This window comes from Ischnura elegans, chromosome 1, assembly GCF_921293095.1.
Source record: "Ischnura elegans chromosome 1, ioIscEleg1.1, whole genome shotgun sequence".
Classification (NCBI taxonomy): Eukaryota; Metazoa; Arthropoda; class Insecta; order Odonata; family Coenagrionidae; genus Ischnura; species Ischnura elegans.
In genome coordinates, this window is record NC_060246.1 from 108,176,435 (window position 1) to 108,230,503 (window position 54,069).

At 58.1% G+C, this 54,069-nt stretch overlaps 2 non-coding genes and 6 pseudogenes across 2 annotated transcripts; all 8 read left to right on the forward strand.

Moving 5' to 3' along the window:
* The first annotated feature begins 2,218 nt into the window (after positions 1 to 2,218).
* Positions 2,219 to 2,428, forward strand: LOC124173721 (annotated as a pseudogene).
* Positions 2,429 to 8,488: 6,060 nt separating this feature from the next.
* LOC124173731 lies at positions 8,489 to 8,684 on the forward strand. Its single transcript, XR_006868718.1, has one exon. It is a non-coding gene; the product is annotated as a U2 spliceosomal RNA (small nuclear RNA).
* A 1,636-nt stretch (positions 8,685 to 10,320) lies between these two features.
* LOC124173766 lies at positions 10,321 to 10,411 on the forward strand (annotated as a pseudogene).
* Positions 10,412 to 19,156: 8,745 nt separating this feature from the next.
* Positions 19,157 to 19,366, forward strand: LOC124173722 (annotated as a pseudogene).
* A 1,636-nt stretch (positions 19,367 to 21,002) lies between these two features.
* LOC124173798 lies at positions 21,003 to 21,195 on the forward strand. The gene has a single exon (XR_006868761.1). It is a non-coding gene; the product is annotated as a U2 spliceosomal RNA (small nuclear RNA).
* Positions 21,196 to 29,667: 8,472 nt separating this feature from the next.
* Positions 29,668 to 29,844, forward strand: LOC124173844 (annotated as a pseudogene).
* Positions 29,845 to 38,551: 8,707 nt separating this feature from the next.
* On the forward strand, positions 38,552 to 38,727 carry LOC124173713 (annotated as a pseudogene).
* An 8,479-nt stretch (positions 38,728 to 47,206) lies between these two features.
* LOC124173845 lies at positions 47,207 to 47,383 on the forward strand (annotated as a pseudogene).
* Positions 47,384 to 54,069: the final 6,686 nt, after the last annotated feature.

Below are 54,069 nucleotides of genomic sequence, written 5' to 3' on the forward strand. Positions count from 1 at the left end.
ACGCGGAGGAGACCTTGCCGCATGTGGTGAACCACTGCTTGCCGCATGCGGACGGGTGGACCCGGCGCCATGACGAAATCATCAGTCTGCTGGTCGCTGAGCTGCCGCAAGGATGGGAGGTGCGAATGAATCAGCGGGTACCTGGCGACGAGTCGCTGCTGCGTCCCGACTTGGTCATCTGGGAGGTTCCGAGGGGCGTGATCCACGTGATCGACATCACAGTGCCCTTCGAGAACCGACCGGAGGCCATGGCAGCAGCGAAGGCGAAGAAGATCGAAAAATACGCCGCCCTGGTCGATCGAATGCGGGTCCGGTGCGCCTACAAGATGGAGGTCCATCTCGACGCGTTGGTGGTAGGCGCACTGGGGAGCTGGACGTGGGAGAATGACTCTCTCCTCGCCCGGCTCCACATCCCTAAATCCCGCATTCGCCGTGCCCGACGAAAGATGGTTCTCGCGGCCATCAAGTGGTCGCGGGATATTTACGTCGGGCACATGACCGGGGTCCGCCAGTACCCGCCGGCAGAGACTCCCATCCGGGTTGCCGCACCCACCGCCGGAGGAGGGGCAGGGAGCAGAGGCGCCGCCACGGAGCAGCCTGGAGCGGGAGGCGCCGAGGACCGCGCGGCGTCGAGGGAGAGCGGCGTTCCGGACGACGGAGCTCCCATCGTTGGACGAGGGGAGCCGAGTCTAAGGACGCCGAGGGACCGCGACGCCCCCCCTTGCCCTCCCGTAACCCCCTCTGATCCCTGCCCCTGTGTAATGTGCTCCTGAGGACGTCCACTCACCGCCCGAGACGCCAGGAGCCATGTTTACATATGTATATATATTCGTGTTAGGTTAGGGCCCGTGAGATTCCCGTGTGTTTGTGTTGTGTGAATGCGAAAGTACGGTCTGGCATCGACTTTCCATTTACGGCACCCCCTCCGAGTGTAGTTAGTGCGACGGAGAGTGACCGCAATGCGTCGATTCACTCGGAGGCGAGGTAGCGTGCCATGGTGTGAATGGTTCTTGTATATATCGCGTGAAGTGAAGGGAATACTCACGGGCAGTCAATGTGTGTGTGCTTTGTTGCGTTTTCGTTTCTTCATTGTGTGTATGTTTCCCACCATCCTCGAGTGTATGTGTTGTGTCGGGGGCGGCACCGTGTGTGACGCGATGTGGCCATGAGTGTGTTTTTCTGTGTGTGTGCGTCACGGCAACGATGTAAGCATCGACGTGACGGTTTTTCGTTGTCGCGGCGAACGTGTGAATGTTCCCTGGGCGTAGTGTAAATAGAGATTGCCGCGTGCGCGCGCGCCCAGGGATTTAAATGGTCAATTTCATCGTGCGGTGTCGCCCGCCGAAGTTTTCAGTTCGCCCGCCGGCCGCAGTCTCGGGCAGGTGGCGCGCCGGCGTCGGCTTCGCTGCAGGCCGTTCCCACGATAGGCAGGTGTTCCCCTCCGTTGCCCTTTCCCAAGCGCCAGTGACGGAGGGGAGGGAGCGGCCTAAAGCCAGGGCAAATGTGTGTGAGTGTTGTGTTAGTGTGTGTGTCTCTCCGCCGCTGTGGCGGTAGTGGGGGAGGAGAAGAATGCGGCGGCCTTCGGTGGCATTCGAGGAATGTCGCCTCACCTCCAGTGCTTCCGCCCCTCTTTCCCCCCCGCCCTCCCCGTCCCCGCCGCCCTGCTGACGACGCCAGCAGCAGCCATGCGCAGAGGAGTTGCGCGTGGACCTGGGGACTCTGCGCGCTCCCGGCGACCGGCTGCAGGCAGCGTGGAGCGGTGGCGCGTGGAACTAGGGGGCCTTCCACGCGCCTTCGGACGGGGAAGACAAGACAGAAGAACGTCGCGGCGGAGAAAATGCGCTCGTGGCCATAGTGTATAAGTGGCCACGACGCAAGTATGAAAGAGCGGGCGGCCACGGGGTATAAGTGGCTGCCTCGCATGTATGAATGGTAAAATCTTATGTAAATAAAAAGACGTGAATGGTGTGAATTATTATCCCTGGTATGAATGAGATTGAAAAATGAAGAAGCGAAGTGAATGTGTGAATCAAACATTGAACTTTAAAAACATTGCCCGACCGGCCTCACTTCGAGGCCGGCGGTGACAAGTGGCCCCTAAGTGAGGGGCCAATATTAATTTGTAATAGAGCCAAAAACTATTACCAGGGCGGCCCACACTTGGTGGGTCGCCCTATTGTATCATCCCCCCCCACGAAAGGTGGGGGGATCTGTAACAATATCTGTTTTGGATATAACTCTGTACTTGGCAATATACTAAATAAATACAATTTATCTGTTCTTATCAGCTTAATATCTGATACGTCCAGCATTGCTGGACCAGAATATTAATCTGATTTTTGAACATGGGCGGGGTCCCCGGAGTTTACTCCATCCCTGCCGCGGGTTGGCCCGGTATTGCAGTACCGCCGGGATCGGCCCAACATAAAAGGTTCCATAAATCAGAAAAGCTGATGAGAACAGATGTTTCTCTTCCTTGTTTCATTTAAAAAATTCCCGAATCGCGAAAATGCGACAAAGTCCGGAGATTCGTGAGGCAAGAAACGAATGGGCGAAGGAAAGAAGAAAATAACACTGGCCACCACTTCATTCATTTATTTTATCACCATTTTACATTTAAACCATGTCTGTAAAATAACAAGCAACAGCACAAAAAATAAAAACTGACAGAAAACAAAATTTTTTAACATGAGACATCGTTTGAAGAGGATGAATAATATGCCCTCACTAACACTGCAGAAAAGTTCATCTAATGCAGTGCACTGATCCTAGTGCAGAGCCGGGCACAATTTTTCCGGCTCCTCGGCCTTATGGCTAAGATAGGAGTGTAGTATGGGCACGGCTCCTCGGCCTTATGGCTAACATAGGAGTGTAGACGGGACTCGCATGCCAAGAGTGACATACGTCGTGGGAATGATGATGAAATTTTTCACTTTTAAGAAAACCTTCCGGAAAGCTGTCGAAACAGTTTCCGCACACTTTTCACACGGAAATTAGGTGAATGCAAGATTTATAAAATAACTTCCAAATATTCACCGGATCGAGTGAACATGGAAAATGACCGCCAAGCGTAGGTTTCCTCGAGAATTCCAAGTTTTTCTTGCGAATATGACGAGACAAGACGGACGCATCACGCTTCTGGTGAAATACACGCAGCATTCATCCGCGTTACCAAGGAGTCGTCGCTAACAATGAACGCCTTCCACTGAAAGCGCAGTCGAATTTCGCGGGGGCCGTGCTGCTGGCAGATAGTTCGACCCGGAGGCCGACGACGGCGTCGGCACGCACTCTGTTTACTTCAAGTGTAAAAAAATGAGGGTCGCGAATGATGACGAAACACAGGTGTCCAATGAAACCGTGAATTGCTTTCTTTCGGAGAGTTGCATTTCATGCCGATATTTTTTGCAAAAACATCCGAAATTATTGACTGATGCCGATTCTTCCGTCCCGTATTCTAGCCATTGCTGACGATTTTGGAAATTTTTTCCAGTCCCCGGAGAGGACTTTTTAAGCAGCTTTGAATCAGATTCCCCAGAGAGGACTTTTTAAGCAGTTTTTCATCAGATTCCCCGGAATTTTAGCATTTCGAAAGAAAATACATGGCTCGAGTGAGTAGGATGACGCTCTCTCATCGTGTTTCTTGACGTTTTCTGGACGATTTTGAGTGACTTTTTCGAGTCCCCGGAAATTCCCCGGAAATGGCAATTTTTTTGGGAATTTCCCAGGACCAAAGCATTCCCCCGGGAAGCGAACGCAGGATGCTCCACGAAGGACGCTGCGATCCCACACGACAGATGGCACCGAAGGCCCGGAAAACGGACCGCGTCCGTTACGTCCGCGACGCTCCTACGACTCTCCCGGACCCGCCGACGACACCAAAACTCCCGGAGTCTCCACACAACACTTTCGTGCGAATTTTTCCCCATTCTCACGCCTAAAATTCGCCATTCCGAGACCTTTCCTCGCGTCAAAAACTCTCGCCGCACACCACCGCCGCAGCATCCGACCTCATCACGCAAAATACCCGAAAAACCGTCCCGGAACCCCGGAAAAATTTATTAATTATCGCTTCTCGGCCTTATGGCTAAGATCACCGCTCCCTCAGAGCATCCTCCCTTACCCTCCGGGATAGCTCGGCCGTTCCGGGCGAGGACGGGTGTTTTCGGTGCGTGCGTCACGCGCATCGAACCCGGTTCCTCTGTAATCAATTTCACGTGAGAAATTGATTATCCTGCCCCATAAGGGCAATACGGGTCACCTCCCAGCTCCCCGTCCGGTGGCTGGAAGTGCGGTGATAACCGTCGCCGATTGGCCCCTAAGGCAGCGCCATCTCTTGGCGGTCCGAAGAACGTCATTCTCGGGCCACGGAGGTGGAAGGCGTTTTGAGCTAAGGCCGTGAGCGATTAGGGCGCCCCTCTCGCGAACTGAATCGCCGCGTAATTTGAATCCCGATTAAATTCAACTAATTTACCTTTGCCTTCCTCCTTTCCCTGTAACCAATTTCGCAGCACGTTTTTTGTATCCCCTTTATGCCCCGACCTTCCCGTGCTGCCAAATCCCGTGGGACCAATGCCTCGCCCAACCGTCCTTTGAATCCTACCCCTTCCTCTCCTGTTGCGAGTGCATCCCTGCGGGATGACTCCATTCCCCTCCCAACTTCTCCTCCTCCCACCCCTCTTCCTGCTTTACCCGCTGCACCGCTAACCGCCTCACCTAGTACCGCCGCAGATTCCCACCCTCAGACCGAACCAACCTCCGTGACTTATGTTAGGGCCCGACGTGACGACAATGTATTGGTGATTTCGTTCCCCCTTCCTGACCATCTGGAATGCACGGAGGACGGCTGCGACGTCTCTTTTAAGGCAACGGCATGGACGGCAATGAAGATGTCGCTCGACAGGCACCTCAAGTCCGTTCACGGACTTGAGGGACTGCGAGCCATCAATTGGTGCACGTTCTGCGATAAGCAGATCGTGGGCCGTAAGCCGTCCTGCCACCCCTGCCTACGGTCCAAGCCCATCCAGGACCCCGTCGCAGTAAGATTCCGTTACGCTTGTGACACGTGTGACTTCACGTGTCCGTCTAAGCGTGGGTTGACGAATCACCAGAAGACGCACCAACGTCCCCCACCCCCACTTCCCCCTGACATGACTGACGTTCCGGCCTCACCGGGTGAAACATTAGCGCACTCGGAGCCAGTGGAGGAGCGACAAGAAGAGGATGTGGCAGACCACCAGCCACAGGAGGCGGATGCAGACGCCCAGGGCCCGGCGGCCATTGAGGAAGAAGAGGAAGAAGCTGTCCAGCTGAGCCCGCCCTCCGACCATGAGAGGGCGTGGCTGGAGAGATTGGCCGCCACCAAAGACCAGCCTTGGGAGGTCTTCGAGGCGCTGGTGGCGGACATCACGGCCGCCATCAGCGAAAAGAGCACCGCTTCCCGCAACGCTCCGAAACCGGCTCCGAGGATAGCTAATGTGGTGAGGCCCCCCAGACGAAATAGGGACCGGGCGCCTCCTTACGACCCGAAGGAGGCTGCCAACCTACAAAAACTTTTCCGCAGTCACCCTCGAAAGGCGATGGAGAAGATCCTGGGGAACGCGTCGCCGTACTGCGAGGTGCCGAAGGAGGATGTGGAGCGGCACTTCCAGGCTGTATACGGCGACGTCTCCTACCAGCCCCAGGAGGCCGGTCACCACCACCAGTACCGGCCCACTTCAGATGAAGAGAAGAAGAGGATGCTCGCGAGGGTGACTGCGGACGAGGTTGTAGGGAGACTTTCGAAGGCCACTAATACTGCCCCTGGACCTGACTGCTTGACTTACTGGGATCTTAAGGCCTTCGATCCTAAAGGACTTATCTTTGCAGGAATCTTCGACCGCTGTCTGCAGGAAGCTCGCACCCCTGACGCCTGGAAGATCTCCCGGACGGTCCTCATCTACAAGAAGGGGGACCGGAGCGACCTAAAGAACTGGAGGCCGCTCGCCCTTAGCAATACCATCGCTAAGCTGTACGCCGCCATCGTGGCCGACCGTGTCCTGGCCTGGGCCACCGGAGGGAGGAGACTGAGCGGCGTGCAGAAGGGTTTCCGGGAGTTCGAGGGGTGCCACGAGCACAACTTCGTCCTGCAGACGGCGGTTGACGAGATGCGAAGACGACTGGGTTCCCTGAACATTGCCTGGTTGGACCTGAGTAATGCCTTCGGATCCATTCCCCACGAACATCTCCGGCGTACCCTCACCGCCATGGACATGCCCTCCCGGATGAAGGATGCGGTGATGGAGATGCAGGACTGCCGCACCTTTGTCCGGACCACCGAGGGCGACACCGGCCACATCCATCTTCGTGCCGGTGTCAAGCAGGGCTGCCCGCTCTCCCCAACTCTCTTCAACCTGGGGATCGAGCACGTCATCAGGGCAGCCCAGGAGGAAGCAGAGGTCCATGGCATCCGGGTTTTGGACACCACCATCTCCGTCCTGGGGTATGCCGACGACATCGTCCTCGTGGGGAAGAGCGCCGACCACCTGCAAGCGCTCCTGGATCGCGTCGGGGTAGCTGCTACCGACGCCGGCCTCAGGTTCAACCCGGCTAAATGTTCGACATTGTCCCTGGACTTCCGCACCAGCCAGCCCGTGGAGCCCCGCCAATTCATCATCCAGGGTGGGGCCATCACCAGCCTGCGAGAGGGGGAGAGCTACAAGTACCTGGGGGTCCCCTTCGGATTCCGTGTCTGCCAGACCCCCAGGGAAGAGCTGCAGAAGCTGGGCGAGGACGTCAGGAAAATCGACGAGTCACTCCTCGCCCCGTGGCAGAAGATCTCCGCCACCAGCACCTTCCTTCTCTCCAGGTTGGACTTCATAATACGAGCTGGCAACGTCCGGAAGACAGACCTCGCCCCGACAGACAGACTAATCAAGACCTGCTGTAAGAGATGGCTGAACCTGCCGACCAGAGCCTCCAACGAGATCGTCTATATTCACCATAGACACGGAGGAGCAGGCCTACTTCCCCTAACTGACTTGACTGACGTACTGACGGTGGTGCATGGCTACCGTCTTCTGAACTGCAGGGACCCTGTGGTGAAGAAGATGGCCTGGGGACGCTTGCGCGAAGTGGTCAAGAGGAAGATGAAAAGGATGCCGTCCACTGCCGACCTGATGGCTTACCTCAGTGGCAACACTGAGGCGCCATTCGGGTCTGTGAGCGGTGACTTTTCATCCCTCTTCACCCAGGTGCGCTCCGCTTCGCGTCGCCTGAGAGACCGGATCGCCTTGAGCTGGCGGTGGTCGGACGTCTTGAACGAGCCGCAGATCGTCCTTGGAGGTGGAGAGTCCGCTTCACGCGTCGTGGTGCCACCCCGAGCAATCGGGGTTCTCGCCAAGACGCTGAAGAACCGGGTCCGGGAAGCTTACCTGGCTCGCCTGGTAGCGAAACCGGACCAGGGTAAGGTCTTCTCTGCTTCCTCGGTCGCAGCTGCCTCCAGTCACTTCCTGGTGGGAGGGAGATACACCAGGTTTTGTGACTGGAGATTTATCCATCGTGCTCGCCTCGATGTCCTGCCGCTGAACGCTTGCAGGCGATACGATCCCTCAGGAGACAGGAGATGCCGGCGTTGCGGCTACGGGGATGAGACCCTCCCCCACGTCCTCAACCATTGCACCCGACATTCCCTGACATGGAGACGAAGGCATGATAGCGTGCTTACCCGGCTGACAAACGCTATCATGGGACGCAAGGGACGGTCAGATGAGGAGGTGAGGATTAATAGGACCGTCCCTGAAGTAAATTCAGACTTACGACCTGACATTCTTATTACAGATAAGAAGACCATGACTGCCCGGATGATCGACGTGACCATCCCTTTTGACAACCGGAGATCAGCGCTCCAGGAGGCCCGGCGACTGAAGGAGGAGAAGTACGCCGGGCTGGCAGCAGACCTCGCCGTCCTGGGGTACAGCGCATCGGTGGAGGGTTTCGTCGTGGGAAGCCTTGGCTCTTGGGACCCAGAGAACGACCGTGTTCTCAGGGGCCTGGGCGTTCCGCGGCGTTACGCCTTCCTGATGAAGAAGCTGATGGTCTCCGATGTCATCAGGTGGTCACGTGACCTCTACGTCGAGTACATCACCGGGCATCGACAGTATGAGGACGGAATCGGCGGCGATGGATGAGTGCGGTGCGGTGCAGTGAAGTGAAGCCCTTCCCTTTCACCTTCTTCACCTAAATAAATCCTTTGTCTTTTCCTTTCCCCAAACCCACCCCATATATGTGAATTTATAAACATTGGACTGCCGTAAGGCTTGAGGAGACGATGGAATATAAAAACTATGAGCCCCTGGCCCACTTTGGACCAGGGGACTATGTATAACAAATAAATATGTAAAAATATATATACTCTATAAAAAGGCCCCCTCATTAGGAGGGGGTACTTAATGTATCAGAATTGCCCCCTTGAAGTAAAAGGAGGGCCTTGATATTTAGAATTAATTTGACTCAAACTTTGTAATTGAAATATGGAATCAATAAACGTCTTAAATCTGTTCTTATCAGCTTAATATCTGATACGTCCAGCATTGCTGGACCAGAATATTAATCTGATTTTTGAACATGGGCGGGGTCCCCGGAGTTTACTCCATCCCTGCCGCGGGTTGGCCCGGTATTGCAGTACCGCCGGGATCGGCCCAACATAAAAGGTTCCATAAATCAGAAAAGCTGATGAGAACAGATGTTTCTCTTCCTTGTTTCATTTAAAAAATTCCCGAATCGCGAAAATGCGACAAAGTCCGGAGATTCGTGAGGCAAGAAACGAATGGGCGAAGGAAAGAAGAAAATAACACTGGCCACCACTTCATTCATTTATTTTATCACCATTTTACACTTAAACCATGTCTGTAAAATAACAAGCAACAGCACAAAAAATAAAAACTGACAGAAAACAAAATTTTTTAACATGAGACATCGTTTGAAGAGGATGAATAATATGCCCTCACTAACACTGCAGAAAAGTTCATCTAATGCAGTGCACTGATCCTAGTGCAGAGCCGGGCACAATTTTTCCGGCTCCTCGGCCTTATGGCTAAGATAGGAGTGTAGTATGGGCACGGCTCCTCGGCCTTATGGCTAACATAGGAGTGTAGACGGGACTCGCATGCCAAGAGTGACATACGTCGTGGGAATGATGATGAAATTTTTCACTTTTAAGAAAACCTTCCGGAAAGCTGTCGAAACAGTTTCCGCACACTTTTCACACGGAAATTAGGTGAATGCAAGATTTATAAAATAACTTCCAAATATTCACCGGATCGAGTGAACATGGAAAATGACCGCCAAGCGTAGGTTTCCTCGAGAATTCCAAGTTTTTCTTGCGAATATGACGAGACAAGACGGACGCATCACGCTTCTGGTGAAATACACGCAGCATTCATCCGCGTTACCAAGGAGTCGTCGCTAACAATGAACGCCTTCCACTGAAAGCGCAGTCGAATTTCGCGGGGGCCGTGCTGCTGGCAGATAGTTCGACCCGGAGGCCGACGATGGCGTCGGCACGCACTCTGTTTACTTCAAGTGTAAAAAAATGAGGGTCGCGAATGATGACGAAACACAGGTGTCCAATGAAACCGTGAATTGCTTTCTTTCGGAGAGTTGCATTTCATGCCGATATTTTTTGCAAAAACATCCGAAATTATTGACTGATGCCGATTCTTCCGTCCCGTATTCTAGCCATTGCTGACGATTTTGGAAATTTTTTCCAGTCCCCGGAGAGGACTTTTTAAGCAGCTTTGAATCAGATTCCCCAGAGAGGACTTTTTAAGCAGTTTTAAGTCTGATTCCCCGGAATTTTAGCATTTCGAAAGAAAATACATGACTCGAGTGAGTAGGATAATGCTCTCTCATCGTGTTTCTTGACGTTTTCTGGACGATTTTGAGTGACTTTTTCGAGTCCCCGGAAATTCCCCGGAAATGGCAATTTTTTTGGGAATTTCCCAGGACCAAAGCATTCCCCCGGGAAGCGAACGCAGGATGCTCCACGAAGGACGCTGCGATCCCACACGACAGATGGCACCGAAGGCCCGGAAAACGGACCGCGTCCGTTACGTCCGCGACGCTCCTACGACTCTCCCGGACCCGCCGACGACACCAAAACTCCCGGAGTCTCCACACAACACTTTCGTGCGAATTTTTCCCCATTCTCACGCCTAAAATTCGCCATTCCGAGACCTTTCCTCGCGTCAAAAACTCTCGCCGCACACCACCGCCGCAGCATCCGACCTCATCACGCAAAATACCCAAAAAACCGTCCCGGAACCCCGGAAAAATTTATTAATTATCGCTTCTCGGCCTTATGGCTAAGATCAAAGTGTAGTACTGCCGCGGGTTGGCCCGGTATTGCAGTACCGCCGGGATCGGCCCAACATAAAAGGTTCCATAAATCAGAAAAGCTGATGAGAACAGATGTTTCTCTTCCTTGTTTCATTTAAAAAATTCCCGAATCGCGAAAATTCGACAAAGTCCGGAGATTCGTGAGGCAAGAAACGAATGGGCGAAGGAAAGAAGAAAATAACACTGGCCACCACTTCATTCATTTATTTTATCACCATTTTACATTTAAACCATGTCTGTAAAATAACGAGCAACAGCACAAAAAATAAAAACTGACAGAAAACAAAATTTTTTAACATGAGACATCGTTTGAAGAGGATGAATAATATGCCCTCACTAACACTGCAGAAAAGTTCATCTAATGCAGTGCACTGATCCTAGTGCAGAGCCGGGCACAATTTTTCCGGCTCCTCGGCCTTATGGCTAAGATAGGAGTGTAGTATGGGCACGGCTCCTCGGCCTTATGGCTAACATAGGAGTGTAGACGGGACTCGCATGCCAAGAGTGACATACGTCGTGGGAATGATGATGAAATTTTTCACTTTTAAGAAAACCTTCCGGAAAGCTGTCGAAACAGTTTCCGCACACTTTTCACACGGAAATTAGGTGAATGCAAGATTTATAAAATAACTTCCAAATATTCACCGGATCGAGTGAACATGGAAAATGACCGCCAAGCGTAGGTTTCCTCGAGAATTCCAAGTTTTTCTTGCGAATATGACGAGACAAGACGGACGCATCACGCTTCTGGTGAAATACACGCAGCATTCATCCGCGTTACCAAGGAGTCGTCGCTAACAATGAACGCCTTCCACTGAAAGCGCAGTCGAATTTCGCGGGGGCCGTGCTGCTGGCAGATAGTTCGACCCGGAGGCCGACGACGGCGTCGGCACGCACTCTGTTTACTTCAAGTGTAAAAAAATGAGGGTCGCGAATGATGACGAAACACAGGTGTCCAATGAAACCGTGAATTGCTTTCTTTCGGAGAGTTGCATTTCATGCCGATATTTTTTGCAAAAACATCCGAAATTATTGACTGATGCCGATTCTTCCGTCCCGTATTCTAGCCATTGCTGACGATTTTGGAAATTTTTTCCAGTCCCCGGAGAGGACTTTTTAAGCAGCTTTGAATCAGATTCCCCAGAGAGGACTTTTTAAGCAGTTTTAAGTCTGATTCCCCGGAATTTTAGCATTTCGAAAGAAAATACATGACTCGAGTGAGTAGGATAATGCTCTCTCATCGTGTTTCTTGACGTTTTCTGGACGATTTTGAGTGACTTTTTCGAGTCCCCGGAAATTCCCCGGAAATGGCAATTTTTTTGGGAATTTCCCAGGACCAAAGCATTCCCCCGGGAAGCGAACGCAGGATGCTCCACGAAGGACGCTGCGATCCCACACGACAGATGGCACCGAAGGCCCGGAAAACGGACCGCGTCCGTTACGTCCGCGACGCTCCTACGACTCTCCCGGACCCGCCGACGACACCAAAACTCCCGGAGTCTCCACACAACACTTTCATGCGAATTTTTCCCCAATCTCACGCCTAAAATTCGCCATTCCGAGACCTTTCCTCGCGTCAAAAACTCTCGCCGCACACCACCGCCGCACCATCCGACCTCATCACGCAAAATACCCGAAAAACCGTCCCGGAACCCCGGAAAAATTTATTAATTATCGCTTCTCGGCCTTATGGCTAAGATCAAAGTGTAGTCTTGAAGAGTGCGGACGTGCCTGCTGAGAGCTCCCGGGACCCCGACGGCGCTGAGACTCCCCGGCTCATCCCTGCCGCCCTGCCCGCCGGAGAGAGAGCGTCAATCTTCGGACTTCGTGCGTCCGCCAAAGCCCGGAATTTACAAACCGCGGTTGTGCCCAAACCGCGGGGCGTGGATTCCGGCCACTTTGGTCAAGTGCAAGTGTGTGTGCCAGCCCCCCCCTGCCCGATTTTGGTGCCGATTTCTCGCAAATTGCGGATTTTAGAAAAAGGCGCCAAAATTCGGGGGGGCCGTTTTTCTCGGGTGTGTGTGCCGGCACACCCGAGAAATTTTGGGAGGGAGTGAACAAGTGTGTTTGGTGCTACTGGCCGCGAGTTCGACTCCCCACGACCCCGGTGGCGCCCGCCAGTGGCGCCGGAAGTTGGCGCGGTTTTTTGTAAAAATGTTTAGTTGTGTGTGAGATAGAGTGTTGTGCTTTTGTGTGTGTGTTTGTGTCAGTGTTAGCAACAGCCCGAGCAACTTTGGTGCACGTAGTGTGCACCGTTCGGCTGTTGCTAAGCACGTGGTCCCCCGCCACGTGGTCCCTCGCCGCGTGGTTACGCGCCACGTGCTTCCCGCGCGCCAACTTCCCGCCCTCCCAGCATGGCAACACCGCCTGTCGCCCAGCGGACCCGCCGGAAGGCGAAGGAGAGGGGAGTGCATCGCCCTCGTGATGCTCCCTACGCCCCTCCCGACTCCCAGGCCTCCCCGTCGCTGCTTCCCGCAATGGACTCCGCTGGGAGCATTACCCGCTCGTGGCGGAAGACGCTGGAAGAGGAATGGAGTGCCGGGTCGTGGGATCCACGAGCCCTCGCTTCGCCCCCGACCCGATCTCCCGCCTTCCTCGCCACCCCCCGTCTCCGCCTCCCCTCCCCCATAAGTGCTCCCTCGGGATCCGCCCCTGCGAGTGCGTCGTCGGACGACCTTATCGTCGACATTGACAGCGCCCCCGCAGTGCATGACCCAGTGTTGCCCCGCCCCCTCCCCCTTGCCCCTGGTGTCACGGAACGTTGCCCTAGCGTCCGTGGACCATCCCCGGAGATTGTGTTCCTCCCGACACAATCTCCCTCCCCCTCTCGCGTCTCCCCCACTCCCAGTGCTCCGCAGTCATCCCCAGCTGCGTCTGCGATGGACGGCCTGGCGTCGCCTCGTGCGAGCGTGAGTGAATGTGTGAGTGTCGTCTCGGAGGACGGTGCGCAGCCGCGCCGAGACGAAGCGCAGGACGGCCCCATGTCGCCGCGTGTTTCCCCTCCCCTGTGTGGTGGCTCCCTGGAGGACGGATCCGTACCGCCCCAGGGGGCGTTGTCGGACGGCCTTCTGTCGCCGACAACACATTGTGACGACACGCAGCGGTTTGTGGTGGTGGACAGGTGGCGGTATCGGTCTGTCGGCACGCAGACTGACGAGCCATCTGCCTCCGCAAGTGTTGCGTGTGGGGAAAGTGTGTGTGCTTCGGTTTCCGACACAGACGAAGTGCGTGGCCTGGAGTGCACCATGGCGGATCCCGAGGTGTTCCTCGTCCCCTATTCCCCTTCCGTCCCCTCCCCCCTCACCCCCCGCTGCCACGTCAGAGATCTTAGTCCGATCTCTGACATCCCCCTTCCGGAAGAGGAGCGCGGCAGGTCCCACATGCGTGGTGCATCGTGGGAGCAGTTCCGCGTTTCCTCCGAGGAAAGGCGGCGGAGGAATCGGGAGCGGAAGAAGAGGAGGAAGAGACGACGCCGCGAGGAGCAGACGACGAGGGAGCCCGCCAGGCCACTCTCCCCTAGTGTCCGCCCCCAACCGCCTCCCATTCGCCGTCCCCCGCCCCCTCCCATTCATCGTCCTCAACCCCTACCCACCCCTCCTCCCCCCGTCCTGACTCAACGGCGTCCAGACATGCGCCCCTACAGGGAGCTCGTACCCACTGCCCCAGTGCCGCTGTTTTCCCCCAGTGAAGTGGCGCAGCTGCGCGCCCTTCTCCGGAACGGCGCAGCTGCGCGCGGTGCTCCCCTCCCGGCCCCTCAAGTGCCCCAGCATTCCCTGCGAAGGGAGAGAGAGCTGCCTCCGCGCTTTCGCCGACAGGTGGAAGCAGAGCATCGCCCGGAGGGGGAGGTAGTGAGGAGAAGAAGAAGGCGGAGAAGGGGGAATGGTGACGTCATTCCCCCTCCATCGGCGCCTTCTCCGACGACGCGTGGCCCGCCTCCTGTGCCCCAACACCGTCCTACTCTCGTGCGAGCTCCCGTTCCCCCCCCGCCCCCCGTGATGCCCCGAGTGGCCTGGCCCCCACACGCCCGGGGCAATTTTCCCTGGGGGCCGCAGGAGACCGAGTGGCCGATCCGTTACGGGATGGAGGCCCAACGGATGACACAGGCGGCCCCCTTCCCCCCTCCGCCGATGTACCAAGCCCCCCACCAGCAGCGGGTAGTGAGCCCCCCGGCCCACTGCTGGCCCCCGGTACATGGGTCACCGGCCCCCCAGCCCCGGTGTTGGTGCCCGTACCCGCACCCTTAGGCGACGAAGGGGAGGGGGAGTTGAGTGAAAGACAGGAGAAGTGGCTGCGTGACCTCCAGACGGCAAACGACGCGAACTCACTCTTTGCCGTCGTAAGCGAGGTCACAGCGGCAGCCGCTGTGTTCAACCCCCCTCCCAGGCTCCCCACGGTGACCCCCCGGCCCAACCCCCGCCCTTTGCCCGCTGCAGACCTCCAAAAACTTTACCGCAGCGGGAAAGGAAGAGCTTTCCGGCGGATTTGCGCCCCGACCGGAAAGCTATGTGAAATTCCACTGGCTTCCCTCAAGGCCCACTTCACCCGTCCCTCCCCCCCCTACGATCCGACGCAGCCATGGCCGGCTTTCATCCCGGAGTTCCCACCAGGACGTCGAGGGAGCGGCGAGCGGGAGATCACCTCTCCGATCACACCGGAAGAGGTGATCGACCGGCTGAAGAGGACGCGGGCGTCGGCTCCGGGACCTGACGGCGTGCCCTACTCCGCATACCGGCGTGTTGACTTTAATGGCGAGGTGCTGGCCGCCATTTTCAACCGGTGTGTGGAGTTAGGGAGGGTGCCCCCGCAGTGGAAGGAGACGCGGGTCACCCTGCTGCACAAGGGGGGGAGTGAGCACGAAGTGCGTAATTGGAGGCCGATCTCATTGGCCAACACGTTGGCCAAAGTGTTCATGGGCGTACTGGCGGACCGGATGCTTCCCTGGGCCCTCCGTGGGAAGCGCCTTTCGTTCCCCACCCAAAAGGGCTTCATCCCCGCCACGGAGGGCTGCATGGAGCACAACTTTGTGCTTCAGTCGGCCATAGAGCACGCGAGGGCGAGTTTTGGACAGGTGGCCGTCGCGTGGCTCGACTTGGCCGACGCGTTTCCGTCGGTGCCCCATGATCACATCCTCCGAGTGCTCCGCGAGATCGGCCTCCCGGTGAAGTGCGTCACGGTGATCGAGGACATGCTCCGTGGCTCCACGATGACGGTAGCTGCAGCGGGTGGAGCCACGGATTCGATCGCCGTGACGAGTGGTGTTCGCCAGGGGGACCCCCTTTCCCCCCTTCTGTTCAACCTTGCGCTGGAGCCTGTACTGCGAGCGATTTCGGAGGATCGCACTCTCCAAGGCTTTCCCATGGGGACTGCGTGCGTCAAAGTCTTGGCGTACGCGGACGATTTAGTCCTCGTGGGGGGGAGTGCGGAATCGCTCGCGGCGCTCCTGGACGTCGCGGGAAGGGCCGCCGAGTTCTGTGGTTTGACCTTCAATCCGGGGAAGTGTGCATCGCTACACGTGGACTGGCGATGCACGACGCCACAGCGCTCCAGGGGTGTTCAACGCACCCCCTTTTCCATCTGCGGCTCTCCCATCAGGTCGCTCGGCGTAGGTGACTCATACACCTACCTGGGGGCACCGATCGGCCTGAAAGTGAACGCGGCGCCCGCCACGGCGCTCGACTCCATCCTCGAGGATCTCCGGCGGCTCGACGAATCGGACTTGGCGCCGTGGCAGAAGATTGACGCGGTGCACGTCTTCCTGACACCGCGTCTCGAATTTCCCCTCCGAATCGTCCCTGTCCCGAAGAAGGCCATCCACGACTTCGACAAGGAGATGCAGCGAACGGTGAAGAAGTGGATGAGTCTCCCGACCCGCGCGGCGCGGGAAATGATCTCCCTCCCCAGGAGCCGGGGAGGGGGTGGCTACGTCCCGCTGCCGGCCCGCAAGGATGCGCTCACCGTGGTGCATGCGTTCCGGATGCTCACATGTCCGGACGCGTGCGTCGCGGATGTGGCGTGGCACACCTTGCGGGACATCATCAGCAGGCGGACGGGAAGGACGCAACGGACGGCGGTGCTGAGTAGGGAGTCGATGTGCGACTTCCTCAATGGCGCCGCCGACGACGTCGTCGGGACGGGAACGATCGCGGCGTCATCGCACTGGACCAGAGTGCGCGCGGCGACGAGGCAACTGCGGCGCTTCGTGGACATCCGGTGGGCGTGGAGCGCCGCCAGGGCGGAGTTGGCCATCGTCGTCCAGCGAGTGACGCCGTCGAGGGAAGAGATGACCGTGCCGGCCTCTGCCCGGAGGAGGCTGCACGGAATCATCTTGGCGGCCATGGGGGAGGGCTTCAGGCGCTCGCTGGTCGCGAAGCCGGATCAAGGAAAAGTGATAGCGGTGAGCTCTCGACACCCGGACTCGAACCACTGGGTGTCGGGAGGAGTGGGGATCCGGTTTTGCGACTGGCGCTTCATTCACAGAGCGCGGCTGAACGTTCTCCCCCTGAATGCGGCAAGAAGAGGAGCGGCCAGGAGAGACACTCGGTGCCGGGTCTGTGGACACGCGGAGGAGACCTTGCCGCATGTGGTGAACCACTGCTTGCCGCATGCGGACGGGTGGACCCGGCGCCACGACGAAATCATCAGTCTGCTGGTCGCTGAGCTGCCGCAAGGATGGGAGGTGCGAGTGAATCAGCGGGTACCTGGCGACGAGTCGCTGCTGCGTCCCGACTTGGTCATCTGGGAGGTTCCGAGGGGCGTGATCCACGTGATCGACATCACAGTGCCCTTCGAGAACCGACCGGAGGCCATGGCAGCAGCGAAGGCGAAGAAGATAGAGAAATACGCCGCCCTGGTCGATCGAATGCGGGTCCGGTGCGCCTACAAGATGGAGGTCCATCTCGACGCGTTGGTGGTAGGCGCACTGGGGAGCTGGACGTGGGAGAATGACTCTCTCCTCGCCCGGCTCCACATCCCTAAATCCCGCATTCGCCGTGCCCGACGAAAGATGGTTCTCGCGGCCATCAAGTGGTCGCGGGATATTTACGTCGGGCACATGACCGGGGTCCGCCAGTACCCGCCGGCAGAGACTCCCATCCGGGTTGCCGCACCCACCGCCGGAGGAGGGGCAGGGAGCAGAGGCGCCGCCACGGAGCAGCCTGGAGCGGGAGGCGCCGAGGACCGCGCGGCGTCGAGGGAGAGCGGCGTTCCGGACGACGGAGCTCCCATCGTTGGACGAGGGGAGCCGAGTCTAAGGACGCCGAGGGACCGCGACGCCCCCCCTTGCCCTCCCGTAACCCCCTCTGATCCCTGCCCCTGTGTAATGTGCTCCTGAGGACGTCCACTCACCGCCCGAGACGCCAGGAGCCATGTTTACATGTGTATATATATTCGTGTTAGGTTAGGGCCCGTGAGATTCCCGGGTGTTTGTGTTGTGTGAATGCGAAAGTACGGTCTGGCATCGACTTTCCATTTACGGCACCCCCTCCGAGTGTAATTAGTGCGACGGACAGTGACCGCAATGCGTCGATTCACTCGGAGGCGAGGTAGCGTGCCATGGTGTGAATGGTTCTTGTATATATCGCGTGAAGTGAAGGGAATACTCACGGGCAGTCAATGTGTGTGTGTGTGTATTTTGTGTTTTTGCTTCTTCATTGTGTGTATGTTTCCCACCATCCTCGAGTGTATGTGTTGTGTCGGGGGCGGCACCGTGTGTGACGCGATGTGGCCATGAGTGTGTTTTTCTGTGTGTGTGCGTCGCGGCAACGATGTAAGCATCGACGTGACGGTTTTTCGTTGTCGCGGCGAACGTGTGAATGTTCCCTGGGCGTAGTGTAAATAGAGATTGCCGCGTGCGCGCGCGCCCAGGGATTTAAATGGTCAATTTCATCTTGCGGTGTCGCCCGCCGAAGTTTTCAGTTCGCCCGCCGGCCGCAGTCTCGGGCAGGTGGCGCGCCGGCGGCGGCTTCGCTGCAGGCCGTTCCCACGATAGGCAGGTGTTCCCCTCCGTTGCCCTTTCCCAAGCGCCAGTGACGGAGGGGAGGGAGCGGCCTAAAGCCAGGGCAAATGTGTGTGAGTGTTGTGTTAGTGTGTGTGTCTCTCCGCCGCTGTGGCGGTAGTGGGGGAGGAGAAGAATGCGGCGGCCTTCGGCGGCATTCGAGGAATGTCGCCTCACCTCCAGTGCTTCCGCCCCTCTTTCCCCCCCGCCCTCCCCGTCCCCGCCGCCCTGCCGACGACGCCAGCAGCAGCCATGCGCAGAGGAGTTGCGCGTGGACCTGGGGACTCTGCGCGCTCTCGGCGACCGGCTGCAGGCAGCGTGGAGCGGTGGCGCGTGGAACTAGGGGGCCTTCCACGCGCCTTCGGACGGGGAAGAGAAGACAGAAGAACGTCGCGGCGGAGATGAATGCGCTCGTGGCCACAGCGTATAAGTGGCCACGGCGCAGGTATGGAAGAGCGGGCGGCCACGGGGTATAAGTGGCCGCCTCGCATGTGTGTATGGTACGAATGAATGATCTGTAAATAAAACCGAATGAATGAGTTGATTTATTTTTCCCTGAATGAATGAATTTGAGTGCAAAATGAAGAAGTGAAAACACTGAAGTGGACAATAGACATAAAAACTATTCCCGACCGGCCTCACTTCGAGTCCGGCGGTGAGAAGTGGCCCCTAAGTGAGGGGCCACAAAATACTTGTAATAGCTTCCATGGCATTACTAGGGCGGCCCACACTTGGTGGGTCGCCCTTCTGTATCATCCCCCCCCACGAAAGGTGGGGGGATCTGTAACAATATCTGTTTTGGATATAACTCTGTACTTGGCAATATACTAAATAAATACAATTTATCTGTTCTTATCAGCTTAATATCTGATACGTCCAGCATTGCTGGACCAGAATATTAATCTGATTTTTGAACATGGGCGGGGTCCCCGGAGTTTACTCCATCCCTGCCGCGGGTTGGCCCGGTATTGCAGTACCGCCGGGATCGGCCCAACATAAAAGGTTCCATAAATCAGAAAAGCTGATGAGAACAGATGTTTCTCTTCCTTGTTTCATTTAAAAAATTCCCGAATCGCGAAAATTCGACAAAGTCCGGAGATTCGTGAGGCAAGAAACGAATGGGCGAAGGAAAGAAGAAAATAACACTGGCCACCACTTCATTCATTTATTTTATCACCATTTTACATTTAAACCATGTCTGTAAAATAACAAGCAACAGCACAAAAAATAAAAACTGACAGAAAACAAAATTTTTTAACATGAGACATCGTTTGAAGAGGATGAATAATATGCCCTCACTAACACTGCAGAAAAGTTCATCTAATGCAGTGCACTGATCCTAGTGCAGAGCCGGGCACAATTTTTCCGGCTCCTCGGCCTTATGGCTAAGATAGGAGTGTAGTATGGGCACGGCTCCTCGGCCTTATGGCTAACATAGGAGTGTAGACGGGACTCGCATGCCAAGAGTGACATACGTCGTGGGAATGATGATGAAATTTTTCACTTTTAAGAAAACCTTCCGGAAAGCTGTCGAAACAGTTTCCGCACACTTTTCACACGGAAATTAGGTGAATGCAAGATTTATAAAATAACTTCCAAATATTCACCGGATCGAGTGAACATGGAAAATGACCGCCAAGCGTAGGTTTCCTCGAGAATTCCAAGTTTTTCTTGCGAATATGACGAGACAAGACGGACGCATCACGCTTCTGGTGAAATACACGCAGCATTCATCCGCGTTACCAAGGAGTCGTCGCTAACAATGAACGCCTTCCACTGAAAGCGCAGTCGAATTTCGCGGGGGCCGTGCTGCTGGCAGATAGTTCGACCCGGAGGCCGACGATGGCGTCGGCACGCACTCTGTTTACTTCAAGTGTAAAAAAATGAGGGTCGCGAATGATGACGAAACACAGGTGTCCAATGAAACCGTGAATTGCTTTCTTTCGGAGAGTTGCATTTCATGCCGATATTTTTTGCAAAAACATCCGAAATTATTGACTGATGCCGATTCTTCCGTCCCGTATTCTAGCCATTGCTGACGATTTTGGAAATTTTTTCCAGTCCCCGGAGAGGACTTTTTAAGCAGCTTTGAATCAGATTCCCCAGAGAGGACTTTTTAAGCAGTTTTAAGTCTGATTCCCCGGAATTTTAGCATTTCGAAAGAAAATACATGACTCGAGTGAGTAGGATAATGCTCTCTCATCGTGTTTCTTGACGTTTTCTGGACGATTTTGAGTGACTTTTTCGAGTCCCCGGAAATTCCCCGGAAATGGCAATTTTTTTGGGAATTTCCCAGGACCAAAGCATTCCCCCGGGAAGCGAACGCAGGATGCTCCACGAAGGACGCTGCGATCCCACACGACAGATGGCACCGAAGGCCCGGAAAACGGACCGCGTCCGTTACGTCCGCGACGCTCCTACGACTCTCCCGGACCCGCCGATGACACCAAAACTCCCGGAGTCTCCACACAACACTTTCGTGCGAATTTTTCCCCATTCTCACGCCTAAAATTCGCCATTCCGAGACCTTTCCTCGCGTCAAAAACTCTCGCCGCACACCACCGCCGCAGCATCCGACCTCATCACGCAAAATACCCGAAAAACCGTCCCGGAACCCCGGAAAAATTTATTAATTATCGCTTCTCGGCCTTATGGCTAAGATCAAAGTGTAGTATCTGTTCTTATCAGCTTAATATCTGATACGTCCAGCATTGCTGGACCAGAATATTAATCTGATTTTTGAACATGGGCGGGGTCCCCGGAGTTTACTCCATCCCTGCCGCGGGTTGGCCCGGTATTGCAGTACCGCCGGGATCGGCCCAACATAAAAGGTTCCAAAAATCAGAAAAGCTGATGAGAACAGATGTTTCTCTTCCTTGTTTCATTTAAAAAATTCCCGAATCGCGAAAATTCGACAAAGTCCGGAGATTCGTGAGGCAAGAAACGAATGGGCGAAGGAAAGAAGAAAATAACACTGGCCACCACTTCATTCATTTATTTTATCACCATTTTACATTTAAACCATGTCTGTAAAATAACAAGCAACAGCACAAAAAATAAAAACTGACAGAAAACAAAATTTTTTAACATGAGACATCGTTTGAAGAGGATGAATAATATGCCCTCACTAACACTGCAGAAAAGTTCATCTAATGCAGTGCACTGATCCTAGTGCAGAGCCGGGCACAATTTTTCCGGCTCCTCGGCCTTATGGCTAAGATAGGAGTGTAGTATGGGCACGGCTCCTCGGCCTTATGGCTAACATAGGAGTGTAGACGGGACTCGCATGCCAAGAGTGACATACGTCGTGGGAATGATGATGAAATTTTTCACTTTTAAGAAAACCTTCCGGAAAGCTGTCGAAACAGTTTCCGCACACTTTTCACACGGAAATTAGGTGAATGCAAGATTTATAAAATAACTTCCAAATATTCACCGGATCGAGTGAACATGGAAAATGACCGCCAAGCGTAGGTTTCCTCGAGAATTCCAAGTTTTTCTTGCGAATATGACGAGACAAGACGGACGCATCACGCTTCTGGTGAAATACACGCAGCATTCATCCGCGTTACCAAGGAGTCGTCGCTAACAATGAACGCCTTCCACTGAAAGCGCAGTCGAATTTCGCGGGGGCCGTGCTGCTGGCAGATAGTTCGACCCGGAGGCCGACGATGGCGTCGGCACGCACTCTGTTTACTTCAAGTGTAAAAAAATGAGGGTCGCGAATGATGACGAAACACAGGTGTCCAATGAAACCGTGAATTGCTTTCTTTCGGAGAGTTGCATTTCATGCCGATATTTTTTGCAAAAACATCCGAAATTATTGACTGATGCCGATTCTTCCGTCCCGTATTCTAGCCATTGCTGACGATTTTGGAAATTTTTTCCAGTCCCCGGAGAGGACTTTTTAAGCAGCTTTGAATCAGATTCCCCAGAGAGGACTTTTTAAGCAGTTTTTCATCAGATTCCCCGGAATTTTAGCATTTCGAAAGAAAATACATGGCTCGAGTGAGTAGGATGACGCTCTCTCATCGTGTTTCTTGACGTTTTCTGGACGATTTTGAGTGACTTTTTCGAGTCCCCGGAAATTCCCCGGAAATGGCAATTTTTTTGGGAATTTCCCAGGACCAAAGCATTCCCCCGGGAAGCGAACGCAGGATGCTCCACGAAGGACGCTGCGATCCCACACGACAGATGGCACCGAAGGCCCGGAAAACGGACCGCGTCCGTTACGTCCGCGACGCTCCTACGACTCTCCCGGACCCGCCGACGACACCAAAACTCCCGGAGTCTCCACACAACACTTTCGTGCGAATTTTTCCCCATTCTCACGCCTAAAATTCGCCATTCCGAGACCTTTCCTCGCGTCAAAAACTCTCGCCGCACACCACCGCCGCAGCATCCGACCTCATCACGCAAAATACCCGAAAAACCGTCCCGGAACCCCGGAAAAATTTATTAATTATCGCTTCTCGGCCTTATGGCTTAGATTGTGTGGCAGATATGTGAACAACGCCACGTGGGAAAACCTTGGATTTCGTGTTTGTGCCAAATTGGAGTAGCTGTGTGTGTTTTCTCTGGGATATCGCCGCGAAGTGCCTGCCACTGGATTATAAGTGTATGTGCTCTGCCCTGGATTGCCCCGCGACGTGTCTCACTGGCCCCCACCAGTGGTAAGCCCACCCGAGACAGTCGCTCCCCCTTTCCCTCCCCTCATGGCCGAGAAGCCAACCCCGCCCGTCGCCCAACGGACTCGCCGGAAGGCGAAGGAGAGGGTAGTGCATCGCCCTCGTGAAGTTCCCTACGCCCCCCCCGACTCCCAGAGCTCCCCGTCGCTGCTTCCCGCCATGGATTCCGCCGGGAGCATTACGCGAGCGTACCGCCACCGCGACGATCCCTCTGACTATTCGCCATCCTTCCCTCTCCCCACCCCCCATCCCCCCTCCCCCGCGACGGAAATTCCTGACTCTTGGCGGCAAGTGCTGGAGACGGGGTTTGAACCCGTGGCATCGTGGGATCCTCACTCCCTCCCAGCAACCCCCACTGCCCCGTGTTACTCCTCCGCCCGCAACTCACCCTCGAGCTCGCGACCCATCATCTGTGATCAAGTGAGTGAGCCAGCGACTCAGATGAACGATTCACTCGTCATCGAGTACGTGTCTTCCCCAGTGAGCGACCACGCCCCCGTGTTGCCACGCCCCCTTCCCATAGCCCCCGGTCTCGCGGAACGTTCCTTAGGCGTCCGCGCGACTCCCTCCCCGGAGATTGTCTTCGCAAACACGCAATCCCAGTGCTCCCCTCCCTCCCCCGATCACGTGTCCCCCACACCCTCCCACACCCAGTGCTCTCCGCGGACGACGGACGCCCTCGGGCGGCGTCGTTCGCCACGCCCCAGTGCCGGTGTGCGTGAAGTGAGTGACAGTGCTTGCGACGCCTCGGAGGACGCTGTGCAGGCGCGCCGAGGCGCCGCGTTGGACGGCTTGATGTCGCCAATGCGGGATGGTGAGCTAGGTCTGCCGGAGGACGACAGGTTTTCGCCACGGTATGACGATGTGGACGGCCAAGCGTCGCCATCATCACGGCGTTCGGCCGCTTTGCGCTTCGTCACGGTCGATCGGTGGGCGTGTCGGTCTGTCGGCACACAGACCGACGTCGATCGTGACGCCGAAGCGGTCGAGGTGTGCGTGCCTCAGAGTGTGAGTGTGCGTGATTCGTGTGTGGACGCAGTGCAGGCGCGATCACCGGATCGGGTAATGGGTCGCGAGCATCCGTGTGCGACGCCCCTTGTCCCGTACTCCCCCTCCACGCCCCCACGCTTCCGGGACGATTATAGCGTCATCTCCGACGCGCCACTGCCCGAGGATCGGAGGCGCGGCGCTTCGTGGGAGCACTTCCGCGTCTCGTCGGAGGAGCGGAGGCGGCGCAACCGGAACAAGCGCCGCAATCGGCGGAGGCGGAACGCGGCGAGGCGTCGCGACGGCGAGAGGGAAGACGCCAGGCCACCAGCGGCATCGCCACTCACTCCTCCCCCACAATCCCAACCCCGACCACGCCCACAAGTGACGGCACGCCCCCAATCACCGCCGCGTATCAGTGATAGAGAACAAGAGTATCGTTTTCGTTCCGCAGCCGCGCCGGCGCCTCTATTCACCGCTGAGGAGATCGCCCAGTTGCGGCTCCTCCTGCGAAGAGGCGCGGCAAGGGATGATGACGCGCGGCGCGGCGGTGTGAGGGAGCGGTACAATCCCCCGCGCTTCGAAGAAATGCGCGAGAATGCGAATAGACGCAAAAGAAGGCGGAGGAGGGGAGGTAATCCCGCAACGCCACCGAATGAAGTGCTGCACAATGTTCCACACCCGCGTGCGCCTTCCCCGGTGCCACACCCGGCCCCCGCCTTCCCCCCACAACATCCCCCAGCGCCCCCCGCGATGCCCCGAGTGGCCTGGCCTCCCCACGCCAGGGGCGTGTATCCGCTGGGGCCATATATGACTCTGGCGCCGGTCCATCCAGGGACGGAGGCGCCAGGGTGGACACAGGTGGCCCCAATGCCCTACCCCTTCCACACCCAGGTGCCGCACCCATTCGCCCCGCCCCAGTGTTCCGCGCCCTGGATGATCCCGCACCCCCCGCCCAGCAATGCCGCGCCCTGGACGCACCCGTGTCCCCCTCCCTTCCCCGCGTGGTGCGGTCGCTAAATCCGGCCGCGCCACCCCGACGAACGGGTGCGTTCCGCGTCCGGCCAGACGCGAGAGAAACCGCGTCGCGACTCCCGGAAGACCTCCTGAACGCCGTCGCGGCGCAGGTCGATGCGCCGTCCGTGCAAACACCGGCCACACTCCAGCAGCAGGCGTGGCTGATTCAAATCGGCCTCGCTGGAGAGAGCACGGACGGCATCTTTCGCGTCGTCCGCTCGATGCGCGACGCGGCGCGGGCGGCAAGCGGGATAACCTCTCCACTCTCCCGGGGTGCAGCGTCTCATCGGCATCGGAGGCAGGACCCGCCACTCACCGCTGCGGAGCTGCAGGCGCTCTACCGCGAGAAGAAAGGGAAGGCTTTTAAGAGAGTCTGCGGCGGCAATGATGCGGACCGTTGCCGCATTCCGCTGCCGCAGGTGAAAGCCTTTTTCTCGCGGGAGCGGCCGCGGTACGACGAGGCGCTCGCCGCGCCCTCCGTCGTGCCGCCGTTCGAGCGCAGCGGCCGAGAAGAAGAGGAAGGGGATATGCTGATGAGACCGATCACCGCGGGAGAAGTCAGCAGGCGCCTTCGTCGCACCCTCAACACTGCACCCGGCCCTGACGGCGTGCCTTACTCAGCCTGGAAGCGGATAGATCCGGATTGCCGCGTGCTGGCGGCAATTTACGACTTCTGCTTCCGGGCAGGCCGGGTGCCGAAGGAGTGGAAGGAGAGCCACACCATTCTCCTCCACAAGGGCGGCGACGAAGATGAGATCGGCAATTGGAGGCCGATCGCTCTCAGTCTCACCATCCTTAAGGTCTACACGGGCGTGCTCGCGGACCGCATCGCGGCTTGGGCGGTCCGTGGACGACGCATGTCCTTCCCGGCCCAAAAAGGATTCCTGCCCGCCACCGAAGGATGCATGGAGCACAACTTTGTGCTCCAAGCCGCGCTCGACCATGCCAGGAGCGCGCGGAGGGAGATTGCGGTGGCGTGGCTGGATTTGACGGATGCCTTTGGGTCGGTGCCGCATGCTCACATCGCGCGAATGCTGCGCGCGATGGGCATGCCTGAAAGGATGGTGGGGGCGATCGCCGAGATGTACGAGGGCAGCACAACTAACATCATCACGGCGAGCGGCTCCACGGGCGAGATTCCGGTGAAGTGCGGAGTGCGGCAGGGTGATCCGCTGTCGCCGCTCCTTTTTAATCTCGCTCTGGAGCCCGTGATTCGTGCTGTCCTCGCTCGGCGCGCCATCTCCGCGTTCAAGATGGGATCAACGTCGGTCTGCGTGCTGGCCTACGCGGATGACTTGGTCCTCGTCGCCAAGGATGCGGGGATGCTGAGAGGCCTGCTGCACGTCGCGGGAGCAGCGGCGTCGTGGTGCGGCCTGCGCTTCAACGCAAGAAAGTGCGGGTCGCTCCACATGGATTTCCGGTCCGACACGCAGAGAGAGGAACGAGGAGTGCGGCCCACGATCTTCCGAGTGCAGGGGGAGGACATGCGCGCACTCGCACGCGGTGAGGCTTACAAGTACCTCGGCTCACCCGTGGGCCACGGCGTCGACGCGGTGCCGCACGGCGTCCTCAACAACATCCACGAGGACCTGCGGCGCCTGGACGAAAGCGAGTTAGCGCCGTGGCAGAAGATCGACGCGGTCCACACGTTCCTCACGCCACGCCTGGACTACACGCTCCGCATCACGCCCGTGCCCAAGGCGGCGATCGCGCGAGTCGACGCAGATGTGCATCGTTCGGTTAAAAAGTGGATGTATCTGCCGACTCGCGCATCGAGGGAGATCGTCGCCATGCCTAGAGGGCGCGGGGGAGGGGGACACGTGCCGCTCGCGGTGCGGAAGGACGTCTTCGCGGTGGTGCACGCATTCCGCATGCTCACGTGTCCCGACTCGAGCGTGTCGAACGTGGCGTGGCATACTCTGCGCGACGTGGTGGAGAGGCGCGTCGGAAGGACCGGAAATGCAGCGGCGATCGGAAGAGGCGCCCTCTGCTCCTACCTCAACGGCGCCGACGACGACACCATCGGCACGGGGACTAACGCGGCGGCATCAGTGTGGAGCCGCACCCGCCGCGCCACCAAGGAGCTGACGAACATCGTCCCCGTGACCTGGCGGTGGAGCGATGCGAGACGCGAGCTCGCCGTGTCTCTTGCTTTCGCTTCGCCGCACGGCAGAGAAGTCGTCGTGCCGGCGCCAGCGAGGAGGCGCCTCTTCAGCTACCTCATCCGCGCCGTGGGAGAGGCCTTCCGGAGGAGGCTAGTCGCGAAGCCGGATCAAGGGAAAGTCATGGAGGCGACTTCCCTGTGCCCCGACAGCAACCACTTCGTCGGGGCGGGCCGAATGATCCGGTTTTGCGACTGGCGCTTCATACACCGCGCCCGCCTGAACGTGCTGCCGTTGAACGCCGCCCGCAGAGGAGCAGCGAGGGGAGACACGAGGTGCAGAGTGTGCGGGCAGGCAGACGAGACACTCCCTCACGTCATCTGCCACTGCCTCGCGCACTCTGACGGATGGCGTCGACGCCACGACGCCATCGTGGAAATTCTGCGGGCGGCACTTCCATCATCATGGCGGGTGCGGTTGGACCGGAGGGTGCCAGGCGACGAGAGTCTTCTGCGGCCGGATGTCGTAGCGTGGGACGAGGGACCGGACAGGGAGGTGATCGTCGTGGACGTCGTCGTGCCGTTCGACAACAGGAGTGCTGCGCTTGCCGCCGCTCGGGAGAAGAAAATTGAGAAGTACGACGCCCTGGTCGAGCGGATGCGCGTGCGGTCGCAGTATCGGGTGCCGCACAGCCTAGAGGCGTTAGTGGTGGGAGCTCTGGGCTCGTGGGCACCCGGAAATGACGCACTCTTGACTCGCTTGGGAGTGCCGAAGGGCCGCATGCGCAGTGTTCGGCGTCAGATGATCACCGCGGCTATCAAATGGTCGCGGGACATCTACGTCGAGCACATGACCGGGGCACGGCAATACATCGCGAGAGCGGCGGCACCACAGGAGCGCGGAGCGGCAGTCGACGGCAGCGGAGAGGACGACGACGGAGCGCCGATCATCGGGCGACGGGAGCGGCCAGCGGACGCGGCGCCGGATGTTCCGGCCACGCCCCCTCCCTCCCCTCCCCCCTTCCCCCGGTCCCCCAGTCCCAGCGTGTTTCCTGAGGACGTCGCCTAGTGACGCCAGGAGGCACGTATGTAAATATTGTAAATAGTGTATGTGTGTGTTTATGTATCCGCGAGAAAATGTCTTCAAAGCACGGTCTGGCGTCGACTTTTCCCCTCCAGCCTCACTCCGAGCCTAGGGAGTGCGACGAATAGTGACCGCAATGCGCTTATTCGCTCGGAAGTGGGGCTGAACGAATGCATGAATGAGTGAATGTGTAAATTTGTGTGTGGGTAAATCTCGCGGGCACGGAGTGTTCTACAGGTATTATTTTCACGTGTCACTCTTTAGTGTTTGTTTGTGAATAGTGTTTTTTTTTTCCTCTGTGTATGTTAATCTCGCGGGCACAAAGTATTAACGCCACTGCTTCCACGTGAAATCTTCAGTGTGAAAGTGTTGACTCGGGGGCGGCACCGGGTGTGACGTGAAATTGCCATGTGTGTGTCTCATGTATGAGTGCGTCGCGGCAACGATGTCAGCATCGACAAGACGGTCCTTCGTTGCCGTGGCGAACGTGTGAATGTTCCCTGGGCGCAGTGTAAACAGAGATTGCCGCGCGCGCGCGCGCCCAGGGAAATCAATGGCAAAATCATAGAGCGGTGTCGTCCCCCGAAGTTTTTAGTTCGCCCGCCGGCCGCAGTCTGGGGCAGGTGGCGCGCCGGCGGCGGCATAGCTGCTGGCCGTTCCCACGGCCTGCCAGGGCGAATGTGTGTGTTTTGTGAATGTGTGTGTAACTCCGCCGCCGAGGCGGAAGCGGGGGAAGGAAGGAATGCAGCAACCTTGGAAGGAATGTCCCTTGCCCCTCCAGTGGTCCCTCCTCAGTCCCCCCACCGCCCTCCCCGTCCCCCTCGACGGTCGACCAGGCAAACAGCTGGCCTCCCGGCGACCGCCGCAGAGCTGACAGCGGCCGGCGCAGAGGAGATGCGCGTGGGCTTGGGAAATTTCCACGCGCTCGGCGGACGGCTGCAGACACACATCGACCGGCGCGAACCGGATGCGCGCGGAACACCTGGGCGGACGGGGAAAACAAGAGAGCGTCGCGGCGGAGGAAAATGCGTCAGTGGCCACAGTGTATAAGTGGCCACGGCGCAAGTATGAATGAGCGGGCGGCCACGGGGTATAAGTGGCCGCCCAGCATGTGTTTTCTGTGCGTATGAATTGTAAATAAATATGTGTGAATGGAAAGCATTTATTTCCCCTTGAATGAATGACAATATTAAGTGTGAAAAGCGCAGTGAACATAAACATTAAGACAATTACCTGACCGGCCTCTCTTCGAAGCCGGCAGGGAAAAGTAACCCCTGACTGAGGGGTTACGCCATATCATGTAATAGCTTCAATGAATATTACAAGGGCGGCCCACACTTTGTGGGTCGTCCTTTTGTATCACAAACCCCAAGGAAGGGGAAATGTTCACATTTGATGTTCTGAATGAACCAATGTACGTGGCATCTTATTAAATAAAGAATTTTATCTGTTCTTATCAGCTTAATATCTGATACGTCCAGCATTGCTGGACCAGAATATTAATCTGATTTTTGAACATGGGCGGGGTCCCCGGAGTTTACTCCATCCCTGCCGCGGGTTGGCCCGGTATTGCAGTACCGCCGGGATCGGCCCAACATAAAAGGTTCCATAAATCAGAAAAGCTGATGAGAACAGATGTTTCTCTTCCTTGTTTCATTTAAAAAATTCCCGAATCGCGAAAATGCGACAAAGTCCGGAGATTCGTGAGGCAAGAAACGAATGGGCGAAGGAAAGAAGAAAATAACACTGGCCACCACTTCATTCATTTATTTTATCACCATTTTACATTTAAACCATGTCTGTAAAATAACAAGCAACAGCACAAAAAATAAAAACTGACAGAAAACAAAATTTTTTAACATGAGACATCGTTTGAAGAGGATGAATAATATGCCCTCACTAACACTGCAGAAAAGTTCATCTAATGCAGTGCACTGATCCTAGTGCAGAGCCGGGCACAATTTTTCCGGCTCCTCGGCCTTATGGCTAAGATAGGAGTGTAGTATGGGCACGGCTCCTCGGCCTTATGGCTAACATAGGAGTGTAGACGGGACTCGCATGCCAAGAGTGACATACGTCGTGGGAATGATGATGAAATTTTTCACTTTTAAGAAAACCTTCCGGAAAGCTGTCGAAACAGTTTCCGCACACTTTTCACACGGAAATTAGGTGAATGCAAGATTTATAAAATAACTTCCAAATATTCACCGGATCGAGTGAACATGGAAAATGACCGCCAAGCGTAGGTTTCCTCGAGAATTCCAAGTTTTTCTTGCGAATATGACGAGACAAGACGGACGCATCACGCTTCTGGTGAAATACACGCAGCATTCATCCGCGTTACCAAGGAGTCGTCGCTAACAATGAACGCCTTCCTCTGAAAGCGCAGTCGAATTTCGCGGGGGCCGTGCTGCTGGCAGATAGTTCGACCCGGAGGCCGACGATGGCGTCGGCACGCACTCTGTTTACTTCAAGTGTAAAAAAATGAGGGTCGCGAATGATGACGAAACACAGGTGTCCAATGAAACCGTGAATTGCTTTCTTTCGGAGAGTTGCATTTCATGCCGATATTTTTTGCAAAAACATCCGAAATTATTGACTGATGCCGATTCTTCCGTCCCGTATTCTAGCCATTGCTGACGATTTTGGAAATTTTTTCCAGTCCCCGGAGAGGACTTTTTAAGCAGCTTTGAATCAGATTCCCCAGAGAGGACTTTTTAAGCAGTTTTAAGTCTGATTCCCCGGAATTTTAGCATTTCGAAAGAAAATACATGACTCGAGTGAGTAGGATAATGCTCTCTCATCGTGTTTCTTGACGTTTTCTGGACGATTTTGAGTGACTTTTTCGAGTCCCCGGAAATTCCCCGGAAATGGCAATTTTTTTGGGAATTTCCCAGGACCAAAGCATTCCCCCGGGAAGCGAACGCAGGATGCTCCACGAAGGACGCTGCGATCCCACACGACAGATGGCACCGAAGGCCCGGAAAACGGACCGCGTCCGTTACGTCCGCGACGCTCCTACGACTCTCCCGGACCCGCCGACGACACCAAAACTCCCGGAGTCTCCACACAACACTTTCGTGCGAATTTTTCCCCATTCTCACGCCTAAAATTCGCCATTCCGAGACCTTTCCTCGCGTCAAAAACTCTCGCCGCACACCACCGCCGCAGCATCCGACCTCATCACGCAAAATACCCGAAAAACCGTCCCGGAACCCCGGAAAAATTTATTAATTATCGCTTCTCGGCCTTATGGCTAAGATCAAAGTGTAGAGAGCGGACGTGTCAGGGGAGCGCTCCTGAAACCGACCGCCGCAAGCCAGGATACCGGCTAGTCCCCCCGGTCCTGCCTGCCAAGCGCTCGAGCCGTCCGCCCCGACTTCGCGCTGGGCGTCGACGGTGCCTAAGTTTAAAACTGTGGTGGTGCCGCACCCGCAAGTGCTACGACTTTGAGATTTTAACAGTGTTTTTGTTTGTGTCCTTTCCCTCTGCTTTCAGAATTTGGTGCCGAAATTCCTCATACTTCGCGTTTTAGCGTTTTGGCGCCAAATCTCGGGTGCGGCCAATATCTCGGGTGTGTGTGCCGGCACACCTGTGAAATGTTTTGTGGATGTGTTTGTGTTCGTTTACAGTGTCTGTGCGTGTGCGTACTTTTCTAAGACGCCCCGGGTGCCGTATAGCGGCGCCTACCCTCGGCCGACTTTGACTACGAAAATATAGAGTTGGGTGCAAGGTGGTGTTGTGTATTTTTCATATTGTGTTTATGTATGTGTGTGCAACGGCCTGTGCGAGTTTGGCGGTCGTAGGGTGAGCGGTTTGGCTGTTGCTAACCACGTGGTTGGTGCACACGTGGCGCGGCAACATCAGTCATGGCGTCCTCTCAGCCCACGCCGCCGCTCGCCGTACGCCGAGGCCGCCGGAAAGGGAAGGAGGTGAGGATGTACCAGCATCGTGACGCCATCGACCCCCCCTTCTCCGCCTGCTCAACGCCCTCTCTCCCACTCCCCACGCCGCATCCCCCCTCCCCCGCCGAACGGATCAGCGACTCATGGCGAGACCTACTGGAGCACGGGATCGACACAGCATCCACGTGGGACCCACGCGCCTCTCCCATGACACCCACTGCCAATCACCACCCCTCCCCACGTCCCTCCCCCTCCAGTTCGTCCAGCTCGCGACCACTGATCAGTGACCGAGTGAGTGAGATAGTGACTCAGATGAACGATCCGCTCGTCATCGAGTACGTGTCTTCCCCAGTGAGCGACCACGCCCCCGTGTTGCCACGCCCCCATCCCTTAGCCCCCGGTCTCGCGGAACGTTCATTAGGCGTCCGTGCGACTATCTCTCCTGAGATTATCTTCAGGGATACGCAATCTCAGCCCCCCTCTTCCTCCCCCACTCACGTGTCACCCACACCCTCCCACACCCAGTGCTCTCCGCGGACGATGGACGACCCGGCGTCACCTCGTTCGCCACGCCCCAGTGCCTGCGTGTGTGAAGTGCGTGACAGTGCTTGTGACGCCTCGGAGGACGCTGTGCAGGCGCGCCGAGGCGTCGCGTTGGACGGCTTGACGTCGCCAACGCCAGACGTAGAGCTCGGTCTGCCGGCTGCCGATAGGTTCTCGCCACGGCGAGATCATCTGGACGGCCAAGAGTCGCCAGCATCCCCGTTCTCGACCGCTGAGCGCTACGTCACGATTGACAGGTGGGCGTGTCGGTCTGTCGGCACACAGACCGACGTTGATCGTGACGCCGAAGCGGTCGAGGTGCGTGTGACCCCGCGTGTGTGTGTGCATGATCCGTGTGTGGACGTCTCTCAGGCGCGATCACCGGATCGAGTTATAGGTCGCGAGCTTCCGCGTGCGGCGCCCCTTGTCCCATACTCCCCCTCCACGCCCCCACGCCCCCGAGATGACTACAGCGTCATCTCGGACGAGCCGCTGCCAGCAGATTGGAGGCACGATGCTTCGTGGGAGCATTTCCGCGTCTCATCGGAGGAGCGGAGACGGCGTAACCGCAATAGGCGCCGCAATCGGCGGAGGCGGAACGCGGAGAGGCGTCGCGACGCAGCGGGAGAAGACGCCAGGCCACCAGCGGCATCGCAACCCATCCCTCCACTGATATCCCGACCCGGACCACGCCCACAAGTGACGGCACGCCCCCAATCACCGCCGCGTGTAAGTAACCGCGAGCAGGACGATCGTGTGCGTTTACCCGCCGCGCCGGCGCCCCTGCTCTCCGCTGAGGAGATTGCTCAGCTGCGCCTCCTTCTGCGGAGAGGCGTGGCAAGAGATAATGAAGCGCGGCACGGCGGTGAGAGGGAGCGGCACTATCCCCCGCGCTTCCAAACAGTTCTTAGTGAAGCGGAATCCAACAACAATGCGAAAAGACGCAAGAGAAGGCGGAGAAGGGGCGGTAATCCCGTTCCGCCGCCACAGGAAGTGATTAACAATGTGAATATCCCGCGAGCGCCTTCCCCGGTGCCACACCCGGCACCCGCCTTTCAACCACAACCTCCTCCACCGCCCCCCGCGATGCCCCGAGTGGCTTGGCCTCCCCACGCCAGGGGCGTGTATCCGTTGAGGCCGCAAACGACTCTGGCGCCGGTCCATCCAGGGACGGAGGCGCCAGGGTGGATGCAGGCGGCCCAAATGCCCCTTCCCCCCCACGCCCAAGTGCCGCACCCACATCTCCCACTCCACAGTGCCGCGCCATGGATAATCCCGTACCCCCCGCCCAACAGTGCCGCGCCATGGATGATCCCGCATCCCCCGCCACACAGTGCCGCGCCCTGGATGCACCCGTGTCCCCCCCCCTTCCCCGCGTGGTGCGGTCGTTAAACCCGGCCGCGCCACCTCGACGCACGGGTGCGTTCCGCGTCCGCCCAGACGCGAGAGAAACTGCGTCGCGACTTCCGGACGATCTTCTGAACGCCGTCGCGACGCAGTTTGAAGCGCCGTCTGTGACAGCACCTGCCACTCTCCAGCAACAATCCTGGCTGATTGAGATTGGCCTCGCTGGGGATGGCGCGGACGGCATCTTTCGCGTCGTGCGCTCGATGCGCGACGCGGCACGGGCGGCAAGCGGGATAACCTCTCCACTCTCCCGGGGTGCAGCGTCTCATCGGCAACGGAGGCAGGACCCGCCACTCACCGCTGCGGAGCTGCAGGCGCTCTACCGCGAGAAGAAAGGGAAGGCATTCAAACGAGTCTGCGGCGGCAATGATGCGGACCGTTGCCGCATTCCGCTGCCGCAGGTGAAAGCCTTTTTCTCGCGGGAGCGGCCGCGGTACGACGAGGCGCTCGCCGCGCCCTCCGTCGTGCCGCCGTTCGAGCGCAGCGGCCGAGAAGAAGAGGATGCGGCTCCACTGATGAGACCGATCACCGCGGGAGAAGTCAGCAGGCGCCTTCGTCGCACCCACAACACCGCACCCGGCCCAGACGGCGTACTTTATTCGGCCTGGAGGCAGATAGATCCGGATTGCCGCGTGCTGGCGGCAATCTACGACTTCTGCTTCCGGGCAGGCCGGGTGCCGAAGGAGTGGAAGGAGAGCAACACAATTCTCCTCCACAAGGGCGGCGACGAAGATGAGATCGGCAATTGGAGGCCGATCGCTCTCAGTCCCACCATCGCTAAATTATACACAGGCGTGCTCGCGGACCGCATCGCGGCTTGGGCGGTCCGCGGCCGGCGCCTGTCATTTCCGGCCCAAAAAGGATTTTTGCCCGCCACCGAAGGATGCATGGAGCACAATTTCGTGCTCCAAGCCGCGCTCGACTACACCAGGAGCGCGCGGAGGGAGATCGCGGTGGCGTGGCTTGATCTGACAGATGCCTTTGGGTCGGTGCCGCATGCGCACATCGCGCGGATGCTGCGCGCGATGGGCATGCCTGAAAGGATGGTGGGGGCCATCGCCGAGATTTACGCGGGCAGCACAACCAACATCATCACGGCGAGCGGCTCCACGGACGAGATTCCGGTGAATTGCGGAGTGCGGCAGGGGGACCCGCTGTCGCCGCTCCTTTTTAATCTCGCCCTGGAGCCCGTGATCCGTGCTGTCCTCGCTCGGCGGGCCATCTCCGCGTTCGCGATGGGATCAACGTCGGTCTGCGTGCTGGCCTACGCAGATGACTTGGTCCTCGTCGCCAAGGATGCGGGGATGCTGAGAGGCCTGCTGCACGTCGCGGGAGCAGCGGCGTCGTGGTGCGGCCTGCGCTTCAACGCAAGGAAGTGCGGGTCGCTACACATGGATTTCCGGTCCAACACGCAGAGAGAGGAACGAGGAGTGCGGCCGACGATCTTCCGAGTGCAGGGAGCGGACATGCGTGCACTCGCACGCGGTGAGTCATACAAGTATCTCGGCTCACCCGTGGGCCACGGCGTCGACGCGGTACCGCATGGCGTCCTCAACAACATCCACGAGGACCTGCGGCGCCTAGACGAAAGCGAGTTAGCGCCGTGGCAGAAGATCGACGCAGTCCACACGTTCCTCACGCCACGCCTGGACTACACGCTCCGCATCACGCCCGTGCCCAAGGCGGCGATCGCGCGAGTCGACGCAGATATGCATCGTTCGGTGAAAAAGTGGATGCATCTGCCGACTCGCGCATCGAGGGAGATCGTCGCCATGCCTAGAGGGCGCGGGGGAGGGGGACACGTGCCGCTCGCGGTGCGGAAGGACGTGTTTGCGGTGGTGCACGCATTCCGCATGCTCACGTGTCCCGACTCGAGCGTGTCGAACGTGGCGTGGCATACTCTGCGCGACGTGGTGGAGAGGCGCGTCGGAAGGACCGGAAATGCAGCGGCGATCGGAAGAGGCACCCTCTGCTCCTACCTCAACGGCGCCGACGACGAGACCATTGGCACGGGGACGAACGCGGCGGCATCAGTGTGGAGCCGCACCCGCCGCGCCACCAAGGAGCTGACGAATATCGTCCCCGTGACTTGGCGGTGGAGCGATGCCAGACGCGAGCTCGCCGTGTCTCTGGCTTTCGCTTCGCCGAACGGAAGAGAAATCGTCGTGCCGGCGCCAGCGAGGAGGCGCCTCTTCAGCTACCTCATCCGCGCCGTGGGAGAGGCCTTCCGGAGGAGGCTAGTCGCGAAACCGGATCAAGGGAAAGTCATTGATGCGACTTCCCTATGTCCCGACAGCAATCACTTCGTCGGGGCGGGGCGCATGATCCGGTTTTGCGACTGGCGCTTCATTCACCGCGCCCGCCTGAACGTGCTGCCGTTGAACGCCGCCCGCAGAGGAGCAGCGAGGGGAGACACGAGGTGCAGAGTGTGCGGGCAGGCAGATGAGACACTCCCTCACGTCATTTGCCACTGCCTCGCGCACTCTGACGGATGGCGTCGACGCCACGACGCCATCGTGGAAATTCTGCGTGCGGCACTTCCATCATCTTGGCGGGTGCGGTTGGACCGGAGGGTGCCAGGTGACGAGAGTCTTCTGCGGCCGGATGTGGTGGCGTGGGACGAGGGACCGGACAGGGAGGTGATCGTCGTGGACGTCGTGGTGCCGTTCGACAACCGAAGTGCCGCGCTCGCCGCCGCTCGGGAGAAGAAGATTGAGAAGTACGACGCCCTGGTCGAGCGGATGCGCGTGCGGTCGGAGTATCGGGTGCCGCACAGCCTGGAGGCGTTAGTGGTGGGAGCTCTGGGCTCGTGGGCACCCGGAAATGACGCACTCCTGACTCGCTTGGGAGTGCCGAAGGGCCGCATGCGCAGTGTTCGGCGTCAGATGATCACCGCGGCTATCAAATGGTCGCGGGACATCTACGTCGAACACATGACCGGGGCGCGGCAGTACATCGCGGGAGCGGTGGCACCACAGGAGCGCGGAGCGGCTGTCGACGGCGGCGGAGAGGACGACGACGACGGAGCGGCGATCATCGGGCGTCGGGAGCGGCCAGCGGACGCGGCGCCGGAGGTTCCGGCCACGCCCCTTCCCTCCCCTCCTCCCCTCCCCCGGTCCCCCAGTCCCAGCGTGCTCCCTGAGGACGTCGCCTAGTGACGCCAGGAGGCACGTGTGTAAATAGTGTTAATAGTGTGCGTGTGTGTGTGTATTTATGTGCCCGCGAGGAAATCTTCTCAGTGAAAATACGGTCTGGCATCGACTTTCTTCTCGCCGGCCTCACTCCGAGCGCTTTTTTAGCGACGGATAGTGACCGCAATGCGATTATTCGCTTGGAAGTGAGGCACCGCGCGAATGTGTGAATGTGTAAATAGTGCGTTGGTATGATAGATTCTCGCGGGCGCAATGTGTGAGTGATTGGAATAAACCCGCTGTAAATATGTATTTTGTGTTGAGGGCAGTCCCGTGTGTGATGAGACGTGGCCGATAACGTGCTTGTGTATGTGTTTATAGTGTGAGTGTGCATGTTTTCATAGTGTGAATGCGTCGCGGCAACAATGTCAGCATCGAAAGGACGGTCTTTTGTTGCCGCGGCGATAGTATGAATGTTCTGTGAATCGTCCCCTGAGGGCAGTGCAAACAAAGATTGCCGCAAAGCCGCGCGATCAGAGCGATAGACGGCCATAGTCGCAGCACGGTGGCTGCCCCCAAAGTGGTTAGTTCGCCGGAATGCCGCCAGACGGCAGGGGGGGTGAATTAACCAATTCCGTCGAGAAGTGAGAGAGAGCGGAGAGCGCTCTGGCGGCGCTAGGGTGAAACATGCTTCGCCGAGTCGTGCTCCCTCCCGCCCCCTCCTCCCCCAAGCCCTCCCCTCCCTCCTCCTTCCAGCCTGGCGTCGTCTGCTGCTGCCTGCGCGTGGGAGAGCCGCGTGGGAAGCCCCGAGGCGACGGCGCGTGGCAGGGGATGCTGAATGGCGGAAAGGAGCGGCGTGGCAAACACAGCGATCGTTCCAGATCTTCTATTTTCTTCGCTCTGTAAATAAAGATAACAATATATGTAATGTACGCCATGGGGTATAAATGGCAAGTTTGTACAAATTATTTCCCCAAAAACCCTAAGTGCCGTAGTCATAGAGCAATAAACTCCGCCATGGTGGATAAATGGCTTAAGGAGAACGTGAGCAGTGCAGTGAGAAGTGATATAAGAGAAAAAAAAGAGAAAACTATGAACAAAGACATAAACTATGAGCAAACAGCCAATACCCGGTCGGTCTCACTTCGAGACCGCCGGAGAAAAGTGGCCCCTGACTGAGGGGCCACAGAAACCACTGTATTAAAGCCAATGCTTTTTACTAGGGCGGCCCACACTCTGTGGGTCGCCCTTTTGTATAACAATACCCCAAAGAAGGGGAAATGTACACATTTGATGTTCTGAATGAACCAATGTACGTGGCATCTTATTCAATAAACGTCTTATCTGTTCTTATCAGCTTAATATCTGATACGTCCAGCATTGCTGGACCAGAATATTAATCTGATTTTTGAACATGGGCGGGGTCCCCGGAGTTTACTCCATCCCTGCCGCGGGTTGGCCCGGTATTGCAGTACCGCCGGGATCGGCCCAACATAAAAGGTTCCATAAATCAGAAAAGCTGATGAGAACAGATGTTTCTCTTCCTTGTTTCATTTAAAAAATTCCCGAATCGCGAAAATGCGACAAAGTCCGGAGATTCGTGAGGCAAGAAACGAATGGGCGAAGGAAAGAAGAAAATAACACTGGCCACCACTTCATTCATTTATTTTATCACCATTTTACATTTAAACCATGTCTGTAAAATAACGAGCAACAGCACAAAAAATAAAAACTGACAGAAAACAAAATTTTTTAACATGAGACATCGTTTGAAGAGGATGAATAATATGCCCTCACTAACACTGCAGAAAAGTTCATCTAATGCAGTGCACTGATCCTAGTGCAGAGCCGGGCACAATTTTTCCGGCTCCTCGGCCTTATGGCTAAGATAGGAGTGTAGTATGGGCACGGCTCCTCGGCCTTATGGCTAACATAGGAGTGTAGACGGGACTCGCATGCCAAGAGTGACATACGTCGTGGGAATGATGATGAAATTTTTCACTTTTAAGAAAACCTTCCGGAAAGCTGTCGAAACAGTTTCCGCACACTTTTCACACGGAAATTAGGTGAATGCAAGATTTATAAAATAACTTCCAAATATTCACCATATATTATTATATATATATCGAGTGAACATGGAAAATGACCGCCAAGCGTAGGTTTCCTCGAGAATTCCAAGTTTTTCTTGCGAATATGACGAGACAAGACGGACGCATCACGCTTCTGGTGAAATACACGCAGCATTCATCCGCGTTACCAAGGAGTCGTCGCTAACAATGAACGCCTTCCACTGAAAGCGCAGTCGAATTTCGCGGGGGCCGTGCTGCTGGCAGATAGTTCGACCCGGAGGCCGACGACGGCGTCGGCACGCACTCTGTTTACTTCAAGTGTAAAAAAATGAGGGTCGCGAATGATGACGAAACACAGGTGTCCAATGAAACCGTGAATTGCTTTCTTTCGGAGAGTTGCATTTCATGCCGATATTTTTTGCAAAAACATCCGAAATTATTGACTGATGCCGATTCTTCCGTCCCGTATTCTAGCCATTGCTGACGATTTTGGAAATTTTTTCCAGTCCCCGGAGAGGACTTTTTAAGCAGCTTTGAATCAGATTCCCCAGAGAGGACTTTTTAAGCAGTTTTAAGTCTGATTCCCCGGAATTTTAGCATTTCGAAAGAAAATACATGACTCGAGTGAGTAGGATAATGCTCTCTCATCGTGTTTCTTGACGTTTTCTGGACGATTTTGAGTGACTTTTTCGAGTCCCCGGAAATTCCCCGGAAATGGCAATTTTTTTGGGAATTTCCCAGGACCAAAGCATTCCCCCGGGAAGCGAACGCAGGATGCTCCACGAAGGACGCTGCGATCCCACACGACAGATGGCACCGAAGGCCCGGAAAACGGACCGCGTCCGTTACGTCCGCGACGCTCCTACGACTCTCCCGGACCCGCCGACGACACCAAAACTCCCGGAGTCTCCACACAACACTTTCGTGCGAATTTTTCCCCATTCTCACGCCTAAAATTCGCCATTCCGAGACCTTTCCTCGCGTCAAAAACTCTCGCCGCACACCACCGCCGCAGCATCCGACCTCATCACGCAAAATACCCGAAAAACCGTCCCGGAACCCCGGAAAAATTTATTAATTATCGCTTCTCGGCCTTATGGCTTAGTGTGTGTATTAGGTGTGTGAACAACGCCACGTGGGAAAACCATGGATTTCGTGTTTGTGCCTATTTGGATTAGCTGTGTTTGTTTTCACCGGGATATCGCCGCGACGTGCCTGCCACTGGATTACAAGTGTGTGTGCTCTGCCCTGGATTGCCCCGCGACGTGTCTCACTGGCCCCCACCAGTGGTAAGCCCACCCGAGACAGTCGCTCCCCCTTTCCCTCCCCTCATGGCCGAGAAGCCAACCCCGCCCGTCGCCCAACGGACTCGCCGGAAGGCGAAGGAGAGGCGCCCTCGTGACGTTCCCTACGCCCCCCCCGACTCCCAGAGCTCCCCGTCGCTGCTCCCCGCCATGGATTCTGCCGGGAGCATCTCTCGAGCGTACCGCCACCGCGACGATCCCTCTGACTCTTCGCCATCCTTCCCTCTCCCCACGCCCCATCCCCCCTCCCCAGCGACGGACATTCCTGATTCTTGGCGGCAAGTGCTGGAGACGGGGTTTGAAACAGTGTCGTCGTGGGATCCTCACACCCTCCCATTAACTCCCACTGCCCCGTGTTACTCCTCCGCCCGCAACTCCCCCCCGAGCTCGCGACCCATAATTAGTGACGTGATCAGTGAACCAGCGTGCGCGATCATCGATTCATACGTTATCGAGGTCGTCCAATCCCCGGAAAGTGACGACTCCCCCGTGTTGCCACGCCCCCTTCCCATAGCCCCCGGTCTCGCGGAACGTTCCTTAGGCGTCCGCGCGACTCCCTCCCCGGAGATTGTGTTCACTGACTCACGGTGCTCCCCTTCCCCCCCCACTCACGTGTCTCCAACGCCCTCCTTTACACAGTGCTCCCCGGCGACGATGGACAACCTGGCGTTGCCTCGTATGCCTATCCCCAGTGCTCGTGTGAGTGACGTGAGTGAGAGTGCTGGTGACGCCTCGGAGGACGCTGTGCAGGCGCGCCGAGGCGTCTCGTTGGACGGCTCGATGTCGCCAACGCGGGAAGTGGAGCCAGGTCAGCCGGAGGACGACAGGTTTTCGCCACGGCATGACGATGTGGACGGCCAAGTGTCGCCATCATCACTGTGTCCGGCCGCTTTGCGCTACGTCACGATTGATCGGTGGGCGTGTCGGTCTGTCAGCACACAGACCGACGTTGATCGTGGCACCGAAGCGGTCGAGGTGCGTGTGCCTCCACGTGTGTGTGTGCCTGATCCGTGTGTAGACGTCGTTCGGGCGCGAACACCGGATCGGGATATGGGTCGCGAGCTTTCGTGTGCGCCGCCCCTTGTCCCGTACTCCCCCTCCACGCCCCCACGTCACCGAGATGACTACAGCGTCATCTCGGACGAGCCGCTGCCCGAGGATAGGAGGAGCGGCGCTTCGTGGGAGCACTTCCGAGTTTCGTCGGAGGAGCGTAGGCGGCGAAACCGGAACAAGCGTCGCAATCGGCGGAGGCGGAACGCGAAGAGGCGTCAAGACGCAGCGAGAGAAGACGCCAGGCCACCAGCGGCATCGCCACTCATCCCTCCCCCATTATCCCAACCCCGACCACGCCCACAAGTGACTTCACGCCCCCAATCTCCGCCGCGTTCTTGTGATTATCGGGTGCGTAACGCCGCCGCGCCGACGCCTCTATTATCCGCAGAGGAGATCGCTCAGATACGTCTCCTTCTGCGGAGGGACGCTATAGGGGATTGTGACGCAAGACGCGGCGGCCAGAGAGAGCGGTTTAACCCCCCGCGCTTCCAGCGCGGACATTTAAGTGGCAACGAAGAAAATGTGCCGGCGATAAGACGCCCCAGGCGGCGGAGGAGGGGAGGTAATAACGTCACCCCACCTCCCCAAGTGCGACCTCCGGTGCAGTGCCCCCCCGTGGAAGTGCTGCCCCCCCCCTCCCTCATTCCCCCCGCAACCGCAACCTCCTCCAGCGCCCCCCGCGATGCCCCGAGTGGCCTGGCCTCCCCACGTCAGGGGCGTGTATCCGCTGGGGCCATACATGACTCTGGCGCCGGTCCATCCAGGGACGGAGGCGCCAGGGTGGACACAGGTGGCCCCAATGCCCCACCCCCTCCACACCCAGGTGCCGCACCCATTCGCCCCGCCCCAGTGTGCCGCGCCCTGGATGATCCCGCAACCCCCGCCCAGCAGTGCCGCGCCCTGGACGCACCCGTGTCCCCCTCCCTTCCCCGCGTGGTGCGGTCGCTAAATCCGGCCGCGCCACCCCGACGAACGGGTGCGTTCCGCGTCCGCCCAGACGCGAGAGAAACTGCGTCGCGACTTCCGGACGATCTCCTAAACGCCGTCGCGGCGCAGTCCGATGCGCCGTCCGTGCAATCACCTGCCACTCTCCAGCAGGAGGCGTGGCTGATTCAAATCGGCCTCGCTGGAGAGAGCACGGACGGCATCTTTCGCGTCGTCCGCTCGATGCGCGACGCGGCGCGGGCGGCAAGCGGGATAACCTCTCCACTCTCCCGGGGTGCAGCGTCTCATCGGCAGAGGAGGCAGGACCCGCCACTCACCGCTGCGGAGCTGCAGGCGCTCTACCGCGAGAGGAAAGGGAAGGCATTCAAGCGAGTCTGCGGCGGCAATGATGCGGACCGTTGCCGCATTCCGCTGCCGCAGGTGAAGGCCTTCTTCTCGCGGGAGCGTCCGCGGTACGACGAGGCGCTCGCCGCGCCCTCCGTCGTGCCGCCTTTCGAGCGCAGCGGTCGGGAAGAAGAGGAGGCGAGTATGCTGATGAGACCGATCACCGCGGGAGAAGTCAGCAGGCGCCTTCGTCGCACCCTCAACACTGCGCCCGGCCCTGACGGCGTGCCTTACTCAGCCTGGAAGCAGTTAGATCCGGATTGCCGCGTGCTGGCGGCAGTCTACGACTTCTGCTTCCGGGCAGGCCGGGTGCCGAAGGAGTGGAAGGAGAGCCACACCATTCTCCTCCACAAGGGCGGCGACGAAGATGAGATCGGCAATTGGAGGCCGATCGCTCTCAGTCCCACCATCCTTAAGGTCTACACGGGCGTGCTCGCGGACCGCATCGCGGCTTGGGCGGTCCGTGGACGACGCATGTCCTTCCCGGCCCAAAAAGGATTCCTGCCCGCCACCGAAGGATGCATGGAGCACAACTTTGTGCTCCAAGCCGCGCTCGACCACACCAGGAGCGCGCGGAGGGAGATTGCGGTGGCGTGGCTGGATTTGACGGATGCCTTTGGGTCGGTGCCGCATGCACACATCGCGCGAATGCTGCGCGCGATGGGCATGCCTGAAAGGATGGTGGGGGCGATCGCCGAGATGTACGAGGGCAGCACAACTAACATCTTCACGGCGAGCGGCTCCACGGGCGAGATTCCGGTGAAGTGCGGAGTGCGGCAGGGTGATCCGCTGTCGCCGCTCCTTTTTAATCTCGCTCTGGAGCCCGTGATTCGTGCTGTCCTCGCTCGGCGCGCCATCTCCGCGTTCAAGATGGGATCAACGTCGGTCTGCGTGCTGGCCTACGCGGATGACTTGGTCCTCGTCGCCAAGGATGCGGGGATGCTGAGAGGCCTGCTGCACGTCGCGGGAGCAGCGGCGTCGTGGTGCGGCCTGCGCTTCAACGCAAGGAAGTGCGGGTCGCTCCACATGGATTTCCGGTCCGACACGCAGAGAGAGGAACGAGGAGTGAAGCCCACGATCTTCCGAGTGCAGGGGGAGGACATGCGCGCACTCGCACGCGGTGAGGCTTACAAGTACCTCGGCTCACCCGTGGGCCACGGCGTCGACGCGGTGCCGCACGGCGTCCTCAACAACATCCACGAGGACCTGCGGCGCCTGGACGAAAGCGAGTTAGCGCCGTGGCAGAAGATCGACGCGGTCCACACGTTCCTCACGCCACGCCTGGACTACACGCTCCGCATCACGCCCGTGCCCAAGGCGGCGATCGCGCGAGTCGACACAGATGTGCATCGTTCGGTTAAAAAGTGGATGTATCTGCCGACTCGCGCATCGAGGGAGATCGTCGCCATGCCTAGAGGGCGCGGGGGAGGGGGACACGTGCCGCTCGCGGTGCGGAAGGACGTGTTTGCGGTGGTGCACGCATTCCGCATGCTCACGTGTCCCGACTCCAGCGTGTCGAACGTGGCGTGGCATACTCTGCGCGACGTGGTGGAGAGGCGCGTCGGAAGGACCGGAAATCGAGGGGCGATGGGAAGAGGCGCCCTCTGCTCCTACCTCAACGGCGCCGACGACGACACCATCGGCACGGGGACTAACGCGGCGGCATCAGTGTGGAGCCGCACCCGCCGCGCCACCAAGGAGCTGACGAACATCGTCCCCGTGACCTGGCGGTGGAGCGATGCGAGACGCGAGCTCGCCGTGTGTCTTGCTTTCGCTTCGCCGCACGGCAGAGAAGTCGTCGTGCCGGCGCCAGCGAGGAGGCGCCTCTTCAGCTACCTCATCCGCGCCGTGGGAGAGGCCTTCCGGAGGAGGCTAGTCGCGAAGCCGGATCAAGGGAAAGTCATGGAGGCGACTTCCCTGTGCCCCGACAGCAACCACTTCGTCGGGGCGGGCCGAATGATCCGGTTTTGCGACTGGCGCTTCATACACCGCGCCCGCCTGAACGTGCTGCCGTTGAACGCCGCCCGCAGAGGAGCAGCGAGGGGAGACACGAGGTGCAGAGTGTGCGGGCAGGCAGACGAGACACTCCCTCACGTCATCTGCCACTGCCTCGCGCACTCTGACGGATGGCGTCGACGCCACGACGCCATCGTGGAAATTCTGCGGGCGGCACTTCCATCATCTTGGCGGGTGCGGTTGGACCGGAGGGTGCCAGGCGACGAGAGTCTTCTGCGGCCGGATGTCGTAGCGTGGGACGAGGGACCGGACAGGGAGGTGATCGTCGTGGACGTCGTCGTGCCGTTCGACAACAGGAGTGCCGCGCTTGCCGCCGCTCGGGAGAAGAAAATTGAAAAGTACGACGCCCTGGTCGAGCGGATGCGCGTGCGGTCGCAGTATCGGGTGCCGCACAGCCTAGAGGCGTTAGTGGTGGGAGCTCTGGGCTCGTGGGCACCCGGAAATGACGCACTCCTGACTCGCTTGGGAGTGCCGAAGGGCCGCATGCGCAGTGTTCGGCGTCAGATGATCACCGCGGCTATCAAATGGTCGCGGGACATCTACGTCGAGCACATGACCGGGGCACGGCAATACATCGCGAGAGCGGCGGCACCACAGGAGCGCGGAGCGGCAGTCGACGGCAGCGGAGAGGACGACGACGGCGCGCCGATCATCGGGCGACGGGAGCGGCCAGCGGACGCGGCGCCGGATGTTCCGGCCACGCCCCCTCCCTCCCCTCCCCCCCTCCCCCAGTCCCCCAGTCCCAGCGTGTTTCCTGAGGACGTCGCCTAGTGACGCCAGGAGGCACGTATGTAAATATTGTAAATAGTGTATGTGTCTGTTTATGTGCCCGCGAGAAAATGTCTTCAAAGCACGGTCTGGCGTCGACTTTTCCCCTCTAGCCTCACTCCGAGCCTAGGGAGTGCGACGGATAGTGACCGCAATGCGCTTATTCGCTCGGAAGTGGGGCTGAACGAATGCATGAATGAGTGAATGTGTAAATTTTTGTGTGGGTAAATCTCGCGGGCACGAAGTGTTCTACAGGTATTGTTTTCACGTGTCACTCTTTAGTGTTTGTTTGTGAATAGTGTTTTTTTTTCTGTGTATGTTAATCTCGCGGGCACAAAGTATTAACGCCACTGTTTCCACGTGAAATCTTCAGTGTGAAAGTGTTAACTCGGGGGCGGCACCGGGTGTGACGTGAAATTGCCATGTGTGTGTCTCATGTATGAGTGCGTCGCGGCAACGATGTCAGCATCGACAAGACGGTCCTTCGTTGCCGTGGCGAACGTGTGAATGTTCCCTGGGCGCAGTGTAAACAGAGATTGCCGCGCGCGCGCGCGCCCAGGGAAATCAATGGCAAAATCATAGAGCGGTGTCGTCCCCCGAAGTTTTTAGTTCGCCCGCCGGCCGCAGTCTGGGGCAGGTGGCGCGCCGGCGGCGGCATAGCTGCTGGCCGTTCCCACGGCCTGCCAGGGCGAATGTGTGTGTTTTGTGAATGTGTGTGTAACTCCGCCGCCGAGGCGGAAGCGGGGGAAGGAAGGAATGCAGCAACCTTGGAAGGAATGTCCCTTGCCCCTCCAGTGGTCCCTCCTCAGTCCCCCCACCGCCCTCCCCGTCCCCCTCGACGGTCGACCAGGCAAACAGCTGGCCTCCCGGCGACCGCCGGAGAGCTGACAGCGGCCGGCGCAGAGGAGATGCGCGTGGGCTTGGGAAATTTCCACGCGCTCGGCGGACGGCTGCAGACACACATCGACCAGCGCGAACCGGATGCGCGCGGAACACCTGGGCGGACGGGGAAAACAAGAGAGCGTCGCGGCGGAGGAAAATGCGTCAGTGGCCACAGTGTATAAGTGGCCACGGCGCAAGTATGAATGAGCGGGCGGCCACGGGGTATAAGTGGCCGCCCAGCATGTGTTTTCTGTGCGTATGAATTGTAAATAAATATGTGTGAATGGAAAGCATTTATTTCCCCTTGAATGAATGACAATATTAAGTGTGAAAAGCGCAGTGAACATAAACATTAAGACAATTACCTGACCGGCCTCTCTTCGAAGCCGGCAGGGAAAAGTAACCCCTGACTGAGGGGTTACGCCATATCATGTAATAGCTTCATTGAATATTACAAGGGCGGCCCACACTTTGTGGGTCGTCCTTTTGTATCACAAACCCCAAGGAAGGGGAAATGTTCACATTTGATGTTCTGAATGAACCAATGTACGTGGCATCTTATTAAATAAAGAATTTTATCTGTTCTTATCAGCTTAATATCTGATACGTCCAGCATTGCTGGACCAGAATATTAATCTGATTTTTGAACATGGGCGGGGTCCCCGGAGTTTACTCCATCCCTGCCGCGGGTTGGCCCGGTATTGCAGTACCGCCGGGATCGGCCCAACATAAAAGGTTCCATAAATCAGAAAAGCTGATGAGAACAGATGTTTCTCTTCCTTGTTTCATTTAAAAAATTCCCGAATCGCGAAAATGCGACAAAGTCCGGAGATTCGTGAGGCAAGAAACGAATGGGCGAAGGAAAGAAGAAAATAACACTGGCCACCACTTCATTCATTTATTTTATCACCATTTTACATTTAAACCATGTCTGTAAAATAACAAGCAACAGCACAAAAAATAAAAACTGACAGAAAACAAAATTTTTTAACATGAGACATCGTTTGAAGAGGATGAATAATATGCCCTCACTAACACTGCAGAAAAGTTCATCTAATGCAGTGCACTGATCCTAGTGCAGAGCCGGGCACAATTTTTCCGGCTCCTCGGCCTTATGGCTAAGATAGGAGTGTAGTATGGGCACGGCTCCTCGGCCTTATGGCTAACATAGGAGTGTAGACGGGACTCGCATGCCAAGAGTGACATACGTCGTGGGAATGATGATGAAATTTTTCACTTTTAAGAAAACCTTCCGGAAAGCTGTCGAAACAGTTTCCGCACACTTTTCACACGGAAATTAGGTGAATGCAAGATTTATAAAATAACTTCCAAATATTCACCGGATCGAGTGAACATGGAAAATGACCGCCAAGCGTAGGTTTCCTCGAGAATTCCAAGTTTTTCTTGCGAATATGACGAGACAAGACGGACGCATCACGCTTCTGGTGAAATACACGCAGCATTCATCCGCGTTACCAAGGAGTCGTCGCTAACAATGAACGCCTTCCACTGAAAGCGCAGTCGAATTTCGCGGGGGCCGTGCTGCTGGCAGATAGTTCGACCCGGAGGCCGACGATGGCGTCGGCACGCACTCTGTTTACTTCAAGTGTAAAAAAATGAGGGTCGCGAATGATGACGAAACACAGGTGTCCAATGAAACCGTGAATTGCTTTCTTTCGGAGAGTTGCATTTCATGCCGATATTTTTTGCAAAAACATCCGAAATTATTGACTGATGCCGATTCTTCCGTCCCGTATTCTAGCCATTGCTGACGATTTTGGAAATTTTTTCCAGTCCCCGGAGAGGACTTTTTAAGCAGCTTTGAATCAGATTCCCCAGAGAGGACTTTTTAAGCAGTTTTAAGTCTGATTCCCCGGAATTTTAGCATTTCGAAAGAAAATACATGACTCGAGTGAGTAGGATAATGCTCTCTCATCGTGTTTCTTGACGTTTTCTGGACGATTTTGAGTGACTTTTTCGAGTCCCCGGAAATTCCCCGGAAATGGCAATTTTTTTGGGAATTTCCCAGGACCAAAGCATTCCCCCGGGAAGCGAACGCAGGATGCTCCACGAAGGACGCTGCGATCCCACACGACAGATGGCACCGAAGGCCCGGAAAACGGACCGCGTCCGTTACGTCCGCGACGCTCCTACGACTCTCCCGGACCCGCCGACGACACCAAAACTCCCGGAGTCTCCACACAACACTTTCGTGCGAATTTTTCCCCATTCTCACGCCTAAAATTCGCCATTCCGAGACTTTTCCTCGCGTCAAAAACTCTCGCCGCACACCACCGCCGCAGCATCCGACCTCATCACGCAAAATACCCGAAAAACCGTCCCGGAACCCCGGAAAAATTTATTAATTATCGCTTCTCGGCCTTATGGCTTAGTGTGTGTAGCAGATATGTGAACAACGCCACGTGGGAAAACCATGGATTTCGTGTTTGTGCCAAATTGGAATAGCTGTGTGTGTTTTCTCCGGGATATCGCCGCGACGTGCCTGCCACTGGATTATTAGTGTGTGTGCTCTGCCTTGGATTGCCCCGCGACGTGTCTCACTGGCCCCCACCAGTGGTAAGCCCACCCGAGACAGTCGCTCCCCCTTTCCCTCCCCTCATGGCCGAGAAGCCAACCCCGCCCGTCGCCCAACGGACTCGCCGGAAGGCGAAGGAGAGGCGCCCTCGCGACGTTCCCTACGCCCCCCCCGACTCCCAGAGCTCTCCGTCGCTGCTTCCCGCCATGGATTCTGCCGGGAGCATCTCGCGAGCGTACCGCCACCGCGACGATCCCTCTGACTCTTCGCCATCCTTCCCTCTCCCCACGCCCCATCCCTCCTCCCCCGCGACGGACATTCCTGATTCTTGGCGGCAAGTGCTGGAGACGGGGTTTGAAACAGTGTCGTCGTGGGATCCTCACACCCTCCCATTAACCCCCACTGCCCCGTGTTACTCCTCCGCCCGCATTTCCCCCCCGAGCTCGCGACCCATAATTAGTGACGTGATCAGTGAACCAGCGTGCGCCATGATCGATTCATACGTTATCGAGGTCGTCCAGTCGCCGGAAAGTGACGACTCCCCCGTGTTGCCACGCCCCCTTCCCATAGCCCCCGGTCTCGCGGAACGTTCCTTAGGCGTCCGCGCGACTCCTTCCCCGGAGATTGTGTTCACTGACTCACGGTGCTCCCCTTCCCCCCCCACTCACGTGTCTCCCACGCCCTCCTTTACACAGTGCTCCCCGGCGACGATGGACAACCTGGCGTTGCCTCGTACGCCTGTCCCCAGTGCTCGTGTTAGTGACGTGAGTGAGAGTGCTGGTGACGCCTCGGAGGACGCTGTGCAGGCGCGCCGAGGCGTCTCGTTGGACGGCTCGATGTCGCCAACGCGGGAAGTGGAGCCAGGTCAGCCGGAGGACGACAGGTTTTCGCCACGGCATGACGATGTGGACGGCCAAGTGTCGCCATCATCACTGTGTCCGGCCGCTTTGCGCTACGTCACGATCGATCGGTGGGCGTGTCGGTCTGTCAGCACACAGACCGACGTTGATCGTGGCACCGAAGCGGTCGAGGTGCGTGTGCCTCCGCGTGTGTGTGTGCCTGATCCGTGTGTGGACGTCGTTCGGGCGCGAACACCGGATCGGGATATGGGTCGCGAGCTTTCGTGTGCGCCGCCCCTTGTCCCGTACTCCCCCTCCACGCCCCCACGTCACCGAGATAACTACAGCGTCATCTCGGACGAGCCGCTGCCCGAGGATAGGAGGAGCGGCGCTTCGTGGGAGCACTTCCGAGTTTCGTCGGAGGAGCGTAGGCGGCGAAACCGGAACAAGCGTCGCAATCGGCGGAGGCGTAACGCGGAAAGGCGTCGCGACGCAGCGAGAGAAGACGCCAGGCCACCAGCGGCATCGCCACTCATCCCTCCCCCATTATCCCAACCCCGACCACGCCCACAAGTGACTTCACGCCCCCAATCTCCGCCGCGTTCTTGTGATTATCGGGTGCGTAACGCCGCCGCGCCGACGCCTCTATTATCCGCAGAGGAGATCGCTCAGATACGTCTCCTTCTGCGGAGGGACGCTATAGGGGATTGTGACGCAAGACGCGGCGGCCAGAGAGAGCGGTTTAACCCACCGCGCTTTCAGCGCCGACATTTAAGTGGCAACGAAGAAAATGTGCCGGCGATAAGACGCCCCAGGCGGCGGAGGAGGGGAGGTAATAACGTCACGCCACCTCCCCAAGTGCGACCGCCGGTGCAGTGCCCCCCCGTGGAAGTGCCGCCCCCCCCCTCCCTCATTCCCCCCGCAACCGCAACCTCCTCCAGCGCCCCCCGCGATGCCCCGAGTGGCCTGGCCTCCCCACGTCAGGGGCGTGTATCCGCTGGGGCCATACATGACTCTGGCGCCGGTCCATCCAGGGACGGAGGCGCCAGGGTGGACACAGGTGGCCCCAATGCCCCACCCCCTCCACACCCAGATGCCGCACCCATTCGCCCCGCCCCAGTGTGCCGCGCCCTGGACGATCCCGCAACCCCCGCCCAGCAGTGCCGCGCCCTGGACGCACCCGTGTCCCCCTCCCTTCCCCGCGTGGTGCGGTCGCTAAATCCGGCCGCGCCACCCCGACGAACGGGTGCGTTCCGCGTCCGCCCAGACGCGAGAGAAACTGCGTCGCGACTTCCGGACGATCTCCTAAACGCCGTCGCGGCGCAGTCCGATGCGCCGTCCGTGCAAACACCTGCCACTCTCCAGCAGGAGGCGTGGCTGATTCAAATCGGCCTCGCTGGAGAGAGCACGGACGGCATCTTTCGCGTCGTCCGCTCGATGCGCGACGCGGCGCGGGCGGCAAGCGGGATAACCTCTCCACTCTCCCGGGGTGCAGCGTCTCATCGGCATCGGAGGCAGGACCCGCCACTCACCGCTGCGGAGCTGCAGGCGCTCTACCGCGAGAAGAAAGGGAAGGCATTCCAGCGAGTCTGCGGCGGCAATGACATGGACCGTTGCCGTATCCCTCTGCCGCAGGTGAAGGCCTTTTTCTCGCGGGAGCGGCCGCGGTACGACGAGTCGCTCGCCGCGCCCTCTGTCGTGCCGCCGTTCGAGCGCAGCGGTGGAGAAGAAGAGGAAGCGGACATGCTGATGAGACCGATCACCGCGGGAGAAGTCAGCAGGCGCCTTCGTCGCACCCTCAACACTGCACCCGGCCCTGACGGCGTGCCTTACTCAGCCTGGAAGCGGATAGATCCGGATTGCCGCGTGCTGGCGGCAATCTACGATTTCTGCTTCCGGGCAGGCCGGGTGCCGAAGGAGTGGAAGGAGAGCAACACCATTCTTCTACACAAGGGCGGCGACGAAGATGAGATCGGCAATTGGAGGCCGATCGCTCTCAGCCCCACCATCCTGAAGGTCTACACGGGCGTGCTCGCGGACCGCATCGCTGCTTGGGCGGTCCGTGGTCGACGCATGTCCTTCCCGGCCCAAAAGGGGTTCCTGCCCGCCACGGAGGGATGCATGGAGCACAACTTTGTGCTCCAAGCCGCGCTCGACTACACCAGGAGCGCACGGAGGGAGATTGCGGTGGCGTGGCTGGACCTTACGGATGCCTTTGGGTCGGTGCCGCATGCTCATATCGCGCGAATGCTGCGCGCGATGGGCATGCCTGAAAGGATGGGGGGGGCCATCGCCGAGATTTACGAGGGCAGCGCAACTAACATCATCACGGCGAGCGGCTCCACGGGCGAGATTCCGGTGAAGTGCGGAGTGCGGCAGGGCGATCCGCTGTCGCCGCTCCTTTTTAATCTCGCTCTGGAGCCCGTGATTCGCGCTGTCCTCGCTCGGCGCGCCATCTCCGCGTTCAAGATGGGATCAACGTCGGTCTGCGTGCTGGCCTACGCGGATGACTTGGTCCTCGTCGCCAAGGATGCGGGGATGCTGAGAGGCCTGCTGCACGTCGCGGGAGCAGCGGCGTCGTGGTGCGGCCTGCGCTTCAACGCAAGGAAGTGCGGGTCGCTCCACATGGATTTCCGGTCCACCACGCAGAGAGAGGAACGAGGAGTGAAGCCCACGATCTTCCGAGTGCAGGGGGAGGACATGCGTGCACTCGCACGCGGTGAGGCTTATAAGTACCTCGGCTCACCCGTGGGCCACGGCGTCGACGCGGTGCCGCATGGCGTCCTCAACAAAATCCACGAGGACCTGCGGCGCCTGGACGAAAGTGAGTTAGCGCCGTGGCAGAAGATCGACGCAGTCCACACGTTCCTCACGCCACGCCTGGACTACACGCTCCGCATCACGCCCGTGCCAAAGGCGGCGATCGCGCGAGTCGACGCAGATGTGCATCGTTCGGTGAAAAAGTGGATGTATCTGCCGACTCGCGCATCGAGGGAGATCGTCGCCATGCCTAGAGGGCGCGGGGGAGGGGGACACGTGCCGCTCGCGGTGCGGAAGGACGTGTTTGCGGTGGTGCACGCATTCCGCATGCTCACGTGTCCCGACTCGAGCGTTTCGAACGTGGCGTGGCATACTCTGCGCGACGTGGTGGAGAGGCGCGTCGGAAGGACCGGAAATCGAGGGGCGATGGGAAGAGGCGCCCTCTGCTCCTACCTCAACGGCGCCGACGACGACACCATCGGCGCGGGGACTAACGCGGCGGCATCAGTGTGGAGCCGCACCCGCCGCGCCACCAAGGAGCTGACGAACATCGTCCCCGTGACCTGGCGGTGGAGCGATGCGAGACGCGAGCTCGCCGTGTCTCTTGCTTTCGCTTCGCCGCACGGCAGAGAAGTCGTCGTGCCGGCGCCAGCGAGGAGGCGCCTCTTCAGCTACCTCATCCGCGCCGTGGGAGAGGCCTTCCGGAGGAGGCTAGTCGCGAAGCCGGATCAAGGGAAAGTCATGGAGGCGACTTCCCTGTGCCCCGACAGCAACCACTTCGTCGGGGCGGGCCGAATGATCCGGTTTTGCGACTGGCGCTTCATACACCGCGCCCGCCTGAACGTGCTGCCGTTGAACGCCGCCCGCAGAGGAGCAGCGAGGGGAGACACGAGGTGCAGAGTGTGCGGGCAGGCAGATGAGACACTCCCTCACGTCATCTGCCACTGCCTCGCGCACTCTGACGGATGGCGTCGACGCCACGACGCCATCGTGGAAATTCTGCGGGCGGCACTTCCATCATCTTGGCGGGTGCGGTTGGACCGGAGGGTGCCAGGCGACGAGAGTCTTCTGCGGCCGGATGTGGTGGCGTGGGACGAGGGACCGGACAGGGAGGTGATCGTCGTGGACGTCGTGGTGCCGTTCGACAACCGGAGTGCCGCGCTCGCCGCCGCTCGGGAGAAGAAGCTTGAGAAGTACGACGCCCTGGTCGAGCGGATGCGCGTGCGGTCGGAGTATCGGGTGCCGCACAGCCTAGAGGCGTTAGTGGTGGGAGCTCTGGGCTC